This window comes from Oncorhynchus mykiss, chromosome 27 (assembly GCF_057628025.1).
Source record: "Oncorhynchus mykiss isolate SJ-2025 chromosome 27, ASM5762802v1, whole genome shotgun sequence".
Taxonomy (NCBI): Eukaryota; Metazoa; Chordata; class Actinopteri; order Salmoniformes; family Salmonidae; genus Oncorhynchus; species Oncorhynchus mykiss.
This window is the reverse complement of record NC_143048.1, coordinates 27,406,899-27,457,934: the sequence shown is the minus strand read 5'-3', so window position 1 is coordinate 27,457,934 and position 51,036 is coordinate 27,406,899. Positions and strand designations below refer to the sequence as shown.

The window sequence follows — 51,036 nt, the reverse complement described above, 5'->3', positions numbered from 1 at the left end:
TCTGTCAGAGTGATCATCAGGTTCTTGGTCACCTCCCTCACCAAGGCCCTTCTCCCCTGATTGCAAAGTTTTGCCAGGCGGCCAGCTCTAGGAAGAGTCTTGGTGGTTCCAAACTTCTTCCATTGAAGAATAATGGCCACTGTGTTCTTGGAGACCTTAAATGCTGTAGAACTTTTTTGGTACCCTTCCCCAGATCTGTGCCTCGACGCAATCCTGCGGACAATTCCTTCGACTTCATGGCTTGGTTTTTGCTCTGACATGCACTGTCAACTGTGGGAACTTATATAGACAGGTGTGTGCCTTTCCGAATCATGTCCCATCAATTTAATTTACCACATCTCAAGGATGGTAAATGGAAACAGGATGCAACTGAGCTCAATGTCGAGTCTCATAGCAAAGGGTCTGAATACTTATGTAAATAAGCTATTTCTGTTTGTTAATTGTAATAAATGTGCAAAACTTTCTAAAAACCTGTTTTCGCTTTGTCATTATTGGGTTTTATTTGTAGATTGCTGAGGTTTTAATTTTTTTATTCATTTTAGAACAAGGCTGTAACGTAACAAAATGTGGAAAAAGTCAAGGTGTCTGAATAGTTTCCGGAAGCACTGTCACTTCCCAAAACAGACTTTCATATGTTTTAACTGCAGGGAATTACATTGAGTGTACAAAACATTAGGAACATGACAGACTGACCAGGTGAATCCAGGGGAAAGCTATGGTCCCTTATTGATGTCACTTGTTAAATCCACTTCAACCAGTGTAGATGAATGGGAGGAAACAAGTTAAAGAAGGATTTTTAAACCTTGAGACAATTGAGACATGGATTGTGTATATGTGCCATTCAGAGGGTGAATGGGCAAGACTAAAGATTTAAGTGCCTTTAAACGGGGTATGGCAGTAGGTGCCAGGTGCACCGGTTTGAGTGTGTCAAGAACTGCAACGCTTCAGGATTTTTCACGCTCAACAGTTTCACGTGTGTATCAAGAATAGTCCACCACCCAATGGACATCCAACCAACTTGACACAACTGTAGGAAGAGTTGGAGTCAACATGGGTCAGCATCCCTGTAGAATTCTTTCGACACCATGTAGAGTCCACGCCCCGATAAATTGAGGCTGTTCTGAGGGTAAAGGGGGTGCAGCTCAATATTAGGAATGTGTTCCTAATGTTTTGTACATTCAGTGTATAAGAGGAATGACATAATCCACAAAATTAACAAAGTTATCATAACTTCACAGTTTTGTTTCATCACTGAATTGCAACAATCAATACCTGCCAATAGATTACCAGCTCACTGGATATAACTAGTCATATTTCGTTCAGGTTGCTTCATGCTTTTCTGTGTTGTCTGTGTGCCAATGACCTTACAAGGGAAGAGGTGGATACCTCCGTTTGGCCCTGAAAATCTGGAGTGACGCGGGCGGCCCCACTGAAATTCATCAATGTCAACCACGACAAGGCATACATTGTCCTCTCCTTCACAAGAAAGAGTATTCTGACCCTAAATCAGTCTCTGTTCAGTTCAGTGTAGTTTCTAATAGAGGTGGTAGAGAATGTGTGTGGCTGCATGTGAGATTTTAATTGTGCTATAGTTATATACTGTACTTACTGGAGCCAGTTTCCAGGTACATGACTGTTAGTAAATCTCTCTCCATCTATCCATCATAGCTCATGTAAACTTATTTTTCTTTGATGGCCCCACAGGTGTTCTGGCTCACGCCTTCAAGCCAAGGGAGTGCATGGGGGAGACGTGCACTTTGACAAGGATGAAGTCTGGACAATGGGGCATTGCAAGCTAGGTAGGGCCACTGCTCCAAGCATGACATGAGGATCTGAATTGTTTTTATAAAACACAATAAAATAGGATTTCAAATATGATTATAGACAAATAAAAAATGTCTCATTGGATGTTGTTTTAGGTTACAACCTGTTCACTGTTGCAGCCCATGAGTCAGGCCACTCCCTTGGTCTCTCCCATTCCAAAGACCCCTCATCTCTCATGTACCCCAACTACAAGTATTACAATGGAGCACAGTACACACTGCCATGAGGTGACGCGCTGGTAATCCAGCAGTTGAGTTGAAATCACCATAGTTATCACATGGTCCATTTTTGGTGGATTTCTATCTAAACATTGGAGACTGCTTTTATTTCCAAGGCAAGACAGTCAGAAAACAAGATCCACCTAACCTTCCTAAGAAGTGCGATCCCAACTTCTCTGTTGATGCAGTGGCAGTGTTCGGGAAGGAGATAGTTCTCTTTAAAAAACATGTGAAGGAGTTTTGAATTATGCAATATGATTTTTATAGTATAAATTCTTATTTTCCCCAACACAGCGGTTTGTTTTCCTCCAGGTACATGTGGTTGAGGACAACATGGAAAACATACTGGAACCGTCTGAGAGATGGCCCCAACAGCACATACCTTCCCAGCATCAACTATCCTGTGGGTGCGGCCAATGACATCCCTGCCAAAGGCGTGGCATATGTCTTCACTGGTAATGTGCAGTCTGATCGCCTCAAAGGCCTCACTTATGCCTCACAGCATGACAAGGCTAGATTTGAAACAGAAAACTGTTTCAAAGAACAACTGGACCTAAATTATAGCCCTATGTCAAAATTGTCGCACCTCATGCAAGAAACTCACAAAGCTTATTGCCATCTGGCAGTTCTTGTGGTATGGTTTTCAAAGTGTTCCAAAGGCAGTGGAGGTGCTCAGTGTTTCAGGTCCTAAGTACTGGGTGGTTTGACAGCTTAAGATGAAAAGCCACTTTGGCTCCATACATGACTATGGATTCCCAGCCAGAGTAAGGAACATTGAGGCTGCTGTTCATATCAGTGATTATGGAAAAATCCTTATTCTTCATTGGACACGATTACTACAGGTAACACACAGTCTCTAACAAAATGTTTTTGGGTAAATGACAAACATAAAGTGAATGGTAATTACAGTATAATACAGTATTCTGTTGCAGAAAATATCATGTTTCCAAACGTCCACTGTTTTGGTATGTCTTGACTGTTGCAGTGTTTGATGAATAGGTATTCCAGCTCCTGAGAGGCAAAGCCTGCCATCTAGTGTTTAACAATGAGACATGTTAGAAAGCAACTGCACATAAGCAATCCATCATTTATAAGTTCAATGTTTATTTTTTATACAATGTATAGATACGATGAACGCAGACGTTCATCAGACTGGCCAGGTATTGGGAGGAGGGTTGATGCTGCATTTGAGTTACAAGGTAGCCTATAAAACAGTTTGCCATGTCACCTTGCCTTCAATTGCATACATTTTGATATCCTGACACATTTGTGTTATCTTGATTACTAGGCCCACCTTAAAAAAACACTATCATGTTTTCTCATCAACAGGTACTATCTACCTCTTCAGTGGAAAAAAGGCATACAACTATGACTACAGACAGAACCGGGAGCTGAGTCGAATCCTAGCAAATGCATTGCTGGGCTGCTAACATATCTGTCAAAGACACTAGACCCTACACTCCTTCATGAAAAGGAATACTACTTACAGACATTTTACATTTAAGTCATTTAGCAGACACTCTTATCCAGAGAAGAACGTCACCTTGCATGAACCAAGATAACTCACCAGTTGAATGTTGATGACAGTGTTGCAAGAAGTTCAATTACATCATCAAGCAACCATCTTCAAGGCCAGTTCACTTAAATCCCAGTGGTATCTTTCTGTATGTGTACAGAACATAAAATACAATTGAATTGTATTTCAATTAAAAAAAAGGTATTTAGAAGTTTGAATGTTAATAGATGTGCTTCCATTGACTGATCAAAAATATTCAAACTAACCACTGACAATGTGTACCTACAGTATGCCTAAACCTCACCCTAACAATCACCCAAACTCTACGCCAAAAATGTTATTAGGAGGACGATCCCTCTTCCTTGAGAATAGGGGTTGTCCTAACCTTTAGAGCAATGTTCAACAGCACAAAGCCGACCTTGGCATCTCATTCATGTTCTGATTGGAACCATGTACACCACAGGTTATTAGGGATCATATACAAGAGAGTGTGGACAGGGCAGGATGATAGAGAAAGAGAGGGTCTCCCCTCTCTGCATTACCACAGGTTTGTAAATTATGGGTCTTTCTACGGGTTCCGCGGTCCTGTTTCTGGCCTGTTTGGGTCTGTGTCAGGCTGCCCCCACCAGCACTCCAGAGGTCCAAACATTACCAGAGGACGACGAGACAGTTGCTGGGGTAATTTAGCATCGCTTGGCTCAGTGTGTTGCTACCCGTATTGTCAGTATTATCTCAGATTGAGGTGAGAAAATACTTGTTAGCCTACTTGTTATGCTTGTACTGTTTTGCATGAGAGTCCTAATAGGCATGATAGGTTATAATGTTGTCTCTTATCCTCCTCCTACACCAGGTCTCAATACACCATGTCTCAATACTACACAGATGTGGGGTTGACGAAATCATATTAGCATTATCAAGCCTGACATTCACAAGAGCCTGGAGGCCATGCAGGCACTCTTTGGCCTGGAGGTCACTGGGGTTCTGGACAAAAACACTCTGGAGGTGATGAAGGAGTCCATGTGTGGAGTGTCTGACATCAGCAGATATGGACACTTCCAAAGGAAACAAAAATGGGAGAAGAGCACTGTCACCTACAGGTATAGTAAAAGCTCTTTAAGTGCATTAAGTATGACAGCTAAAATCAAGAAAAATAATATGGTATTCATGAATAATTGTTGATCATTTGCTGAAATGTCAAATCCGTTGTTACTCAGCCTGGGTCATTGTGAAATGCCTTGCACTGCACTGCAGGAGTAAAATGGGTCCCTTTTACTTATCAGGTAATGTCAATGGGTGAGTGCTGAATGACTTGTGTTTAACAGAATCACTCAGTACACACCAGACCCAAGGCAGAGTGATGTAGATGCAACTATAGCCCAGGCCTTCCAAATCTACAGTGATGTAATCCCTCAAGACTTCAAACAGATCCACACTGACACTGCGGACATCATGATCCTCTTCAAGGGTTGATGTGAGTATGGACTATCACAATGGCATGGATTCAATACCATCTCTATACACTACTGACAAAATATCTTAAATCTCGCTTGTCCAAACACAGATCATGGGGACTTCTATCCTTTTGATGGCCGAATGGTGTCTTATCCCTTGCCAACTCCCCTGGACGGGACACACACTTTGATGACGACGAAACCTGGACAATGAGCTAGTGGGGTGACCATCTGAACACACAACAATATTTAAAACACAGTGTTGCCCAATTCACTTATTCAACAGACTCACGTGTAATGTTGTCCTCAGAAGTGAATCTGCAGTTGGTGGCGGCCCATGAGTTTGGCCACGCTCTGGGACTTGACCACTCCAGGGACAGGAGAGCTCTGATGTTCCCCACCTATCAGTATGTAAATAACAATGGATACACACTGCCTGATGATGACAGACGTGGGGTCCAAGCCCTCTATGGTAATCAAACACATTGACAGCATTTCTATAGAATAATTCTGTTCACTACATGTGTTTTTATTACTATCTTTATGGAATCCTATTTACATGTTTGTGCGGTGTGTGTTACCTTAAAGGTACCTGTACACCTCATCTCAAGCCTACACCCAAGCCAGAACCCAAACCAGGACCAGAGCCAGAACCCGAGGAGCCAACAGAGAACCCCAAGCCAGACTCCAGACCCAACTCCAAAGACGAGCAGTGCAACCGGGACCTGGTGTTTGAAGCAGTCTCCTCGATCAGGGGAGAACTGTACTTCTTCAAAAATGGGTGAGTTGGATCCTTGCAAACAATTCCAATGCAAGACAATTGTATCATTATCTTGTAAGAAAAGGCCTGTATGATTGCAACCTGTGTTTCAAGCTGATTCTCTGTCATTATAGGTACTTCTGGCTGAAGAGCACGGCTGTCCAAGGAATTAGGCTGACTAAAGTGAGCTCGAGATGGGCTCAGATTAACTATGTCGATGCTGCCTATGAAGTCCCAGCTAAATATGTGGTACATCTGTTTGAAGGTACAGTAATGACAGGAATGTCAAAAGCACAAAAAATGACAGCTAAATTTGATTTGTGTACTCCGACTCCCAAACTCTCTCTTGTACAAACAGTATTTCCTTCATCTCATATTTCCACAGGTGACAAATACTGGGGAATACAGTGCTTTGCAAAAGCATTCATCCCCGTCACGACTTCCGAAGGTGGCTCCTGTCCCTGTTCAGGCGGCGCTCGGCGTTCGTCGTCACCGGTCTACTAGCTGCCACCGCTTCCCTTTTTTTTCTGTTAGTTTTGTCTTGATTGTTTTCACCTGTTACTTATTTGTTGTTAATTATGGCCTATTTAAACTTCCAGGGCCCGCCTGCTTTTGTGCGGGCTTATTCTCACTGTCAGTGGTGAATTGTTTTGCTTATGTATTTTGCTGTCTGTTATTTTCCCTGGTTTTGGGGACATACCTGTTTATTGCCTGTCCTCCATCACACATCCATCCTACACCGGATCGGGACGGCGATGGATCAGATGATGGAGAGAATGGACAGATGGCAGAGGAACGGCCTCCCTACTTCATCTCCAGCTCCTCCTCAGCCTGCGCTACCAACTTCTCCGGTGGCGTCCGGACCCAGCGCTCTTCGGCTCGCGCCCCCGAGGAAGTATGAAGGAACGGCTGCCAGGTCCAAGGGATTCTTGCTCCAGCTACGCCACCGGAGAAGTAGAGCTTTACCCGGCTACCGTTCGCCCGACTCCCTCTGGAGAGGAGAATGTGAAAGTCATCGTCTCCTGCCTGACGGGCAGAGCCCTGGAGTGGGCCAACGTGGTCTGGGAGGGTCCAGACTCAGCGAGGGACCACTACCCTGAGTTGAACGGCTGTTCCACCTTAGGCAGGAGACGAGGAGCGCGCAGGACTTCGCACAGGAGTTTTGGACCCTGGCCGCTGGAGCGGGGTGGAACGACAGGGCCCTGATGGACCACTACCATTGTAGCCTCCTGGAGGAAGTCCGCTGGGAGCTAGCTTGTCGGGACGCCACACTCACCCTAGATGAACTCATCGACATGTCCATCCGACTGGACAACCTGCTAGCTGCTCGCAGGCGTCCAGAGCGGGTCCTGTTTGTTCCACCCCCCAGCACTCCCGCCCCAACACCCATGGAGTTAGGGGGTGCTGCATCTAGGGGAACCGGAGGAGGAGTCTCCTCCTGCACCAGTTGTGGTCGACGAGGGCACACTGCCGATCGGTGCTGGAGGAGCTCGTCTGGGAGTCGAGAGGGCAGGCAGAGCACTGCTCGGACACCCCAGGTGTGTCAGCACCAGTCTCACCCAGAGCTCCCTGTTGGTCATATGTTTGTACTAATCTCTTTTCCTGAGTTTTCCCCCTCTCCCAGCATAAGGCGCTAGTCGATTCAGGTGCAGCTGGGAGTTTTATGGACTGTGGGTTCGCTCATAGGTTAGGGATTCTGTTGGTGCAGTTAGGCCAACCCTTCCCCGTGCACTCCCTAGATAGTCGACCGTTAGGGTCAGGGCTGGTAAGGGAGGCCACGGTTCCACTGGACATTGTAACGCAAGGGGGTCATAAGGAGCGGATTAGTCTCTTCCTCATTGATTCTCCTGCATTTCCAGTGGTGCTGGGGGTTCCCTGGTTGGCTATTCACAATACTGAGATTTCATGGAAACAGGGGGCTCTAAAGGGGTGGTCAGAGGAGTGTTCAGGTAGGTGTATAGGAGTTTCCATCGGTGCAACGACGGTGGAGAGTCCAGACCAGGTTTCCACTGCGCGCATCCCCTCAGAATATGCCGATTTGGCTATCGCTTTCTGTAAAAAGAGGGCGACCCAATTACCACCTCATCGACGAGGGGATTGTGCGATAAACCTCCAGGTAAACGCAGCACTTCCCAGGAGTCACGTTTACCCGCTGTCACAGGAGGAAACAGCGGCTATGGAGACATATGTCACTGAATCTCTGGGACAGGGGTACATTCGGCCCTCCACGAGGGAGATGAGTGGAAGACCGCGTTTAGTACCACATCTGGCTATTATGAGTACCTCGTCATGACGTATGGGTTGAAGAATGCTCCAGCCATCTTTCAATCCTTCGTAGACGAGATTCTCAGGGACCTGCACGGGCAGGGTGTGGTGGCGTATATCGATGACATTCTGATTTATTCCGCTACACGCGCCGCGCACATGTCGCTGGTGCGCAGGGTACTTGGGCGAATGTTGGAGCATGACGTGCACGTCAAGGCTGAGAAATGTGTGTTCTCCAAACAAGCCGCCTCTTTCCTGGGGTATCGCATTTCCACATCTGGGGTGGTGATGGAGTGTGACCGCGTTGCAGCCGTGCATAATTGGCTTTTATTTCGAGGAAGCTCAGTCCGGCGGAGCAAAACTATGACGTGGGGGACCGGGAGATGCTGGCTGTGGTAAAAGCTCTGAAGGTGTGGGGACATTGGCTTGAGGGGGCTAAACACCTTTTTCTCATCTGGACTGACCACCATAATCTGGAGTACATCCGGGCAGCGAGGAGATTGAATCCTTGCAAGGCAAGGTGGGCCATGTTTTTCACCAGATTTCGGTTCACCATCTCGTGTAGACCAGGTTCCCTTAACACTAAGGCCGACGTGCTGTCCCGTCTCTATGATACCGAGGAGCGGTCCACCGATCCTACTCCCATACTACCGGCTTCATGTCTGGTGGCACCGGTGGTATGGGAGGTGGACGCGGACATCGAGCGGGCATCACGGTTAGAACCCACGCCACCACAGTGTCCAGCGGGCCGGAAGTACTTGCCGCTTGGTGTTCGAGACAAATGGATCCGGTGGGACCACACGCTACCCTCCTCGGGTCATCCGGGAATTGAGAGGACGGTGCGGGGTCTTAGGGGGAAGTGCTGTCCTCTCCCTGTTCGTATGCATTGGAAGCATTGCTCTCTGCGCCTGACTCCACACCCACCACTCCTAGCTATCCGTGACACCCCCTTGGCATTTTTCAAATATTTTGTTGCATTACAACCTGTAATTTAAATGGATTTATATTTGAGTTTCATGTAATGGACATACACAAAATAGTCCAAAATAGTGAAGTGAAATTAAAAAAATAATTTGTTTCAAAAAATAATAAAAAATTAAAAAATGAAAATTGGTGCGTGCATATGTATTCACCCCTGTGCTATGAAGCCCCTAAATAAGATCTGGAGCAACCAATTACCTTCAGAAGTCACATAATTAATTAAATAAAGTCCACCTGTGTGCAATCTAAGTGTCACATGATCTCAGTATATATAAACGTGTTGTGAATAGCCATAAAGTCTGCAACACCACAAAGCAAGGGGCACCACCAAGCAAGTGGCAATATGAAGACCAAGGAAATCGCCAAACAGGTCAGGGTTGTGGAGAAGTACAGATCAGAGTTGGGTTATAAAAAAATATCCAAAACTTTGAACATCCCACAGAGCACCATTAAATCCGTTATTCAAAATGGAAAGAATATGGCACCACAACAAACCTGCCAAGAGAGGGCCGCCCACCAAAACCCAGGCAAGGAGGGCATTAATCAGAGGCAACAAAGAGACCAAAGATAACCTTGAAGGAGCTTCAAAGCTCCACAGCGGACAATGGAGTATCTGTCATAGGACCACTTTAAGCCGTACACTCCACAGAGCTGGGCTTTACAGAAGAGTGGCCAGAATAAAAGCCATTGCTTAAAGAAAAACATAAGCAAACACGTTTGGTGTTCACCAAAAGGCATGTGAGAGACTCCCCAAACATATGGAAGAAGGTACTCTGGCACAAACCCAACACCTCTCATCACCCCGAGAAGACATCCACACAGTGAAGCATGGTGGTGGAAGCATCATGCTGTGGGGATGTTTTTCCATCGGCAGGGACTGGGAAACTGGTCAAAATTGAAGGAATGATGGATGGCGTTTAAATAGAGAAATTCTTGAGCTAAACCTGTTTCAGTCTTTCAGAAATTTGAGACTGGGATGGAGGTTTACCTTCCAGCAGGACAAACACCCCTTCGCATACTGCTAACGCAACACTTGAGTGGTTTAAGGGGAAACATTTAAATGTCTTGGAATGGCCTAGTCAAGCCCAGACCTCAATCAAATTGAGAATCTGTGGTTTGACTTAAATATTGCTGTACACCAGCGGAACCCATCCAACTTCAATGTATGGGCAAAAATCTCAGTAGCTAGATGTGCCAAGCTTATAGAGACATACCCCAAGAGACTTGTAGCTGCTGAAAAAGGGGGGGGGGGGGGGGGTGAATAATTATGCACGATCAAGTTCTGTTTTTTTGTCTTATTTCTTTGTTTCACAATAAAAAATATTTTGCATCTTCAAAGTGGTAGGCATGTTGTGTAATTCAAATCATACAAAATCTATTTAAATTCCAGGTTGTAAGGCAACATAACAGGAGAAATACCAAGGGGGTGAATACTTTCTCAAGCCACTGTCAGGGATAATGCAAAGAGAATCCTCCCTGGTTATCAAAAGTCAATCTCCAACTTGGGTATCCTCTCATCAGTAACTAAGTTAGATGCATCTGTGTATGTGCCAACCAGAGGGAAAACTCTCTTCTTAGTTATGTGTCATGCATTTTTCTGTATGATAACATTAATCTTTAGATTTAATTATACAAAATAATGATTTGATTGATAATTATGTTTCAGCTTTGAGGCAAGACGACAAATGTACTATACGATATCCTCGATTCATAACTCAGGATTTCCCAGGAATTGGCTCCAAAGTGGATGCTGTCTTTGAGAATTTGTTTTGCAATGAATATGGTAAAACAATCGTCATATTATTACATGCATTAGTTCATAAAGCCTTCAGCACAATATTTGCTCTGGCCGAAACCTTTGCTGATAAAGCCAATGTTCCTTCCTATAGGTTACCTTTACTTCTCAGATGGTCCAAGGCAGAGTGAGTACTATCTGGCGTACAAACGGGTGATTGGTGTTCTTCTGAACTATGGCTGGCTGGATTGCTACTATGATACTACTACTATTGATAATACGATTTAGTTCTGAACATTCTATATGTTCCCGCAAAAATATGTACAAACTGCAGTATTCGCTAATTTTCTATCTCTGTAAATAATTGCAAAACTGTTGTAGGCTTACTACTGTGTTTCTTGCTTGTCTATCACTACGAAACAAAGGAAAGCTGTTATAGAGTGTATGTCTACTTTGATATTCAACCATAAATATGAATATGTGTATGGGCTCATCTCTAAAAGAGACCTTGGTCTCAGCATGACTCCCTGTCAAAATAAAGTTGAAATGCAATAAATAAGTGATTGCTGTATTTGATATATATCAAATTACGTGCATATAACTGTTGGGTATGTGTATAATAGATCAAGGGTTGTTCGTCTACTTCTTCATTAATGTCAAACTCCTGTCAGCATAGCCTAGGGATTCAAATAAAAGTCAGATGTTGTGTAAGTCGACATGTTTACTGTACCTTCTGGCATTGGCAGGACTGCTGGCACTTGTTTGTTTCTCATTTGATCATATCTGTTGTCAGAGAGCAAGATTCGAGATGTTCATTGATAAAACATGTATCATTAAATAAATGCAATTGATACAAATATTGTTTAGTATTATTGTGAACGTAGCTCAAACTCAGTTCCAACTACAGATACAGCATACTTGAGCACGTCAGCTGTTGACAACAGGCTGCATAAAGAACTACATTTCCCAAATCTAAAAAAAAGCAATTTAATGACAGGAAAGACATGGTGCTCGTTTTAATACCTCCGAAGCGTAGTTTCCGTCAGTTTTCTGAAATAGTTCAGGCGATAAAAACAAGTCGACTGCACAACGCGTTGTTGGATTTTTGCAAAACTTCCATCATAGTAATTGTTGAGATTAGAAACAAACATTAACAAACATACTCTCCGGGAAACGTGTTTGTTTGCTAGCGTCAAGCTTTTGCTGCAACGTGTAAGTTATGTAAACAATGCAATGGAGACAAGCGAAGAAGTGCTTCAGGGTTCTCCGATGATTCACGGAAAAGAGCAAGCACGAATTGACAGGAGTGGGGTAAGTTTTTGCAAAATACAACGAATACTCGTACAAACGTTCATTCGCGCTAACTGCCGAATTATCTACTTCCTACAAACCTCTCGCCTGCGATCATTGATAGCTAACTAGCTGGTAGTAGCTGCTCATGCGCCGTCGAGCTCATTTCCAAAACATCCTCATGCCTCTTCTTATTTTCCCAGGCAGTAGCTATGTTCTACAAAATCATCTAGATGACCAGAGTTCTTGGATGTGTGTTTTCGTTTTGTTCCAGCCCTCAACGAGCAGAAACCCGACCACAGGAACTCCTCTCTCACCTATGGACCCACTGAACACACTGTCCAACTTTGAGTCAGAGATGGAGCCAGACGGACAGGGAAACTACTCTCTCTTCCCTGCCTTGGACAACATGGCCAGCCTGGCAGGAGCTGCCGAGGCTCTAGAGAGGTAAGCAGTGCCATATGAACAGCATGCACACACACGTCCTTATTCTGTTGTATGTGAGAGGACAAATAGGCTGCCACTACACAGGAAAGATAAGTTGGGTCTTTCTGCTAGTATGATATGAGGATAAGTCTCTTACGTGAATATTTATTTGCTTTGTCTAAAATTGTCTACCTAAATATTAATGTCTATTAATTCTTTTTCCACAGTGAACCACCTAACGATGTTGCAGACAAGCCCAATCTCACATGGCTTGATGCTGCGCAGGTACAGTATTTTTTTTAAACACAGCCCTGTTTGTAGACTACTGTATGTACCATGTTGACATTTAAAATCAGATTGCTGTCTGTCAGTGAAATACATCAGCAATACAACAGTCTGCTCTTTCCCAGATTGTACTGGAGGCAGCTGGACGCCCAATGCACATCAAGGAGATCAAACAGCAAATCATTGACAGGGGATTGGTTCAGTCCAAGTACAGTACAACATTATCAATTCTATAGATATACAATGCATTTTAAAGAAAGACTAAATGCATCAACTGCATCCATTTAAAAAAACGTATTTTAAACTTTCAAAAACATTCCTGATAGATCAATATCATGATATTCCCAGTAATCATTCCTCAACTGCCCATAACCACATTTATATTCTATTTCTGGACAGTGCGAAGTCGAGCCTTGAGGCTGTCATGTACCGTGAGGTAAGACTAATGAGACACTTCAATGGCTGTGATAGGTCCAAAGCTCATAGCATCTCCATTTTCTTTGCTGTATTCCAATGGACTCCACACCAAGGCCACTATAAATTAAGCAGTTCACTTTATTTTCGTTATTTGTGCTGTACATTATTGAAGTGGATATTTCAGTATTAGAAAAAAAAACATATTTTTTGCTTTCTGCATATCATTTCACTCTATTGCTTTTCCCTTCCTTTTGTTATTGAAAGAAAGGCCATTAGTTGAACGTAGGACAGGTTTGCACATCAAAGGCCTGTGCCTTGAACCAGAGAGAATGTGATTGCGCTCTCTGCTATAGTATGCCAGGATTAGAACATTCATCATGATGCTCTTAAGTAGCAGTTAACACAGGCTAGATCTTAGTCATTCAAGGTTACAACAGTGAGACTGACCCTTAAGACATTTGTCAGTTCCCCAACACCTAGCCTTGGCCTTAGTATCCCACTATGTTGCAGACACAGAAAGGCAGCAGGAGATTCAAGAGGATTGAGAACAGAAATGGAGTCTTTGCACTGTTGGTAAGTTATTATTATGCAAAGGATGTCAGAAGAAATCCCTTTAGTTCAATTCTATCACTGCTGATCTGACAAATATAGACATTTAGGAGAGTGCAGTGGAAGATCAATGTGTTTGGATAATTAACATTATATTTTTTTTCCTTATATAGTCATTGTAGCCATGTTACTTTGCTCTGTCACAGTTTTCATTTTGCGTTGTATCAGTTACTGTTCCAGATATACCTCATCCACATAACATTGTCATTGTATGCACAATCATATGCTGTGGATCATGGCCTACATTGCCACTAGTATTTCAATGTGGTGTTATGATGCAATGCCCACTGAGTTTCGTCTCTCTCCATCCACAGACAGATGATGAGGGGCAGCAGGCTCTACAGTCCTTCACCACCCAGTCTTTCATGGGGTCTCCCCCCCAGTCAACCTTCTCCAGCTCTGGCTCAGCAGCCTCTCTGCCTCCCTTCCCCTCCCCCACGGGTCTCTCTGAGACCAGGCCCAAGACCAAGAAAGGCCCACGCAAGAACCAGAACGAAAAGTATAGATTAAAGTACCTCAGACTACGCAAAGCAGCACTGGCCATGATTTTTGTGAGTACTCTACATACTAAAGACAATCACTTGAATGAGTATTAATTAAGTTATTTCTGTAACACAATGTGTTCAGATGCTACATATGTCCCCCATAACACTTAGATGTATGGAAGAGAAATGTTGGAGATGTGGAGTAGACTGGTATTATTGGCTGAGGGCTGAAGTCACTAACTGAATATCCCACAGGAGAATGCGGCTCTCTGTGATGAAGTTGCCCACTTGGAGGAGAAGTTTGTGCGAGCAAAAGAGGAGCGCAGGTGAGTTTAATTGTGTTATATTGTTGCATTTAAAAAAAAATTTGGACACTGATTGACAGGTACTTTGAAAACAGTTTTTGTTGTCTAATCGGGCATCTCTTGTGCTTTGTTTTCCAGGTTCTTACTGAAATCGCTGTTGCAGTACCAGTCTGTGTCAGAGGGGGAGCTGCTCACCGCTGCTACTACCAGCTCTCACCCCCCTGTGACCTTCAGTTCCATCCCAACGGGGGCGTCAGTCCTGCCTGTGGGTCATAACCTGACCTCTGGGGCAGAGGAGGGCCTTCCTAAGAAGCCTAAGAAGGAACGAGGCAGGGAGAATGGGAAAGAGGACGGTGGGTAGAGCCATGTTTATACCAGCCTACCTGTAGATAAGACAGATTCTTATGTCTTGTAATGATGGGTAGCACAGTATTTTCTTTGACTCTATAAATACATTTTCCTCAGGTCCAAAAAGAATGTCAAAAAAGCGGAAGCTTGCTGACGCGGGGTCTCGTAAGCTGGTTCAGCCCATCGCCCTGGACTCCTCAGGACGTCCTGTCTTCCCCATAGTACTGGGGGGTCTGACTGTGTACAGTCTAGGGGAGGTCTGTGTCTCAACTCATACTTAATGCCTCACATTTGTTCTTTATAAACACTGTCCAACTTATCTTACATTGTTCTCCTTTCCTTGTCTCCTCACTTGCATAACCATTTGTTGAAAGTACTGAACAGATTTCCACCATATTGCCCTCCCTTATCATGTTGGTCAGGATCAGTGTCCATGAAAGGAGACCAGGAGAGGCTATTTAAGACTGTTGGGACACAGCCCATGACTTCTCAGATCAGTGGCTAGAGAATAATGAATGATGTCCTTCTCTGTTCCAGATTATCACAGACAGGATGCTGTTCCATGACCAGTGTGCCATCTACCCAGTGGGTTACTGTAGCACACGCTTCTTCGCCAGCATGAAGAGCCCTGATCAGCAGTGCCTCTACACCTGCCAGATTAAGGACGGGGGTGGTGGCCCACAGGTACACTCACACTAATGGAGCTATAAAACATTATGAAGTCAAGTGCTAAGTAAGTCAATTAGGTGCTGTGAGACAGCTTATGTTTTTGTGAGTGTTTTCCTTATTAAACCATCTCCCCCTCCCAGTTTGAGATAGTGCCTGAGGAAGACCCTCAGAATGCCATAGCTGCCTCCTCTGCCCTCACCTGCCATTCCAACCTGCTGAAGGCCATTGGTGCTCTAAGGTACCTGCTTGCTGCACAGACTGGCTTATAGAAACAGTGGATGCATTTCATTGTATGACTTTTCTCTCATTATCTTACAACTATACCCCTACAGATCGAAACCGGTGGCACCCATCGTGCCTTCAGGAGCAGACTTCTTTGGCTTCTCCCACCCCACCATCCAGAACCTGATCCAGAGCTGCCCAGGAGCACGCAAGTGCAGCAAGTGCGTCTCTAGTACTCAAGTATAATGTCATCTACCTCACAGGAAATTAATTGAACATTGCACATTATCTTTGTGGAGATGGCAATTGGTGCATTTCCTTTTTCAGATGAACTGACCTTTAATATACTCTCTCATATCTGCTAATGTACATGTAGCTGAATGACTTATGTTCTGCTTATTGGTGTGATATGTCCTTGTAGTTATCAGTGGATCCGTTTCGAGGTGTGTCGTCCAGGCGACGGCCAGGTTCCACACAGCCTGTCTGAGGACGATGCCTCTGTCAGCTTTGAGGCATACCAGAGACACCAGGGCTTTGATGACAGCATCAGGGGGGAGCACAATCTAGTAGGTGAGGCTGAGCAGTTTGCCATACGTTCTCTACCTACCTGTAAACCCCCTAGGCTCAGCATTTAGCATATAATGGCCTTTGTTTATTATTCTTGTTGTATGAAGTTGTCTGCTATCAGAAATAGAAAGCAATGATATTATGGGTCAACTATCCTCAGTCAAGATCTGATTTCAACCACTCAGTCCCATCTTCTTTCCCCAGGCATGACTCCACAATCCCCTGGTTCCTCTCACCAGCATCTTCTGAGCTCACCCACCCTGCAACCATCTACATCTTACTTCAGCCACTGATCTGTTCCTCCTCAACATCCAGACCAGTGAAGTAGTGGTAAAGAAAATACTGATCGCCCTTTGCGGTTAATAAAGTAATGCTCCATATATTTAATGCATTTATTTGTGATAGGTGGGTAAATGCTTGTGCAAAATAAATTAAATGGCATTTACCCTCCACTACACCACTGCTCTAGAAAGCCTGGTGACGCCTGTGTGGAAGTTCTCAATAGGACCAGTTGCGTCTCTACTGACATTGACAGTTCTGGAAGGAACCAAGAAGAGGAGACTACCGGAATCATGTTCTCTTCAATTTAAACGATCAATGTATGTTGTTGTTATCATGTGAAAGAAAGTTGATCTGACCAAGTTGGCCCCTGTATGTACCACTGTAGTTAGTACTATAAAATGGGTGGTTCGAGTCCTGAATGCTGAATGGAATACCACGGCTATGACAAAACATTTGTTTACTATTCTAATTACACTGGTAACCAGTTTATAATAACAATAAGGCACCTTGGGGGTTTTGTGATATATGGCCATTATACCAAGGCTAAGGGCTGTATCCAGTCCTGAACTGTGGTATATTGGCCATATACTACCCCTCCCCCCCCTCCTGCCTTATTGCTTAACTATAGTTTATTTGGTGGACAATGTAAAAATGGACTATGTCTGTCATTTCAATAAAAACGTTTTTTCATTTTACTATCATCAAATAATAGAAGGTAATAATGATTGTTAATGAATTCTCATATGGTATCATTCAAAAACAAATTTCCCACCCATTTGGGTTGACTAATCCATTCTAGGAGAGGGGGGGTTCTCATCTCACTGCTTGTCCGGACAGCGGTTTAGAGTGAAGGGAGGTGCAGGTAGAACCCCATCGGCACTGTAAATAGGACATGCCTTAAAGTCACAAGGCCAGGGCCTCTATCAGTAGCGCAAGCCGGCTACATTTTTCATGGAACAGTAATTCGTGGACACTAGGATGGCGCTAACGCCCCACTGCAGTATGGGAGCTGGGACCCACACCTTTTATCAAGGTGGAAAGGCCTGCATGACAACATGCCATGCTGCTGACAATAACAAAGAATTCAGACCCATTTGATCCAGCTCATCCTGGGTAGAAACACCACACCATAACTTAATACACATTACAAGTACAGCAATCAGACTTGAAAGATATATTTGGATTAAGTGACCAAGATTCTCTGGTTATAAATAATGTTGATATACTGGTCATTGGAATGAGACGCCCTCCTCCCCATAAGCCACAGCTCTCGCCCCTAGAGACAGTCTACAGGCCACGTCCTGCTTATCCCGGGGATGGATACTGGCACAAAGTCACTGGTAAACCTCTTTCCACATTCTAATACCCACACAAGCTTAGGGCCGGAAGGATGTCAGTATCGTGGCAGGAAAACAAAGTGGATTTAACTTTTTAAGAAGACAGCCCTAATGTTGGAAACATTATGTAGTCATCCAGTCACATTTATTTCCCAAGCTATAGCACACTATTTTACATACAGCAGGTTATTAAAGGAACAGAGTTTGGTCTGCTTCGTGTTTTCATTTTTGTCATGGAAAATTTTGCGATACTGATATTGTCCCTGCCCTAATGCATTGCTTCATTCTAAGTGTTATGCTAGTATCAATATTGGAACATAGCCTATTCTCACAGTATTCAAATGTGAACTGCTTAAAGCTTTTTCACATTGTCGGATCGGGTATTCAAACAGGCAACATTTGTTACCAGCCAAGCACTCTAACCACTAGGTTAAATGCTACCCCATACCTTAGAACTAAGATTTTTGAGATAAATTGCAGGCCACACTACTTGCCTAGAGAGTTCTCAGCTATACTTTCCGTGGCTGTTTATTTATCACCACAAACAGATGCTGGTACTAAGACCGCACTCAGTCAGCTGTATAAGGGAATAAGCAAACAGGAAACCACTCACACAGAGGCGGCGCTCCTAGTAGCAGGATACTTTAATGCAGGGAAACTTCTACCAAATCTCTATCAACATGTTAAATGTGCAACCAGAGGGAAAACAATTCTAGATCACCTGTACTCCACAAACAGAGACTCGTGCAAAGCTCTCCCTCGCCCTCCATTTGGTAAATCCGACCACAACTCTATCCCCCTGATTCCTGCTTACAAGCAAAAATTAAAGCAGGAAGCACCAGTGACTCGGTCTATAAAAAAATGGTCAGATGAAGCAGATGCTAGGACTGTTTTGCTATCAGAGACTGGAACATGTTCCGGGATTCTTCTGATGACATTGAGGAATACACCACATCAGTCACTGGATTTATCAATAAGTGCATTGAGGACGTCGTCCCCGCAGTGACTGTACGTACATACCCCAACCAGAAGCCATGGATTCCAGGTAACATTCGCACTGAGCTAAAGGGTAGAGCTGCCGCTTTCAAGGTGCGGGACTCTAACCCGGAAGATTACAAGAAATCCGGCTATGCTCTGCGACAAACCATCAAACAGGCAAAGCGTCAATGCAGGGCTAAGATTGAATCATACTACACCGGCTCCGACACTCGTCGGATGTGGCAGGGCTTGCAAACTATTACAGACTACAAAGGGAAGCACAGCCGCGAGCTGCTCAGTGACACGAGTCTACCAGATGAGCTAAATCACTTCTATGCTCGCTTCGAGGCAAGCAACACTGAGGCATGCATGAGAGCATCAGCTGTTCTGGACGACTGTGTGATCACGCTCTCCGTAGCCGACGTGAGTAAGACCTTTAAACAGGTCAACATACAAGGCTGCGGTGCCAGATGGATTACCAGGACGTGTGCTCCGGGCATGTGCTGACCAACTGACAGGTGTCTCCACTGACATTTTCAACATGTCCCTGATTGAGTCTGTAATACCAACATGCTTCAAGCAGACCACTATAGTCCCTGTGCCCAAGAACACAAAGGCAACCTGTCTAAATAACTACAGACCATGAAGTGCTTTGAAAGGCTGGTAATGGCTCACAACACCATTATCCCAGAAACCCTAGACCCACTCCAATTTGCATACCGCCCAAACAGATCCACAGATGATGCAATCTCTATTGCACTCCACACCGCCCTTTCCCACCTGGACAAAAGGAACACCTATGTGAGAATGCTATTCATTGACTACAGCTCAGCGTTCAACACCATAGTACCCTCAAAGCTCATCACTAAACTAAGGAACCTGGGACTGAACACCTCCCTCTGCAACTGGATGCTGGACTTCCTGACGGGCCGCCCCCAGGTGGTGAGGGTAGGTAGCAACACATCTGCCACACTGATCCTCAGCATTGGAGCTTCCCAGGGGTGGTTGCTCAGTCCCCTCCTGTACTCTCTGTTCACCCATGACTGCATGGCCAGGCACAACTCCAACACCATCATTAAGTTTGCAAACGACACAACAGTGGTAGGCCTGATCACCGACAACGACGAGAGAGGTCAGAGACCTGGCCGGGTGTTGCCAGAATAACAACCTGTCCCTCAACGTAACCAAGACTAAGGAGATGATTGTGGACTACAGGAAAAGGAGCACCGAGCACGTACCCATTCTCATCGACGGAGCTGTAGTGGAGCAGGTTGAGAGCTTCAAATTCATTGGTGTCCACATCAACAACAAACTAGAATGGTCCAAACACACCAAGACAGTCCTGAAGAGATAACGACAACGCCTATTCCCCCTCAGGAACTAAAAGATTTGGCATGGGTCCTGAGATCCTCAAAAGTGTCTATAGCTACAACATTGAGAGCATCCTGACCGGTTGCATCACTGCCTGGTAAGTCAATTGCTCGGCCTCCGACCGCAAGGCACTTTAGAGGGTAGTGCGTACGGCCCAGTACATCACTGGGGCAAATTGTCAAAGACCCCAGCCACCCCAGTCATAGACTGTTCTCTCTACTACCGCATGGCAAGCGGTACCGGAGTGCCAAGTCTAGGACAAAACTGCTTCTCAACAGTTTTTACCCCCAAGCCATAAGACTCCTGAATCCTGAACAGGTAACCAAATGGTTACCCAGACTATTTGCATTGTGTGCCACCCCCCCCCCCCCAACCCCTCTTTTACGCTCCTGCTACTCCCTGTTTATTTTATATACATAGTCACTTTAACCATACCTACATGTACATGCTACCTCAATAAGCCTGACTAACTGGTGTCTGTATATATCCTTGCTACTCTTATTTTCAAATGTTTTACTGTTGTTTTATTTCTTTACTCACACACACACCTTTTTTTTTTGCACTATTGGTTAGAGCCTGTAAGTAAGCATTTGACTGTAAGGTCTACTACACCTGTTGTATTCAGCGCACGTGACAAATAAACTTTGATTTGATATAGAAGTCAGATTTGAAAATTCCTAATGAAGACACTTTAGTCATCACCTTTGTGCACAAAACATCCTTTGAATTATTCAAATAATTGTTGTTAATTTCTTTTCTCCATCACTCACAGCAGAAGATATTAAAATGTTATATTCATCCAATGTCTGCCATGTTTTTGGATAATGTGATGATGTCATCGCTGCTTGTGCTGCTCCCTGTGCTAGAGCCCAGTACGGACTTGAATTTTAAGCCCGAGCCCTACCCACAACGTTTAGGGCCTACCCTACCCAGGCCCGATTGCTTCTGACAAATTTAAGGCTGGAGGACAAAGCTGGAGATCACTCTGTCATGCTGATTGAGTTCGAATAAAAGACTGGAAGCTTCAAAAGGAGGGTGGTGCTTGGAATCATTGTTCTTCCTCTGTCAACCATGGTTACCTGCAAGGAAACACGTGCCGTCATCATTGCTTTGCGCAAAAAGGGCTTTACAGGCAAGGATATTGCTGCCAGAAAGATTGCACCTAAATCAACCATTTATCGGATCATAAAGAACTTCAAGGAGAGTGGTTGAATTGTTGTGAAGAAGGCTTCAGGGCACCCAAAAAAGTCAAACAAGCGCCAGGACCGTCTCTTAAAGCAAGGAAGCCACTTTTCTCCAGGAAAAACATCAGGGACAGACTGATATTCTGCAAAAGGTACAGGGATTGGACTGCTGAGGACTGGGGTAAAGTCATTTTCTCTGATGAATCCCCTTTCCATTTGTTTGGGGCATCCGGAAAAAAGCTTGTCCGGAGAAGACAAGGTGAGCGCTACCATCAGTCCTGTGTCATGCCAACAGTAAAGCATCCTGAGACCATTCATGTGTGGGGTTGCTTCTCAGCCAAGGGAGTGGGCTCACTCACAATTTTGTCTAAGAACACAGCCATGAATAAAGAATGGTACCAACACATCCTCCGAGAGCAGTTTCTCCCAACCATCCAGGAACAGTTTGGTGACCAACAATGCCTTTTCCAGCATGATGGAGCACCTTGCCATAAGGAAAAAGTAACTAAGCGGCTCGGGGAACAAAACATCGATATTTTGGGTCAATGGTCAGGAAACTCCCCAGACCTTAATCCCATTGACAACTTGTGGTCAATCCTCAAGAGGCGGGTGGACAAACAAAAAAACACAAATTCTGACAAACTCCAAGCATTGATTATGCAAAAATGGGCTGCCATCAGTCAGGATGTGGCCCAGAAGTTAATTGACAGCATGCCAGGGCGGATTGCAGAGGTCCTGAAAAAGAAGGGTCAACACTGCAAATATTGACTCTTTGCATCAAATTCATATAATTGTCAATAAAAGCCTTTGACACATATGAAATGCTTGTAATTATACTTAAGTATACCATAGTAACATCTGACAAAAATATCTAAAGACACTGAAGCTGCAAACTTTGTGGAATTAATATTTGTGTCATTCTCAAAACTTTTGGCCATGACTGTACTCTGCTGATGGGGGCTATAAAAATGTGAGTATCCATAGTAACAGGTCCACTTGGGCTGCACTGCTCAATGAAGAGACAGGAGAGAGAAGTTAGCTGTATGCTACTTTGTCACTCTAAACTCCAACAAAACTCAAGGAACAATATTATTGTCTGTGAAATCTCTCCGCTTTTTCAGAGCCTTCAGAAAGTATTCATACCCTTTGACTTATTCCACATTTTGTTGTGATACATCCTGAATTCAGAATGGATTTAATAGATTTTTATCTCACTCATCTATCATGTTTTTAGCTGTTTTTGTAAATTTTTTGAAAATGAAATACAGAAATTGACAAGTATTCACAACCCTGAGTCAATACATGTTAGAATCACCTTTGGCTGCGATTACAGCTGTGAGTCTTTCTGGGTAAGTCTTTAAGAGCTTTGCACACCTGGATTGTACAATATTTTCACATTATTATTTAAAGAATTCTTCAAGCTGTCAAATTGGTTGTTTATCATTGCTAGACAGCCTGTTTTGGAATGTATAATAGTAATTTAACCCTATTAAAACATAACCAAATTACAAACTTGTAATTTAAATGAATTGTTATAGTATTAATGTTTTTCTAAAATGTTGGGTTTCAGGTTCTCCAAATCAGCTCTAACATCAGACTAGTTATGAATAATGTGAGAACATAAGGCTACATTCCAATCTTGATATTAGCACACCACTTAGGATGCATGCATTGCTTCATTCTAAGTGGTATGCTTGTGTGGGTTTTGGAATGTGGAAAAAGAGGTTTACCAGTGACTTTATGTTCCAGAATCCATCCTTGGGACAAGCAGGACGTGGCCTACAGACTTTCTCTAGGGGAGAGAGCTGTGGCTTATGGGGAGAAGGGTGTCTCACTCAATTCACATATCTTTGAGGAAAGTCTGATCGCTGTAGTTGTAATGTTTACTTATGTATAGTGTAGTGGTTTTACAGATGAACTGGTTCTGTTGAAATATTTGTTATTGTGTCAACAGCTTGGAATGTTGTCATGCAGGCTTTCTTTAAACTGCACGCAGATGCATACATTTTTTATCCACGAGTTCATCTGACTCAGGGGAAGTAGTTATAAAGGATGTCATTGCCAAAATCCCAAACTACCCCTTTAAGCAAGGTGTAAAAGCCTGCATGACAACATGCTGAGTTGTTGACACAAGAACAAATATTTCAACAGAACCAGTTCATCAAGCCCTTCCAGTTCATGGTCGGTAGAATGCTACACTATACCCAAGTACACATTCCAACTACACATTGGCATGTATTCATGGTTGCCAACGGAAGCCAGGCTTCCCCAAAAAAAAATTATCAAAAAAGAAATTGAAATATACAATCTCTTTCGTCTGTGTTTCATAATTTTCCATTTGCAAGAGGCACCGGAGAAAGCATCTGAGCAAGCAAAACAAAGCCCCTCTATCTCTGTATGTGTAGCCCATCTATGTGATGCTGTGGTCAAAAAGAGAGACATTATTGCAAAGAAAGCCAGCGAGGATTTGGTCTCACTTGATAATAAAATGTTTTATAATAAATAGCTAATCAGCGAAGTAAACTGCGTGAGCTCAACTGTGAATGGTCCTGACGCACCACAAAAAGTGTCAAGGGAAGACAGTTTGGATTTGGCTTCACATCAATCACATGCCAAACGTCATTGACAGAAAATACTTAAATTGTTGCGTCGTTGTCCTCCCGTGGATACTAGCTAGCTAAAATTGTCCCTCTTCTAAATTATACATGGATGGAAATATAGATTTGGACTTTAAATTAATTATCTGTACTGGCCAATGATTATAACGGCAGTTCTGATCCAACCATAGATTCATACATTGTGCCCCTGGCCTGAGAGGATGGAAGTTCAATATGTAGCTAGATGTAGTAGGCTAATGTTAACTAGCTGGCTCGTCGTTGCCCATGGAAGGAAGTTAGGCTGGCGAGCAAGCATTTCAGCCAGGTACTGTAGCCTAGGACAACAACTACTAAAAGCGTGTTCCTGGAATGCAGCAGGTATTGCAGGATTTTATTCCAACTAGGCACTACATCTGACCAACTGAGCTTGATCAATTGATCCGTTCAGTGATTGCCTAAATACAACACACCTGGTTTTCCAGGTCGGTTAAATCAAAAACATGAAGTGCCTGTGGCACTACAGGACCAGGATTGCCTACCCCTGGTGTACTGCATGACAGAGTCATAGACTGTTTCGGCAACATGAAAGAGAGAAGGTTGGCATTGGCATTTCTCCACAAGTAGGGTGAGTCAACATGTTTTTTTTTAACTTGAAAGCACACACACAATCCAGTACCATGGACATCAACATCATATTTAGCTTACGTTGAATGGACTACATCGTTTTTGGTATCTTTTAGTTCTCACTGTATTAGACTAAGCAGAGGTGATTTGATGACGTTGAAATGTTGAAGTTGAAATGGTGCTGGAATAGTGGAGGTAACTCCTGTTTTCTTTATGACTTGCAGTAACTCTTCGTGGGTCTAAATCAAAATGACTAGTTATTTAGTCGTTCGAAAATATTGGAACCATTAATTTGCTTAACCATGCTATTAGGTAATGTAACGGTTTGTTACATGCAATATGCTTTGTGGACTTCACCGGAGAGATGTTAATCTCCGGTTTTGTGATGAAACAAAGGTGAGGTTGAATTTATTCTACCACTGTCTTTTTTATTGTCTTGGCCTTAGTTCATATGCCTTGCCACTGTGATATCAGCCTAACAGATTATAGAGTAAACAACACAATTATTACAATCCATAGGTTATAATAGGGCTTCTTATAAAAGTTGTAATATGGCATTTATTTCTGGCTTGGCTTCTCCTGTGATTTTACCCACGCACCGCAACTGCAAGTACGATCATCAGATTTACCTCAAAGATACACTACCATTCAAAAGTTTGGGGTCACTTTGAAGGACACTTTACTTACATTTCTAAGAAACCTCAATTTGCAGCAATGACAGCCTTGCAGACCTTTGGCATTCCAGTTGTCAATTTGTTGAGGTAATCTGAAGAGATTTCACCCCATGCTTCCTGAAGCACCTCCCACAAGTTGGATTGGCTTGACGGGCACTTCTTATGTACCATACGGTCAAGCTGATCCCACAACTGCTCAATACGGTTAAGGTCCGGTGACTGTGCTGGCCACTCCATTATAGACAGAATACCAGCTGACTGCTTCTTCCCTAAAGAGTTCTTGCATTTGGGTCATTGTCCTGTTGTAGGAGGAAACTGGCTCCAATTAAGCGCTGTCCACAGGGTATGGCATGGCGTTGCAAAATGGAGTGATAGCCTTCCTTCTTCAATATCCCTTCTACCCTGTACAAATCTCCCACTTGACCACCACCAAAGCACCCCCAGACCATCTCATTGCTTCCACCATGCTTGACTGATGGTATCAAGCACTCCTCCAGCATCTTTTCTGCATCTCACGCATGTTCTTCTTTGTGATCTGAACACCTCAAACTTAGATTTGTCTGTCCATAAAACCTTTTTCCAATCTTCCTCTGTCCAGTGTATGTGGTCGTTTGCCCATTTTAATATTTAATTTTTATTGGCCAGTCTGAGATATGTATTTTTCTTTGCAACTCTGCCTAGAAGGCCAGCATCCCGGAGTCGCCTCTTCACTATTGATGTTGAGACTGCTGTTTTGCGGGTACTATTTAAAGAAGCTGCCAGTTAAGAACTTGAGGCGTCGGTTTAACAAACTAGACACACTAATACAAACTCAGCAAAAAAAGAAATGTCCCTTTTTCAGGAAAAATCCAAATAACTTTGCAGATCTTCATTGTAAAGGGTTTAAACACTGTTTCCCATGCTTGTTCAATGAACCATAAACAATTAATGCACATGCACCTGCGGAACGGTCGTTAAGGCACTAACAGCTTAGAGATGGTAGGTAATTAAGGTCACAGTTATGAAAACTTAGGACACTAAAAAGAGGCCTTTCTACAGACTCTGAAAAACACCAAAAGAAAGATGGCCAGGGTCCCTGCTCATCTGCGTAAATGTGCCTTAGGCATGCTGCAAGGTGGCATGAGGACTGCAGATGTGGCCTGGGCAATAAATTGCAATGTCCGTACTGTGAGACACATAAGACAGGGCTACAGGCCAGACAGCTGATCGTCCTTGCAGTGGCAGACTATGTGTAACAACACCTGCACAGGATCGGTACATCCGAACATCAAACCTGCGGGACAGGTACAGGATGGCAACAACAACTGCCTGAGTTACACCAGGAATGCACAATCCCTCCATCAGTGCTCAGAGACTCTCCGCAATAGGCTGAGAGAGGCTAGACTGAAGGCTTGTAGGCCTGTTGTAAGGCAGGTCCTCACCAGACACCACCGGAAACAACGTTGCCTATGGGCACAAACCTACCGTCGATGGACCAGACAGAACTGGCAAAAAGTGCTCTTCACTGACGAGTCGAGGGTTTGTCTCACCAGGGGTGATGGTTGGGATTCGTGAAGGAATGAGCGTTACACCGAGGCCTGTAACGCTGGAGGGGGATCGATTTTGAGGTGGAGGGTCCGGCATGGTCTGGGGCGGTATATCACAGCATCATCTGACTGAGCTTGTTGTCTTTGCAGGCAATCTCAACGCTGTGCGTTATAGGGAAGACATCGTCCTCCCTCATGTGGTACCCTAACTGCAGGCTCATCCTGACATGACCCTCCAGCATGACAATGCCACCAGCCATACTGCTCGTTCTGCGCATGATTTCCTGCAAGACAGGAATGTCAGTGTTCTGCCACGGCCAGCAAAGAGCTCTGAGGGCTAGGGCCATTCCCCCCAAAAAATGTCCGGGAACTTGCAGGTGCCTTAGTGGAAGAGTGGGGTAACATCTCACAACATGAACTGGCAAATGTGGTGCAGTCCATGAGGAGATGCATTGCAGTACTTAATGCAGCTGGTGGCCACACCAGATACTGACTATTACTTTTGATTTTGACCCACCTTTGTTCAGGGACACTTCCGGCGCCGACAGAGATGGCCGCCTCGCTTCGCGTTCCTATGAAACTATGCAGTATTTTGTTTTTTTACGTGTTATTTACATATTTACATTGGTACCCCAGGTAATCTTAGGTTTCATTACATATATTCAGTAGTTCCTCCCGACTGTAAGAGCAATGCCAACTCACCATCATTACGACCAGGATTATGACTTTCCCGAAGCGGATCCTGTGTTCTGCCTTCCACCCAGGACAATGGATCGGATCCCAGCCGGCGACCCAAAACAACGACGTCGTAAAAGGGGCAAACGAAGCGGTCTTCTGGTCAGGCTCCGGAGACGGGCACATTGCGCACCACTCCCTAGCATACTACTCGCCAATGTCCAGTCTCTTGACAACAAGGTTGATGAAATGCGAGCAAGGTTAGAATTCTAGAGAGACATCAGAGACTGTAACGTTCTTTGCTTCACGGAAACATGGCTCACTTGAGAGACTCTATCGGAGTTGGTGCAGCCAGCTGGTTTCTTCACGCATCGCGCCGACAGAAACAAGCATCTTTCTGGTAAGAAGAGGGGCGGGGGGGGTATGCATTATGATTAACGAGACGTTGTGTGATCATAACAACATACAGGAACTCAAGTCCTTCTGTTCACCTGACTTAGAATTCCTCACAATCAAATGTCAACCGCATTATCTACCAAGGGAATTTTCTTTGATTATAATCACAGCCGCATATATTCCCCCCCAAGCAGACACATCGATGGCCCTGAACAAACTTTATTTGACTCTATGCAAACTGGAAACCACATATCCTGAGGCTGCATTCATTGTAGCTGGGGATTTTAACAAGGCTAATCTGAAAACAAGACTTCCTAAATTCTATCAGCATATCGATTGCGCAACCAGGGCTGGTAAAACCCTGGATCATTGTTATTCTAACTTCCGCGACGCATATAAGGCCCTCCCCCGCCTTCCAATCGGAAAAGCTGACCATGACTCCATTTTGTTGCTTCCAGCCTTCAGACAGAGACTAAAACAAGAAGCTCCCGCGCTCAGGTTTGTTCAACTCTGGTCCTAATCTGATTCCACGCTTCAAGACTGCTTCGATCACGTGGATTGGGATATGTTCCGCATTGCGTCCAACAACAACAACAACAACAACAACAACATTGACGAATACGCTTATTCGGTGAGCGAGTTCATTAGAAAGTGCATTGACAATGTTATACCCACAGCAACGATTAAAACATTTCCAAACCAGAAACCGTGGATTGATGACAGCATTCGCGCGAAACTGAAAGCGCGGACCACTGCTTTTAACCAGGGCAAGGTGACCGGAAACATGACCGAATACAAACAACGTAGCTATTCCCTCCGCAAGGCAATCAGACAAGCTAAGCGTCAGCATAGAGACAAAGTAGAGTCGCAATTCCATGGCTCAGACACAAGAGGTATGTGGCAGGGTCTACAGTCAATCACGGATTACAAAAAGAAAACCAGCCCCATCGCGGACCAGGATGTCTTGCTCTCAGACAGACTAAATAACGTTTTTTGCCCGCTTTGAGGACAATACAGTTCCACTGACACGGCCTGCTACCAAAACCTGCGGACTCTCCTTCACTGCAGCCGAAGTGAGTAAAACATTTAAACGTGTTAACCCTCGCAAGGCTGCAGGCACAGACGGCATCCCCAGCCGCGTCCTCAGAGCATGCGCAGACCAGCTGGCTGGTGTGTTTACGGACATATTCAATCAATCCTTATCCCAGTCTGCTGTTCCCACATGCTTCAAGAGGGCCACCATTGTTCCTGTTCCCAAGAAAGCTAAGGTAACTGAGCTAAACGACTACCGCCCCGTAGCACTCACTTCCGTCATAATGAAGCGCTTTGAGAGACTAGTCAAGGACCATATCACCTCCAACCTACCTGACACCCTAGACCCACTCCAATTTGCTTACCGCCCCAATAGGTCCACAGACGACACAATCACACTGTACATTGCCCTAACCCATCCGGACAAGAGGAATACCTATGTGAGAATGCTGTTCATCGACAACAGCTCAGCATTTAACACCATAGTACCCTCCAAACTCGTCATCAAGCTCGAGACCCTGGGTCTCGACCCCGCCCTCTGCAACTGGGTACTGGACTTCGACAGGCCGCCCCGAGGTGGTGAGGGTAGGTAACAACATTTCCACCCCGCTGATCCTCAACACTGGGGCCCCACAAGGGTGCGTTCTGAGCCCTCTCCTGTACTCCCTGTTCACCCACGACTGCGTGGCCATGCACGCCTCCAACTCAATCATCAAGTTTGCGGACGACACCACAGTGGTGGGCTTGATTACCAACAACGACGAGACGGCCTACAGGGAGGAGGTGAGGGCCCTCGGAGTCTGGTGTCAGGAAAATAACCTCACACTCAACGTCAACAAAGGAGATGATTGTGGACTTCAGAAAAAGAGCAGAGGGAGCACCCCCCCTATCCACATCGACGGGACAGTAGTGGAGAGGGTAGTAAGTTTTAAGTTCCTCGGCGTACACATCACGGACAAACTGAATTGGTCCACCCACACTGCCAGCGTTGTGAAGAAGGCGCAGCAGCACCTCTTCAACCTCAGGAGGCTGAAGAAATTCGGCTTGTCACCAAAAGCACTCACAAACTTCTACAGATGCACAATCGAGAGCATCCTGTATCACCGCCTGGTACGTCAACTGCTCCGCCCACAACCGTAAGGCTCTCCAGAGGATAGTGAGGTCTGCATAACGCATCACCGGGGGCAAACTACCTGCCCTCTAGGAAACCTACACCACCTGATGTCACAGGAAGGCCATAAAGATCATCAAGGACAACAACCACCCGAGCCACTGCCTGCTCAACCCGCTATCATCCAGAAGGCGAGGTCAGTACAGGCGCATCAAAGCAGGGACCGAGAGACTAAAAAACAGCTTCTATCTCAAGGCCATCAGACTTAAACAGCCACCACTAACATTGAGTGGCTGCTGCCAACATACTGACTCAACTCCAGCCACTTTAATAATGGAAATTGATGTTATAAATGTGTCACTAGCCACTTTAAACAATGCCACTTAATATAATGTTTACATACCCTACATTATTTCTCATATGTATACGTATATACTGTACTCTATATCATTTACTGCATCTTTATGTAATACATGTATCACTAGCCACTTTAAACTATGCCACTTTGTTTACATATTCATCTCATATGTATATACTGTACTCGATACCATCTACTGAATCTTGTCTATGCCGTTCTCTACCATCACTCATTCATGTCTTTATGTACATGTCCATGAGGAGATGCACTGCAGTACTTAATGCAGCTGGCCACACCAGATACCGACTATTACTTTTGACCCACCTTTGTTCAGGGACACATTAATCCATTTGTTATTCACATGTCTGTGGAACTTGTTCAGTTTGTCTCAGTTGTTGAATCTTTTGTTCATACAAATATTTACACATGTTAAGTTCGCGGAAAAGAAACACTGTTGACAGTGAGAGGGTGTTTCTTTTTTTTGTTGAGTTTACGTGTCCTTACTTGTTACTTGTTTATTTTCTCAGTTGTGCACCAGGGCCTCCCACTCTTTCTATTCTGGTTAGAGCCATTTCGCTCTGTTCTGTGAAAGGAGTAGTACACAGCATTGTACGAGATTTTCAGTTTCTTGGCAATATCTCGCATGACATAGCCTTCATTTCTCAAAACAAGAATAGACTGTTGAGTTTCAGAAGAAAGTCTCTGTCCCTTTTCAGCCTGTAATCGAACCCACAAATGCTGATGCTCCAGATCCTCAACTCATGTAAAGGCCAGTTTTATTGCTTCTTTGAAATCAGAATAACAGTTTTCAGCTGTGCTAGCATAATTGCAAAAGGGTTTACTAATGATCAAATAGCCTTTTAAAATGATAAACTTGGATTAGCTAACACAACGTGCTGGTTGCTGATTTTTTTTATTTATTTATCCGTTATTTTACCAGGTAAATTGACTGAGAACACTTTCTCATTTGCAGCAACGACCTGGGGAATCGTTACAGGGGAGAAGGGGGATTAATGAGCCAATTGTAAACTGGGGATTATTAGGTGACCGTGATGGTTTGAGGGCCAGATTGGGAATTTAGCCAGGACATCGGGGTTGACACCCCTACTCTTACGATAAGTGCCATGGGCTCTTTAATGACCTCAGAGAGTCAGGACAATATAGATATTCCATCAAAAATCAGCAATTTCCAGCTACAACAGTCATTTAATGTCTACACATTATTTCTGATCAATTTGATGTTATTTTAATGGACAATGCTTTTCTAAGTGACCCCAAACCTTTGAACGGTAGTATTTACACATGTGGCTTGAGTGACAAACTCTCTGCTCATGGGTAACGACTAGGGAAAGGCCCCTGGAATAAGACGCCTTCCTCCCCATAAACCACAGTTCTCACCCCTAGAGACAGTCTGTAGGCCACGTTCTGTTCGTCTCGGGGATGGATACTGGAACAAAGTCACTGGTAAACCTCGTTGCACATTCTAATACCGTCATTAGCTTACCACATTGTTGCTAGCATGTGAAAGAAACAGTTAATCTGATAGTTAATCTGATCTCCCTCTTCAGGTCTCTTTGTGTAGAGCACCTTCAAGTTGACCCCTGTGTAGATAGAACTATAGTTGATTTGGTGGACAATATAGATGGACCACGTCTGGCATGTCAATAAAAACCCACTAACTTGTTTATTTATTTGATGATCAATGATAGTAAAATGAAAAGGCAACAATGATTGTTCATATTGTATCATTCAAAACACATTTCCCACTGCGTAAATAAACGTAGAATACAATATGAAAAATTATAGAACGATTCAGCTTCAGTGCAATTGTAAACAAGCCAAAGAGGTGATTGTTTTTTGTAGATAAATTATGTTCAAGACAATTCAGAGATCGACTGCAATCAGTTTCACATTGATGACTCAGGAGGAAATGTAATCATTTAATTTCCAGTCTTGACACAAGTGCATCTTGTTAACCACACCATTATTGGGTGGAATAATCCATTCCTAGCAGAGGGGGGGTTCTCGTCTCACCGCTTGTCTGGCCAGCGGTTGAGAATGAAGGGAGGTGCAGGTAGAACCCCATCAGCACTGTAAACAGGGCATGCCTTAAAGTCACAAGGCCAGTCCCTCCATGCGTAGCGCAGGCCGGCTACATGGTTCAGGGAACAGTAATTCGTGGACACTTGGATGGCACTAAGGCCCCACTGCATTATGGGAGCTGGGACCCACAGTGACAGAGAGTCACAGGGTACCCTCACCACTGAGCAGCAAATCTGAGGAAGAAACAGTCTTGTTAAGAAATTGTTTCCCCTGACACTTTTTTTAGCAAGGTGGAAAAGCCTGCATGACAACATGCCAAGCTGCTGACATTAACAAATAAATAATTCAGACCCAGTTCATCCAGCCCAACCTGATCATGGTTGGTAGAAACACTAATAATGATAATAATATTATTGTACTGTCACATACACCAGATAGGTGCAGTGAAATGTGTTGTTTTACAGGGTCATCCATAGTAGTGTGGTGCCTCTGGGGCAAATGAGGGCTTATTGCCTTGCTCAAGGGCAGATCACATTTTTCACATTGTCGGATCGGGTATTCAAACAGGAAACATTTTGGTTACCAGCCAAGCACTCTAACCACTAGGTTAAATGCTACCCCATACCTTAGAACTCATTACAACTACAGCCATCACACTTACCTGAAAGATATCTTTGGATTGAGTGACAGACACTCTCTGGTCATAGGTTACGTTGATATACTGGTCGTTGACCAGGACCCGGCTAGGGAAAGGCCCCTGGAATGAGACGCCCTCCTCCCCATAAGCCACAGCTCTCGCCCCTAGAGACAGTCTATAGGCCACGTCCTGCTTATCCCGGGGATGGATACTAGAACAAAGTCACTGGTAAACAGCTTGTTCCACATTCCAATACCCTCATTAGCATACCACTTAGAATGATGCAATGCATGCATCCTAAGTGGTATGTTAGTTTCGATATTGGAACGTAGCCTTGTATTCTCACAGTATTCAAATGTGCACTGCCTGACACTTTATAAGAGTACAGGCTTATCAAATACTGTGGTATCCATTCTATGATTGTTACTTACCTGCCAAAAGGAGACATTTCATCTCCTAAGTCCATAGCAACAGCCATGAATGTGTTCTTCATACGCAGGTTGGGAGCAAAGCCATAGTCTGCAGTCTGGTGCCAGCGTATGTTTGGAAATCCCTCACTTAAGGAGGCCTTTCTATACGTAGAGACCTCAGGACAAATATATAGACAGAATCAACATAAGCAGCAGTGGATAACATCCTGGAGTGATATACTGTCAAAGCAATGTAGTGATTCCTATGATGCTAGATAGTGGCAAGAAAAAAAAAGGTATGTGAACCCTTTGGAAATACCTGGATTCCTGCATAAATTGGTCATACAATTTGATCTGATCTTCATCTAGGTCACAACAAGACAGTCTGCTCATACTAATAAACAATTATATGTTTTGTCTTTATTGAACACACCTTGTAAACATTCACTGTGCAGGGTGGGAAAAGTATGTGAACCCTTGGATTTAATAACTGGTTGACCCTCCTTCGGCAGCAATAACCTCAACCAAACGTTTCCTGTAGTTGCGGATCAGACCTGCACAAAAGTCAGGAGGAATTTTGGAGGTCATGCCAAAGCATCTCAAGCAGGTTGAGTTCAGGATTCTGACTGGCCACTTCTTAAAACCATTCTGTTGATTCATTTCTGCATCACCCAACTTCCATTGAGCTTCAATTGGTGGACATTCTCCTGAAAAATGTCTTGATAAACTTGGGAATTCATTTTCCGTCGATAATAGCAAGCGGTCCAGGCCCCGAGGCAGCAAAGCAGCCCCAAACCATGATGCTCCCTCCACCATACTTTACAGTTGGGATGAGGTTTTGATGTTGGTGTGCTGTGCCTTTTTTTCCTCCACACACAGTATTGTGTGGTCTTTCCAAACAACTCGACTGTAGTTTCATCGGTCCACAGAATATTTTGCCAGTAGCGCTGTGGAACATCCAGGTGCACTTTGGCAGATGTGCAGCAATGTTTTTTTTTGGACAGGAGTGGCTTCTTCCATGGTGTCCTCCCATGAACACCATTCTTATTTGGTGTTTTACGTATTGTAGAGTCGTCAGAGAGATTAGCATGTTCCAGAGATTTCTGTAAGTCTTTAGCTGAAACTCTAGGAATCTTCTTAACCTCATTGAGCGTTCTGCACTGTGCTCTTGAAGTCATCTTTGCAGAATGGCCACTCTTAGGGAGAATAGATAGCAACTGTGCTGAACTTTCTCCATTCATAGACAATGTGTCCTGCTGTGGACTGATGAACATCAAGGCTTTTAAAGATAGTTGGAAAGGGTTACAAAAGTATGAAAGTCAACTATTCTTAAATTGTAGGTCTTCTGAGATCTTTTGTTCGAGGCATGGTTCACATCAGGCAATGCTTCTTGTGAATAGCAAACTCACATTTTGTGAGTTTTGTTATCAGCAAGACAGCTCTAACCAACATATCCAATCTCGTCCCATTGATTGGACTTCCAGGTCAGTGGGTTCCTGACTCCAATTAGCTTGGAGAAGTCATTAGACTAGGGTGTCACATACTTTTTCAACCTTCCTAGACGTAGAGACCGCAGGACAAATATATAGACAGAATCAATGTAACAGCATAAGCAGTAGTTGATAACATCCCAGTATAATACATTGACAAAGCAATGTAGTGCTTGCTACGATGCTAGATAAAGGGACATTTCTTTTTTTGCTGAGATTTAGGACCCTGTCCTTAAAAGATCATTCGTAAAAATCCAAATAACTTCACAGATCTTCATTGTAAAGGGTTTAAACACTTTCTCATGCTTGTTCAATGATCTATAAAACAATTAATGAACATGCACCTGTGAAATGGTCGTTAAGACACTAACAGCTTACAGACGGTAGGCAATTAAGGTCACAGTTATGAAAACTTAGGACATTAGGCCTTTCTACGGACTGAAAAACACCAAAAGAAAGATGCCCAGGGTCCCTGCTCATCTCTGTGAATGTGCCTTAGGCATGCTGCAAGGAGGCATGAGGACCGCAGATGTGGCCAGAGCAATAAATTGCAATGTCCATATGGTGAGACGCCGAAGACAGCGCTACAGGGAGACGGGACGAACATCTGATCGTCCTCCCAGTGGCAGACCACGTGTAACACCTGCACAGGATCGGTACATCCAAACATCACACCTGCGGGACAGGTACAGGATGGCAACAACTGCCCGAGAAACACCAGGAATGCACAATCACTCAATGCTCAAACTATCCGCAATAGGCTGAGAGGCTGGACTAAGGGCTTGTAGGCCTGTTGTCTGGTGAGGACCTACCTTACCTCACCGGCAACAACGTCACCTATGGGCATAAACCCAGTCGCTGGACCAGACAGGACTGGCAAGAAGTGCTCTTCACTGACGAGTCGCAGTTGTCTCACCAGGGGTGACGGTCGGATTCGCGTTGATCGTCGAAGGAATGTGAGCGTTACACTGAGGCCTTTACTCTGGAGAGGGATCGATTTGGAGGTAGAGGGTCCGTCATGGTCTGGGGCGGTGTCTCACAGCATCATCTGACTGAGCTTGTTGTCATTGCAGGCAATCTCAACACTGTGCGTTATAGGGAAGACATCCTCATCCCTCATGTGGTACCCTTCCTGCAGGCTCATCCTGACATGACAATGCCACCAGCCATATTGCTCGTTCTGTGTGTGATTTCCTGCAAGACAGGAATGTCAGTGTTCTGCCATGGCCAGCGAAGAGCCAAGATCTCAATCCCATTGAGCACGTCTGGGACCTGTTGGATCGGAGGGTGAGGGCCATTGCCATTCCCCACAGAAATGTGCCTTGGTGGAAGAGTGGAGTAACATCTCACAGCAAGAACCGGCAAATTTGGTGCAGTCCATGAGGAGGAGATTCACTGCAGTACTTAATGCAGCTGGTGGCCACACCAGATACTGACTTACTTTTGATTTTGACACCCCCCTTTGATCAGGAACACATTATTCCGTTTGTTAGTCACATGTCTGTGGAATCTGTTGAGTTTGTCTCAGTTGTTGAATGTTTTGTTCATACAAATATTTACACGTTAAGTTTGCTGAAAAGAAACGGAGTTGGCAGTGTGAGGACGTTTATTTTTTTGCATTCACAGGGGATTAGTTTACATTCACAGGGGATTAGTTTACATTCACAGGGGATTAGGTGTTGTCACGATAAGAAGGGCCTCATCACACAGCACTGAATGTTCTGTAAACACCAGCCGAGAGGCTTGTAGGACGTCTCAACATCAGCTGCTGCAGAATCACAGATATGTTATCAGCGTCGTCTGGTGTCAAACTTTAACCATAACATTTAGTCAGTACCTGTACAAATCCAAAGGGGAAATCTGGTGCAGTCTGTCCCCCTGAGCTCTGGTGGAAAGCCATCCTCCAGTCATCAATCATGGAGGGAAAGGAACAGGAGTATTTCTTCTGATTGTAGTCTGTGTTGGCCTCACCTATCACAGGGGTCAAGTCAAGATATCTTCAGTTTCTATGCTGTTATTGTATGCTAAAAGATGGGAGAAAACAGATGTGACCCCAAGCTGTTTTACCTTGGTACCAGATAGCTCCTTTGATGGTCATGTTGAGAAGTGGATGGATCATGGCATTCCACAACAAAGAGTTAGTCCACACAGACAAATACATTGAAGGTGTATATGGCATGGGGAACCTGGATGAAAATAAAATAACATAGTCCAACTGATATCAAGTACCATAGGTGAGAGGATATTTTAAGGTGCATGCTACCTGTATATTTCTGTAACAATGCTCACATTAACTTAGTCCAAAAGAAACAAGACAGAAATATTCACTAGTCTACTCATCTACAATCCTTAAGAAAATGTCTATAATTGCTGACGTAAGATGTTCGGTAGGTATGCTACTTTACATCTCTATTGCAAGAGTAAAGCTCCACGGTCCCTGTACCCTTACCCGTTAATCCTGTCCAGGTCACAGTGTTGGAGTGCTCGTGGGGAGGACCATGCCTCTACAGGTGTGCCTCCCCAGCAGGACGTCACTAGGCCGATGGGGTACTTCAGCACCTTGTACAAGTGGCGCCCAAACATCCAGCACACTGCAGAGTAGTGCTTGAAATCCCCACCACCCAGCAACTCTGTTCAGGAGGTTTAAAATTAATTCTCATTATCAACTAAATGTATTAATACCATTTCACTTAGTCAGTTGGCTGACAGCTATCATTTGCATGAAATCACATGTAATTGAACTAATAGACTGTATGAGCCTGTCCATACTTGCTGTGGGGACAGACCAGGGCACCTCCACTCCAGCCAGGTCAGTCAGCTCAGTGTCGCTCTGCTCCAAGGCAGCCATAAAGATCCGCACCTGAGGGAACTTGGAGGCCAGAGCTAGCTCCTCTGATGCATTGAACACCTTGGGGGACAAGACATAATAATGGTTATTATTACAACTATGCAAACTCAGACTCATTTGAACATTGCAGAGTATACCTGAGAAGTTGTGAAAGCCATGTTGCTCTGTCCCCCACACAGCCAGACATCCCCAAACAGCACGTCTGTGAGAGTGATACTGTGGTTGTTCTGGAGGACTGCAGTCACATTGTAGGGACCGCCAGCTTCCATTGGGACAAGGGTTACCCTCCATATCCCTGGGAAGAGATCCAAAACCATGGATCAGTGAAGGTTACACTAATCTCTTCATATACAGTGCATTCGGAAAGTATTCAGAACCCTTCCTTTGTTCCACATTGTTAGCCTTATTCTAAAATGGATTAAATAAACACAATTCCTCAATCTACACACACAATACCCCATAATGACAAAGCAAATTACATTTGCAAACATTTCTAAAAACCCATTTTCGCTTTGTCGTTATAGGGTATTGTGTGTAGATTGAGTACATTTTTATTTAATCCATTTTAGAATAAAGGCTGTAACGTAACAAAATGTGGAAAAAGTCAAGGTGTCTGAATACTTTCCAGATACACTGTACAGTACATTGCAAGGCAGAAAAAGTGGGACACAGGGCACAATTAACTTCAAACAATGTGTTTTTTTTGTCCCTCGCACTTCCTCAGCTTTTTCCTCATTCTGACAGACATGTCACAGTCACCTTTACAGTACGATGTTAACATTTGTTACTTGACACAAGCTTAGGGTTTTATCAACTCTCCTTGAAATTACAGTTCTGCTTACTTCATCCTCAACTTCATGACATGACTGGATCAGCACGCTAAACTAAAGGCATTGTTGGGATCAGAACTCACCGGCAGCCACACTGACAGCAGGTGCATTGTTAGTGACTGGTCCTCCTGATAGAAAGACTGTGACCTCAGCATTATCGGGTCCATAGCCCCACAACACAGCCCTCTCTGGGGCCTTCTGCAGAACCATGTGATCGCCATAATAGGAGGCAAATTGGAACCTACCACCTGGAAACAAAAAAAAAATATTATTAAATCTACTGTATTAGAAAATATTTATCCAAGTCAATTAAACAATCAATGCACATATTCAAAGTTACTCTTTCAAAGGTTATTTGACAGTATGCATAAAGTCCAATAAAATATAATCTTGACACATTTACCTGTTCAGTTGCCTTGACAGTAAAATGCATAATTCAATGTACAGTGCATTCAAAAACTATTCAGACCCCTTGACCTTTTGCTACGTTACAGCCTTATTCTAAAATTGATTAAATAAAAACAATTCCTCAACCCACACACACACACACACAATATCCCATAATGACGACGCGAAAACAGGTTTAGAAAAACATTTACGTAAGTATTCAGACCCATTGCTATGAGACTCGAAATTGAGCTCAGGTGCATCCTTTCCATTGATTATCCTTAAGATGTTACCACAACTTAGAGTCCACCTGTGGTAAATTCAACTGACTGGACATGATTTGGAAAGGCACACACGTCGATATAAGGTCCTACAGCTGACAGTGCATGTCAGAGATAAAAACAAAACAAGCCATGGGGTCAAAGGAATTGTCTGTAGTGCTCCGAGACAGGATTGTGTCAAAGCACAGATCTGGGGAAGGGTATTATGCAGCATTGAAAGTCCCCAAGAACATAGTTCATCATTCTTAAATGGAAGAAGTTTGGAACCACCAAGACTCTTCCAAGCGCTGGCTGCCTGGCCAATGTGAGCAATCGGGGGCGAAGGTTCTTGGTCAGGGAGGTGACCAAGAACCAGATGGTCACTCTGACAGAGCTCCAGAGTTCCTCTGTGGAGATGGGAGAACCTTCCAGAAGGACAACCATCTGTGCAACACTCCACCAATCAGGTCTTTATGGTAGAGTGGCCAGACGGAACCATTCCTCAGTAAAAAAAGGCACATGACAGCCTGCTTGGAGTTTTCCCAAAGGCACCTAAAGGATTCTCAGACCATGAGAAACGAGATTCTCTGGTCTGATGAAACCAAGATGGAAGTATTTGGCCTGAAGGCCAAGTGGCACATCTGAAGGAAACCTGGCACCATCCTTACGGTGAAGCATTATGGTGGTAGCATCATGCTATGGGGATGGTTTTTCAGCGGCATGGCCTGGGAGACAAGTCAGGATCGAGAGAACGATGAACGGAGCAAAGTACAGAGAGATCCTTGATGAAATCTGGGGTGAAGGTTCACCTTCCAACAGGACAACAATCCTAAGCACACAGCCAAGACAACACAGGAGTGGTTTCAGGAAAAGTCTCAGAATGTCCTTGAGTGGTCCTGCCAGAGCCCAGACCTGAAAATAGCTGTGCAGCGAGGCTCCCAATCCATCCTGACAGAGCTAGAGAGGATCTGCAGAGAAGAATGGGAGAAACTCACCAAATACAGGTGTGCCAAGCTTGCAGCATCATACCAGACAAGTCAAGGCTATAATCACTGTCAAAGTTCTGAGTCAAGGGTCTGAATACTTACAGTAAGTCAAAAGTTTGTACACACACACACCTAATCATTCCAGGGTTTCTTTATTTTTACTAATTTCTACATTGTAGATCAATAGTGAAGACAGAAGACAAACTATGAAATAACACATATGGAATCATGTAGTAACCAAAAAAATAAAAAATAAATAAGTGTTCAACAAGTCAAAATATTTTAGATTCTTCAAGATAGCCACCCTTTAACTTGATGACAGCTTTGCATACTCTTGGCATTCTCTCAACCAGCTTCATGGAGGTAGGACCATGGAATACAGTTTAATTAACAGGTGTGCCTTGTTAAGAAGTTAATTTGTTGAATTCTTTCCTTCTTAATGCATTTGAGCCAATCTGTTGTGCTGTGACAAGGTAGGGGTGGTATTTGGTAAAAGACCAAGTCCATATTATGGCAAGAACAGCACAAATAAGCAAAGGGAAATGACAGTTCATCTTTACTGACTCTAATGAGTCCCGCCAAAGGAAAGGAAGACCCAGAGTCACCTCTGCTGCAGAGGATAAGTTCATTAGAGATAACTGCACCTCAGATTGCAGCCCCTGCACTGCAGTACTTAATGCAGCTGGTGGCCACACCAAATACTGACTGTTACTTTTGACCCCCCTTTAATCCATTTCTGTGGAACTTGTTCAGTTTGTCACAGTTGTTTAAATATTCTTATGAACATAAGATTCAACATGTTAAATTTGCTGAAAATAAAACGCAGTTGACAGTGAGAGGACATTCTTTTTTTGCTGAGTTTACATATATACACAGTGCTGTGAAAAAGTATGACCCCTTCCTGATTTTCTCTATTTGTTCATATTTTTGAGACGGAATGTTATAAGATCTTCAACTAAAACCTAATATTAGATAAAAGGGAACCAGAGTTTACAAATCATTTTAAAATACTTAATGTAAAATGTACAAACTCATGCAACACCCAATTCCCTTATGAAAAAGTAATTGCCCCCTTACACACAATAACGGATTGTGCCACCTTCAGCTGCAATGACCGCAACCAAATACTTCCTCCTCGCTGTCGAGGAATTTTGGCCCACTCTTGCATTCATAACTGCTTTAGCTCAGCGACTTTTGGGTTTTCAAGCATGAACTGTTCATTTTAAGTCCTGCCACAACATCAAATTGTTCTAAAACTTCAAATGTGTTGCTTTTTAACCATTTTCATTTAGACTGGATTGTTTGTTTTGGATCATCGTCTTGCTGCATGACCCAGCTGCGCTTCAGTTTCAGCTCACATATGGATGGCCTGACATCCTCCTGTAGAATTCTCTTACACAGAGCAGAATTCATGGTTCCTTCTATTAAAGGCAAGTCATCCAGATCCCGAGGAAGCAAAGCATCCCCAAACCATCACACTACCACCACCATGCTTGACAGTTGGTATAAGTTTCTTACTGTGGAATGCAGAGTTTGGTTTTCGCCAGACATAATGGTACCCATGTCATCCAAAAAGTTGACTCAAGTTTGCCAAAAAGCACCTGGATGACCATCAAAACTCTTGAAAGAATGTTCTATAGACAGATGGTCACTTCATTCAGGATGTCAGGACTCGTATTGGATTACCCATGCCTCCTTGCCTGTCCAACATCTCCCACCCCTTCTAATGCGACTAGCCCCGACTCCCCTCCCTCTTTTTCCCCTGCCCTGCTACGAAGCTTCTCCCTGCAGGCGGTCACTGAGTCCGAGGTGCTAAAGGAGCTCTTTAAACTTGACCCCCAAAAAACATCTGGGTCAGATGGTTTAGACCCTTTTTTCTTTAAGGTTGCTGCCCCCATCATCGCCAAGCCTATCTCTGACCCTTTTAACCAGCCTGTCCTCTCTGGGGAGGTTCCCATTGCTTGGAAGGCAGCCACAGCTCCCCCTTTAAATGAAGGATGAAATCAAAGACTGCAGTGTATAAAGTCAGAACATCTGCGGTCTCAGCCATTTCCTGTCAGCAAGGAAGTACACCAAGGCTCGATCCTAGGCCCCACATTCGTCTCAATTTACATCAACTTTTCTTCCTACTGCTTGAGCTCTCTCATCCATTTATATGCAAATGATAGTCTTATACTCAGCTGGCCCCTCCCCGGATTTTGTGTTAAACGCTCTACAACAAAGCTTTCTTAGCATCCAACAAGCTTTCTCTGCCCTTAACCTTGTTCTGAACACCTCCAAAACAAAAGGTAATTTGGTTTGGTAAGAAGAATGCCCCTCTCCCACAGGGATTACTACCTCGGAGGGTTTAGAGCTTGAGGTAGTCCTCATACAAGTACTTGGGAGTATGGCTAGACAGCACACCATCCTTCTCTCAGCACATATCAAAACTGCAGGCTAAAGTTCAATCTAGACTTGGTTTCCTCTATTGTAAATCGTTCCTCTTTCACCCCAGCTGCCAAACTAACAATGATTCAGTTGACCATCCTACCCATGCTAGATTACGGAGAGAATTAATAGATCGGCAGGTAAAGGTGCTCTCGAGTGGCTAGATGTTTTTTCCATTCGGCCATCAGATTTGCCACCAATGCTCCTTATAGGACACATCACTGCACTCTATACTTCTCTGTAAACTGGGCATCTCTGTATTCCTGTCGCAAGACCCACTGGTTGATGCTTATTTATAAGACTCTTAGGCCTCACTCCCCCGTATCTGAGACATCTACTGTAGCATTCATCCTCCACATACAACACCCATTCTGCCAGTCACATTCTGTTAAAGATTCCCAAAGCACACGCATCCCTGGGTCGCTCGTCTTTTCAGTTCACTGCAGCTAGAACGAGCTGCAACAAACACTTAAACTGGACAGTTCTCTCCATCTCTTAATTCAAAGACTCAATCATGAACACTCTTACTGACAGTTGTGGCTGCTTCGTGTGATGTATTGTTGTCTCTACCTTCTTTCCCTTTGTGCTGTTGTCTGTGCCCAATAATGTCTGTACCATGTTTTGCGCTGCTACCATGTTGTGTTGCTACCATGTTGTTGTCATTTTGCTACCATGCTGTGTTGTCATGTGTTGCTGCTTTGATAATGTCTAATCCCAGCCCCCGTCCCCACAGGAGGCTTTTCGGTAGGCCGTCATTGTAAATAAGAATGTTCTTAACTGACTTAAAAAGGTAAAACAAATAAATGTCAAAATTATAACTTTTTTGGATGACATGGGTCCCTATCATCAACTGATTTGAGCCAGTAACGTACTCACCCCATTCCATACAAATGTGCGTAACCGCAACATTCAAACAAGGCTACAAAGAAAACTAATGGGACTGTAGCGACTGTGTTGACTTCAAAATCTGGGGTGTGAACTAGGTTTCTATTCAAGCGTTGATCAACATGGTAATGGAGCTATAGTATTGGAGAAAAGTTTTAAAAAAATGTTTTTAAAAATGGACCCTCCATTACAGCTTGATGTGTCATGGCATAACGTACAGCAGGCATAAAACAACTATTTCTGTCTTACAATCTCTCTCCACCAGGTGTAGAACTTCTCTCATCGTTTAAAAACAAGAAATGGACAGTGACGGGGTAAGGGGGGGATACCTAGTCATTTTTCCCATCATCATTGCACATGATCATCATTCTCAACGCCGCTGTTTACTTTAGCAACGCCCTAAAAACCCGATTCAAATTAGACACAAACCTTCAAATAGGTATGTACTGACACATTATTAAAACTCTTTAGTGTTTTATTTACATTTTTGAGGCGATAAGGTGATAAGTTGGACAGATTGAGTGAAAAATGCAATTTTCCCACACAACATCTCTCATTCTTACTATCACGCATTAGTTTCTCTTCCCCACCCGCCATTTTTAAAAAGACCCGACTGGGCTCATTGCCTGTTTGAATTATGCAGAAACGGGCAGTGTTTAGGTCATGTAATTGATTTTGTTGGAAAGTGGAGAAATTATGCTTTACAATGGTATTGACATTACAGTTGATCTGGAAGTATTACGGTTTTGGGGCGCTAAAATAAGGGCAATTGTACGGACCAAGGCCATGTACGAGTTTACGTTATATGGCTGTGGATTGACTGCATTGTTTGAATGGAATGTTGGCATATTGGCAGTTAATTTGAAAAAGTGTATGGAATCATTCCTCTAAAACTAACACACATACAGTGCACATAAATTCAACATTCAATGTTTTACACATCTTATCACAGCACTGGCAAATCGAGGTTGACCAACTCCCTGACCAACATGGCTGACCTTTGGACCATCATAAGAAGGTTCTAGTATTCCTCAATGGGTAGCAATTAAAATATGTATTAAACAAGAAATTAACACTCACCATAGGCATACAATGATCCTAAAATAGTGAGAAAACACACAAATATCTTCAGACACATTGTTAAACTTGACCTGCTAACGTTAGCTAGGCTACACTACAATCCAAACAAGGAAGTAATTGCCTTTTAAGCGCTAAATGTCACGTGATTCTTCTTCATATTTCATCTGGAACATTATAACGCTGTTTCTAACAATCTACTGAAGGTCAGTGTGATACGTATCAGTCTGTCGCTCACACATGTTCACATTGATAATAATCTAGCTCGCTACAGTACTATTTATCATAGTTCGGCAACTTTTGTTTTGATTTGTGAACGGGAAAAAATGCAGACTACAGCGGCTGCGAAGGACAAACAGTGCGACAGTGAAAACGTTATGTTAGTAGCCTACAGCTTCATTGGTCCACATCCAACTCTGGCTCACGGAGACAGTTGTTGAATACTCCGGTAAGTGCCTCAGTAGCGTGTGAGTGCATCAGACAAATGTTGCATAAAATTAAAATTGTATGAGCATCATGGCATATTTTTAAGCATATTATTATGTTGGCTATCTTAAAAATTGGAGGATCTTGAATGAAGAGGAGGAGTAGGGTAGCTATAGCAGGTTATTACTGTTGCATCAATATTGGTTGACGCCACATGTTTCTTCCAGTTAATATTTAAATAGTGCGACTGTGATTATTGCACAGTAAAACAGACTGAATAAGTCAAACGTGACAACTGGGAAACACAATATTAATGTGTTTATGGAAGACATTTTGTTTTTACATGTTGGCCTTTGGTGAAGACATGAACAGGCCATGATTTACTGGCATGCATATAATTAAAATAAACTTCCATTCAGCAGAAATTAGTGATTGATGATGGCACACCTGCAAACCACTTATAACAGTAGAGTTACAAAACATGCCATTCAAATACAGTATAGCTTACCATCATAATAAACAACACGCTGTAAAAATGAGGATATTGTTTTTCATTGTGTATTTAGAAGTACAGTATCTCCTCAGAGGATTATACATGTCTGAGAAACTGTGTGTTCTCTTAGATGTTAGTGTATGTATATGAATAATTGGATTTTCATTAACAGACAGTGCTTTGAGTGTATTTCTTTGTCTGAGCCGGACTATAATATGGCTATACAGACTAATCTTGTTTTTCTAATCCCACACATTTAGAGATTTTGCACATTTGTGTGTAGGAGGTACAGTGGGGCAAAAAAGTATTTAGTCAGCCACCAATTGTGCAAGTTCTCCCACTTAAAAAGATGAGAGGCCTGTAATTTTTATCATAGGTACACTTCAACTATGACAGACAAAATTTGGAGAAAACAAATCCAGAAAATCACATTGTAGGATTTTGAATGAATTTATTTGCAAATTATGGTGGAAAATAAGTATTTGGTCAATAACAAAAGTTTATCTCAATACTTTGTTATATACCCTTTGTTGGCAATGACAGAGGTCAAACGTTTTCTGTAAGTCTTCGCAAGTTTTTCACACACTGTTGCTGGTATTTTGGCCCATTCCTCCATGCAGATCTCCTCTAGAGCAGTGATGTTTTGGGGCTGTTGCTGGGCAACACGGACTTTCAACTCCCTCCAAAGATTTTCTATGGGGTTGATGTCTGGAGACTGGCTAGGCCACTCCAGGACCTTGAAATGCTTCGTACGAAGCCACTCCTTCGTTGCCCGGGTGGTGTGTTTGGGATCATTGTCATGCTGAAAGACCCAGCCACGTTTCATTTTCAATGCCCTTGCTGATGGTAGGCTTTGTTACTTTGGTCCCAACTCTCTGCAGGTCCTTCACTAGGTCCCGTGTGGTTCTGGGATTTTTGCTCACCGTTCTTGTGATCATTTTGACCCCACGGGGTGAGATCTTGTGTGGAGCTCCAGATCGAGGGAGATTATCAGTGGTCTTGTATGTCTTCCATTTCCTAATAATTGCTCCCACAGTTGATTTATTCAAACCAAGCTGCTTACCTAGTGCAGATTCAGTCTTCCAAGCCTGGTGAAGGTCTACAATTTTGTTTCTGGTGTCCTTTGACAGCTCGTTGGTCTTGGCCATAGTGGAGTTTGGAGTGTGACTGTTTGAGGTTGTGGACAGGTGTATTTTATACTGATAACAAGTTCAAACAGGTGCCATTAATACAGGTAACGAGTGGAGGACAAAGGAGCCTCTTAAAGAAGAAGTTACAGGTCTGTGAGAGCCAGAAATCTTGCTTGTTTGTAGGTGACCAAATACTTATTTTCCACCATAATTTGCAAATAAATTCATAAAAAATCTTACAATGTGATTTTCTTGATTTTTTTTCTCATTTTGTCTGTCATAGTTGAAGTGTACCTATGATGAAAATTACAGGCCTCTCATCTTTTTAAGTGGGAGAACTTGCACAATTGGTGGCTGACTAAATACTTTTTTGCCCCACTGTATGTGCACACTCATATTACCTGTGCTGTACTGTACCATAAAGTGCTAGTAATATGCAGACAAATTGCTTTTTCATACATTTCTACGTGCCTTTCTTTTAAGAGAAAAGGCCAAGTGCACAGCTGCAGACAGTTCCTCCTAATTCTATTTTTGTACACCAACATTTTTTGTTTTTCATAAAAATGCCTAAGACCCTGGAAACAATAATTGTATACAGCAGTGGAGGCTCCTCAGAGGATTAAGGGGAGGACCATCCTCCTCTGTGAATTTCATAAAATGAAACGTTTAAAAGTTATCATTTTTGATACAACTATACTAAATATATTCACAATTGATTAAAACACAATGTTTTGCAATGAAGGTCTACTGTAGCCTCAGCAGCACTCTGTAGAGTAGCACCATGGTGTAGCCAGTGGACAGCTATCTTCCATCCTTCTCTGGGTACATTTTCTTCAATACAAAACCTAGGAGTCTCATGGTTCTCACCCCCTTCCATAGATTTACACAGTAATTATGACAACTTCCAGAGGATGTCTTCCAACCTACCAGAGCTCTTGCAGCATGAACTGACATGTCATCCACCCAATCAAAGGATCAGAGAATTAATTTCATACTGAAAGCATTTCATACTGAAAGCATAAGCTCCAGCTAGCTAGCACTCCATTTTTTTCTTAACACTTATTTCACCAGGTAAGTTGACTGAGAACACATTCTCATTTACAGCAACAACCTGGGGCAGAGTTACAGGGGAGAGGGAAGAATGAACAATTTTAAGCTAGGGGTGATTAGGTGACCATGATGGTATGAGGGCCAGATTGGGAATTTAGCCAGAACACCAGGGTTAACACCCCTACTCTTACAGTAAGTGCCATGGGATCTTTAGTGACCACAGAGAGTCAGGACACCCGTTTAACGTCCCATCCGAAAGACAGCACCATACACAGGGCAATGTATTGGGATATTTTTATTTATTTTACACCGGCGGGCCCCAGGGGCAATAAATTAGTAAAACTTACCCTTACTTGGATAGTTCCAGCGTTGGATAGTCATAGCCAGCTAGCTAACATAGCATCCCTTTGTTTGAGCTCCTATTTTGTTTGCCTCCTACTGGCCCTCCAACATGACTTTCAGCAGCATCTGGTTTCCCATCCAGGGACCAACCAGGACCAACCCTGCTTAGCTTCAGAAGCAAGCCAGCAGTGGGATTCAGGGTGGTATGCTGCTGGCATAAAATATGGTGAGTAGTTGACTCAAAGCGAGAGACAGAGAAAATGATTGAACAGTTTAAATTAATTTATTCAAAAATTAAAGGAGATGCAAGAGAGATTTTTTTTTTCACTTTCCCTTACATAGCTAGCAAATGCAGCTAGCTAGTTTAGTCTACTCAAACACCCATCTCAAACAGAGGGATGCTATGTGTCACGCCCTGGTCTTAGTATTTTGTGTTTTCTTTATTATTTTGGTCAGGTCAGGGTGTGACATGGGTTTATTTATGTGGTGTGTTTTGTCTTGGGGTTTTAGTAGGTACTGGGATTGTGGCTTAGTGGGGTTCTCTAGCAAAGTCTATGGCTGTCTGGAATGGTTCTCAATCAGAGGCAGGTGTTCATCGTTGTCTCTGATTGGGAACCATATTTAGGCAGCCATATTCTTTGAGTGTTTTGTGGGTGATTGTTCCTGTCTCTGTGTTTGTTGTCACCAGAGAGGCTGTATAGGTTTTCACGGTCCGGTTGTTGTTTTTGTATTGTTTGTTTTTCTTCATTATTAAACATGTATGAAAATTACCACGCTGCATTTTGGTCCGACTCTACTTCACCCGAAGAAAACGGTAACATATTGTTAGCTAGCTGGCTATGACTATCCAATGCTGGAACTATCCAAGTAAAGGTACGTTTGACTAATTTACTGCCACCGGGGCCCGCTGATGTAACTGCTAATCTGCTTACTGACTGTACTGCATGATTGTAGCGGGTTTAGTAACGTGTTAGTTCAGATCAAATCAAATTTTATTTGTCACATACACATGGTTAGCAGATGTTATTGCGAGTGTAGCGAAATGCTTGTGCTTCTAGTTCTGACAATGCAGTAATAACCAACGAGTAATCTAGCTAACAATTCCAAAACTACTTATACACACAAGTAAAGGGATAAAGAATATATACATAAAGATATATGAATGAGTGATGGTACAGAGCGGCATAGGCAAGATGCAGTAGATGGTATTGAGTGCAGTATATACATATGAGATGAGTATGTAAACAAAGTGGCATAGTTAAAGTGGCTAGTGATACATGTATTACATAAAGATGCAGTAGATGATATAGAGTACAGTGTATACATATGAGATAAATAATGTAGGGTATGTAAACATTATGTTAAGTAGCATTGTTTAAAGTGGCTAGTGATATATTTTACATACATTCCCATTATTAAAGTGGCTGGAGTTGAGTCAGTATGTTGGCAGCAGCCACTCAATGTTAGTGGTAGCTGTTTAACAGTCTGATGGCCTTGAGATAGAAGCTGTTTTTCAGTCTCTCGGTCCCAGCTTTGATGCACCTGTACCGACCTCGCCTTCTGGATGATAGCGGGGTGAACAGGCAGTGGCTCGGGTGGTTGTTGCCCTTGATGATCTTTATGGCCTTCCTGTGACATTGGGTGGTGTAGGTGTCCTGGAGGGCAGGTAGTTTGCCCCCGGTGATGTGTTGTGCAGACCTCACTACCCTCTGGAGAGCCTTAGGGTTGTGGGCGGAGCAGTTGCCGTACCAGGCGGTGATACAGCCCGACAGGATGCTCTCGATTGTGCATCTGTAGAAGTTTGAGTGCTTTTGGTGACAAGCCAAATTTCTTCAGCCTCCTGAGGTTGAAGAGGCGCTGCTGCGCCTTCTTCACGATGCTGTCTGTTTGGGTGGACCAATTCAGTTTGTCTGTGATGTGTACGCCGAGGAACTTAACTTGCTACCCTCTCCACTACTGTTCCATTGATGTGGATTGGGGGGTGTTCCCTCTGCTGTTTCCTGAAGTCCACAATCATCTCCTTAGTTTTGTTGACGTTGAGTGTGAGGTTATTTTCCTGACACCACACTCCGAGGGCCCTCACCTCCTCCCTGTAGGCCGTCTCGTCGTTGTTGGTAATCAAGCCTACCACTGTTGTGTCGTCCGCAAACTTGATGATTGAGTTGGAGGCGTGCGTGGCCACGCAGTCGTGGGTGAACAGGGAGTACAGGAGAGGGCTCAGAACGCACCCTTGTGGGGCCCTAGTGTTGAGGATCAGCGGGGTGGAGATGTTGTTACCTACCCTCTCCACCTGGGCGTGGCCCGTCAGAAAGTCCAGTTCCCAGTTTCACAGGGTGGGGTCGAGACCCAGGGTCTCGAGCTTGATGACGAGTTTGGAGGGTACTATGGTGTTAAATGCTGAGCCGTAGTTGATGAACAGCATTCTCACATAGGTATTCCTCTTGTCCAGATGGGTTAGGGCAGTGTGGTTGAGATTGCATCGTCTGTGGACCTATTTGGGCGGTAAGCAAATTGGAGTGGGTCTAGGGTGTCAGGTAGGGTGGAGGTGATATGGTCCTTGACTAGTCTCTCAAAGCACTTCATGATGACGGAAGTGAGTGCTACGGGGCGGTAGTCGTTTAGCTCAGTTACCTTAGCTTTCTTGGGAACAGGAACAATGGTGGTCCTCTTGAAGCATGTGGGAACAGCAGACTGGGATAGGGATCGATTGAATATGTCCGTAAACACACCAGCCAGCTGGTCTGCGCATGCTTTGAGGGCGCGGCTGGGGATGCCGTCTGGGCCTGCAGCCTTGCGA

At 43.7% G+C, this 51,036-nt stretch overlaps 2 protein-coding genes and 1 pseudogene across 4 annotated transcripts; 2 read left to right on the top strand and 1 right to left on the bottom strand.

Annotated features, from left to right (window-relative positions):
- Positions 1 to 1,358: 1,358 nt before the first annotated feature.
- LOC149971290 (collagenase 3-like) lies at positions 1,359 to 11,166 on the top strand (annotated as a pseudogene).
- A 613-nt stretch (positions 11,167 to 11,779) lies between these two features.
- On the top strand, positions 11,780 to 17,361 carry fyrd1 (FYRN and FYRC domains INO80 complex interactor 1). Of its 3 annotated transcripts, none has more exons than XM_021588255.3 (15): positions 11,780 to 12,061; positions 12,315 to 12,487; positions 12,694 to 12,751; positions 12,877 to 12,959; positions 13,151 to 13,187; positions 13,679 to 13,741; positions 14,092 to 14,328; positions 14,518 to 14,588; positions 14,706 to 14,920; positions 15,033 to 15,172; positions 15,453 to 15,599; positions 15,725 to 15,822; positions 15,917 to 16,027; positions 16,228 to 16,372; positions 16,578 to 17,361. In XM_021588255.3, the coding sequence occupies exons 1-15, from the start codon at positions 11,984 to 11,986 to the stop codon at positions 16,581 to 16,583; spliced, it is 1,662 nt and encodes a 553-aa protein (XP_021443930.1). In that variant the 5' UTR covers positions 11,780 to 11,983; the 3' UTR covers positions 16,584 to 17,361. The 3 variants fall into 3 exon arrangements, with proteins under 3 accessions (XP_021443930.1, XP_021443926.1, XP_021443928.1); XM_021588251.3 differs by having other exon boundaries at positions 16,228 to 16,376; XM_021588253.3 differs by lacking the exon at positions 13,679 to 13,741 and having other exon boundaries at positions 11,783 to 12,061; positions 16,228 to 16,376.
- Positions 17,362 to 32,179: 14,818 nt separating this feature from the next.
- siae (sialic acid acetylesterase) lies at positions 32,180 to 45,188 on the bottom strand. The gene is made up of 10 exons (XM_021588250.3): positions 44,802 to 45,188; positions 38,860 to 39,024; positions 38,084 to 38,241; positions 37,868 to 38,006; positions 37,548 to 37,728; positions 37,166 to 37,284; positions 36,936 to 37,069; positions 33,630 to 33,784; positions 33,223 to 33,409; positions 32,180 to 32,794 (listed from the first exon to the last, which is right to left on the bottom strand). The coding sequence occupies exons 1-10, from the start codon at positions 44,857 to 44,859 to the stop codon at positions 32,549 to 32,551; spliced, it is 1,542 nt and encodes a 513-aa protein (XP_021443925.3). The 5' UTR covers positions 44,860 to 45,188; the 3' UTR covers positions 32,180 to 32,548.
- Between the last annotated feature and the right edge of the window lie 5,848 nt (positions 45,189 to 51,036).

Excerpts from the sequence above, each read along its gene's own strand:
- fyrd1 (XM_021588251.3), top strand. The coding sequence starts at position 11,984 with ATGGAGACAAGCGAAGAAGTGCTTCAGGGTTCTCCGATGATTCACGGA. Across the intron at positions 12,960-13,150 it reads AGGGGATTGGTTCAGTCCAA|TGCGAAGTCGAGCCTTGAGG; the intron begins GTACAGTACAAC and ends ATTTCTGGACAG. Across the intron at positions 15,173-15,452 it reads CTGTGTACAGTCTAGGGGAG|ATTATCACAGACAGGATGCT; the intron begins GTCTGTGTCTCA and ends TCTCTGTTCCAG.
- siae (XM_021588250.3), bottom strand. The coding sequence starts at position 44,859 with ATGTGTCTGAAGATATTTGTGTGTTTTCTCACTATTTTAGGATCATTG. Across the intron at positions 37,285-37,547 it reads GACCTGGACAGGATTAACGG|GTTCCCCATGCCATATACAC; the intron begins GTAAGGGTACAG and ends ATTTTCATCCAG. Across the intron at positions 37,070-37,165 it reads AGGAGCTATCTGGTACCAAG|GTGAGGCCAACACAGACTAC; the intron begins GTAAAACAGCTT and ends CCCCTGTGATAG.